Raw genomic sequence first — 72,089 nt, 5'->3', positions numbered from 1 at the left:
CAAATTAAAAGAAAAGGAATTGAAATTATTTTAAGCTTCTCTTTGCCTTTCAGAAGGTATACAGATTACAAAAATGTTTAGACAGCGATTTCACCATAAGACGTTTTTCGTTAATTTTATAATCTTAAATTTTAACTGTTATTGAGGTTTGTATATTCATTTTTTGCCAAATTATTGTTGTTCATTGTGATATAATAAGTAATAACTTTGTGTGGTATTTATTAGTTAATTAATACCACACAAAGTTATACCAGGATTTTTAAGTTTTGAAGGTATCTTTTATAAAGGTCGTTCTATTGATTTTGATAAAAAAAAATTTTTTGGTGAAATACAATGTTGATTGACGAAAAATGTAAAACATTGCATAATTAAACATATTAAAAATCATTTAATTCTTAGAAAAAATAAGACAAGAAAAATTTTCAACACAGTTATATATTACCGCTATACAAACCTTACCACATACACGTTGCATGATTTTATATATTTATTGATATTTATAGGCCAAAAACAGATTTTAACTAATATACATTTTTTTTATCAAACTAAACCTTTTATTTCAATGTTAAAAATTGTTGGTAAGAAGAAATAAATAATGTGTATAAAGAAATAACCTTTCCAATTTGAAAAATTCTATACAATTCGTGAAATTCGTGCAAAAACGAAATTCAGCAAATATCAAATATTAAAATCTTTCCAAACGCAACTGAAAAAGATTGCACTAACTTGAAATGTGTAGGGTTTTCTTTTAAATACTTTAAGAGAAAAAAGTTGTTCTCATCAATATCTATATATTTATTTAATATCTTTGTTCAAAAGTTATGCTGCGTTAAACTATAATACATATGTTTTATAATACGCAATATTTTAAATTGTTTGTCGATTAACATTCTTTCAGTAAATAAATTTTTGATTTCAAAATTCAAAAGAAGTTGTAAAGAATGTTTTAAAATGTTAAGAAGTCTGCCGTATTTTTCTGAGGGACTCTTAATTTCTGTGTAATTATAACTATAGCACAGTCCAAACTTAGTTTTTCGTTTTGAACAACGTAACTCAGCAAAAAATCATCGCAAGAAACTCAACAACAGCTTAAAATAAAGAAGATTAAATTATCCGAAACGTTCTACGATGAAATCATTGACAACAAATTTTTGCATTCCGTAGATTTTCCAAACGGCAGACAAAACTTTGAAATAATGTTGCTTCGTTTTCTGAAGTTTGGTGTACAACTATTTTTCATCAACTTACAGTATTTGAAAATCACCATAATATTTCATTTTCTGTATCTATTAATTCTTTTTCATAACATATATATTGTACTGTAATCATTCATTCATTTAATTTTTTTATTATAGGGTATTCCATTTTTATGGGCAATGACAAATAAAAAGACAAGCAATTTATATAATAAACTTTTTAACTTTATACAACTGAAGGTTATCAATTTGTCTCCAAAAATGATTCATGTAGATTTTGAAAAAGGACTGCAAAATTCTTTAAAAAACAATTATCCAACAGCAAAAATAATTGGGTGCTATTTTCACTACATACATGTATGTAAACTTTTACTACAGTTTAATGTTGAAAATAATAGAAAGTACTTGAAAGAAAGAATGCATTACCTTTGAAAAGATGCAGCTCGTTATTTTTTAAAAATCTGTCACTATAGTTATAAATCTTTGTTTTTTCTAATCAGGCCTTATTTGTATTTTAAGAAAGGTATTCCTCCTATCATGTTTCTTTCTTATATTAATCCTTGCAATTTATAGCCTGCAAAAATGGCTAAAGAAACGCGCATTTAATTGTTTGGTAATCCTAAACCCAACTAGTGTAGATTATTATCCGAAAGTTTCGTAAAACTTAACAAATTTAAAATTTAATTTTAGATAATAAGTAGAACAACTGTTATGTTTTACACAAAGTTATACCTCTATATAATTTTTGAGTGAAAACATGATGCATTCAATTTTAAGCAGTGTATATAATTGATGCTTTTTCATATTTCAGAGTGTTCAAAAAGTAGCAAAAAAATTAAATATATTTGCAAATTTTTCAAAATTATTGCCTCTGGAAAAAACCAGAATTTTATTGATAATGAGGCATGTATATAATTTGCCATTACTCCCATCATTTTTGATGGAGCAAGGACTCCAAATTATCATTGGGCAAATCCATCAGTACAAATTGTTGGACATATTCAAAAAATTTGTTAAATATATAGAGAATTATTGGATGAATAAGGTAGATCCAGATATTTTATCTGTCTTTAACAAAAAAGAGCGAACAAACAACTGTATTGAAAGATATCACAGAACTCTAAAGGAAATGCTTGGAGCACATCCGGATATTTTCAAATATTTAGGTATTTATACAGAGAGGTTCTCTAACAGCGGCATATAGGAGATTCGTGTTAGTTGACTATAGCGCTCAGGATGATGGTATCTGAGAGCGCTGATTGGTCAATATCATGTAGTGCCAACATGAAATGGTCCGTTACCAATAGATGAATACGAAAAATGAGACCCATCCGCCATTTTGGAGTAGAGAAGTGTTTACATGCTAGTTGTAGAAGAAAGAAGTGTGAAATGGAAAAATGTCAAATAGTGAGGTTACTAAAGTAAAAATGGAAAATAATGAATGGAAAGTTCGAATATTCTTACTTTCCATTCATTATTTTCCATTTTTACTTTAGTAACCTCACTATTTGACATTTTTCCATTTCACACCTCTTTCTTCTACAACTAGCATGTAAACACTTCTCTACTCCAAAATGGCGAATGGGTCTCATTTTTCGTATTCATCTATTAGTAACGGACCATTTCATGTTGGCACTACATGATGTTGACCAATCAGCGCTCTCAGATACCATCATCCTGAGCGCTATAGTCAACTAACACGAATGTCCTATATGCCGTCGTTAGAGAACCTCCCTGTATATATTATATAAATATTTAAACGATCAATGATAAGTCGTATAAATTGTAGAACTTGTAATTTTTCTTACAAAATTTAATTAATATTTGAAAAGGGTTGTATTACTAGATAAGTTAACAAAAATGATTTCTTTGTACTACATTGAAAATGTAAACAATATACACATTAAAAAGCAGACAAAGGATTTCAAAGAATATGAAAAGCTCTTGAATACTTTATGGCAAACATCTTTTCAAAATATAACAGAAGAAAATGAAAAACAAGCCATTTTTGAATTTTTGAGTTCGTTAGCCAGTAATAACAATAAATTTATGGAAAGGATTGAAACTCTTATTTCAGTAAGTATTTTGATTTAAAATAATTTGTAATATATATATATATATATTGCCGAATGGTATTGATTTAGTTTTTTTCAACAGGATGACACTGTATCTGAACCTTGTAATGCCCTTGTTCAACAGCAATAATTATCGATATTTGTTACGTGAAACAAAATAAGATTCTAATTAATATTTATTGGAATGTTATAAATTATATTATTTTATGGAGTATATATTTATTAAAGTTAATTATATATATAATATATTTAAAGAAGCGTATAAGTTTAATATAAATATATTTCTATATAGTTACAAATTGGTACGAAAACTTGTTCGAAAATTTCCATTATCCCATTTCATGTTTATATACAATTAGCTAGTCACTCGGTATACACATATATTTTTCTGCATGATATATATTTTTACAAATGTATCCACTAAGTCTAACATTCTTCTTGCAGTTTAAACAAATTGTGGAGAGTATATTTCCATAAAATCAATTAAAATATAATCATTCCCTAATAGATTTATTGCACGATAATAGTAGAATTAATTATTATTTCGATGGAAATATAAATTCATAGAATTTAATACCAACTATTGGAAAGTACCTCCTCATACATAATTTTAATTGAATTTTCATTTTAAGGATGACCTGTAAAAAGATGTAAAATTTGAGTGGAAATTATTAGTAAAATTGTTTTGTGCATAGCATTGATAAATTACTTACAGATCTTTAAACCATATAGAAAGAATGTGTAATGAAATTGTATTGTCTTTCCCCGCAATTGACAAGCCTGGTTTTCTTATAAATGTTTCCTGCTTCAAATTTAATGAAATGCATTAAGCTATTCTTTAAAATGAAAATTGCCTGCTTAAAATGAATACTATGCTGTATGTACTGAAAATATCAAAGGTCCACCTTGATATTTTTATGGGTTCCCTCAATTTTGTTATTGAAATATAATTTCCATAATTCTTTATTATATCTCCCCAACTGTGTTATATTTATCGTAACTGAAATGCAATACTTGGCAATTTAGAGAAGTTCTGTATAACGATAATATATTTACATAAACAACTTACTGTGATAAAAAGCAGTCTTTGACCTAAAATTTAAAACTGCTTGTAAGAATGTTCTCTTTTCAGCATTTGGAAAGCTTATCAACCACACATAATCTATTAAAGAAAGATCTGATATTATTCTGCGAACTCAAGCCTTATCATCCCAATATCCAATTTCTTTGCAGTCTGCCAAACCTTCTTTCGCTATCAATAGCTTAATACTATTTCTATTTAAAACACCTGTACTACAAACAATTTTCATAATAATTAAATTGTTGAAAATCATGAAGATAATGAATAATATGCAAGATCATTTACCTTCGAGCATACTAGATCAGTTTATAATGCCCAATATATCCACTTTATAATTTTAAGGAGAAAGTTTTTATGGAGGACTCATGTGATGCAAAATAATCCATTTTTTTATGGCCATAGTGATACAAATTGCGTTTTTCAAATTTTGACATTTTGCTGTATAAAAAGAAACATCAGTTTAATAGTTAACATGTAAATTAAATGTCAATACCTCACCATAATATTATATTACTCTTGTGTCTTTTTTCTTGTTTTTTATTCATGCAGAAAAGAATGAGTTTGCGAGCAACCTAAAACAAATATTTTACACAAAAGCATCGTTTCCTTTTACATTAATAAATTTAGAGTTTAACAAATAATTATTACTGACCTGACATTTATCAACAACACTAAAATAAACTGAAATTTGACAGTTCAGGTGAGGCGTTGCCAGATTGTGAATAATATCTACAATATCCTCCGCTAGAGAAGTGGGAGAGCTGCGCGAATATAATCATAATTCATGTCTTTATGTAGAGAGTATACTCTACATCCCAAAATTTTTAGGCCAATTGTCCGCCTACCGAACAATCGACTTATTGACGCACGGTCGACTTAGTAACCATTGACGCACGATCGATTCCTTAAAACCATACCATATATGGTCATGAGAATCGATGCATTTTGAGGCAACGACTTGACTGCTCGGTTCTTGACCGATCAGTCCAGGCCCAGCAGTAACTAGAACAAGTCATCTGACTTTAACCGAGCATTAGCTCCCAAGTTACTCTAAATTCAATCTAACTTCAATTAGATAATCATTTTATTAAAAACCCTCTAAAACTTGTATAACTATTAATTTATTTTATAAACGAACATTGTAAAATAACTCTACAAGGACTGAATAAATTTAGTTGTACCAAAAGTACTTGAATTAGTTTGTCACGGTGTGAACCCATAACAAAAGTGGTGGCAGCGGTGGGATAGGCTGAAAGATCTATCGACTGGTGAAGCAGCAGGAAAAAGAAAGGAGATTTCCTTACGCTCATCAACTACTACGACGGCAACAACTGGAGGAATTCTCACTTCAAATCAACCCCTCAGTACTCCAGTCCTCAAGGGATTCATCGATTATTATCGCAGTCTCAACATTTCGACCTCGTTCATTCGGAAGATCACTGCCTATCCTAGAGGATTCAACATCACCGACCAGCTTACTCAAGGAATCTACAAGAGGACCTACGACATCAGGACTCAACTGAAGAAGAATGGATCTTTGGTGAGTACGGTTCCAACTTGTAAAAAATCAGTAGCAAAACTATTTACTTTGCGAATCATTGTAAACGCGAGCCCCGCGAGCGAAATTAAATTTTAGAGGAAAATTTTCTCATGAGTCAAGACGACAGAAACCTTGACCGGACTCAATCGGTTCCAAATCTTACAGCAACTTCTGGGCGCTTATTTAATCAAGTTTCTATCAGTGACGAAGTAACTTCCTTCTTGCATGAAGTGCAGGAAAATACCGAACGTGCATTATTCGATTCGGAAAGCCTAGGAGTGACCGATACTGTTGCATTTCCTAGCACATCAAATACAAACACAAACCGAAATCCATTAGTTGGGAGCGTAGACCGCAGTGCTCTTAGACGCAACGTTACTATTCGTAGGCGCGGAAGCTCCATTATGGCAAATCGCGATCGTGTTGTTTTTCATGACCCAAACTCGGTTCCTGAACAAAATACAGATAGAACTCTGGATACCAGACTACCTGTAACACCTGCCCCAAGGGTGTCTCAGTCGCCAATAACGACTGAAATAAACAGACTAACTGAAACCTTACGACGAGAGGCCAATCCTCTCGAAGAAGAGAATGCTAGGCTAAGAGAAGAACTTAGACAATTACGTATCCGGCAGGATGCAATTTTATATGCAACAGAAAACGAACCGCGACCTTGCGGAAGTTCCACAATAAAGAAACCTTCACGAAGGACTTTCTCTAAGCCGTTAAACCACGGTTCAGATCATGAACGGGAAGAATCAACTCAATTAGAAAATGAACCGAAACCCCGATTCTCGTTCGATACAGCTATGAAAATGTTACCCACTTTCTCAGGGAATCCAGATAGATTAGATCCATTTATAAGTACAGCATACCTTATTCACGATGGTATAGCCCCTAAAGATCGGAGCGACTTATTACAATTCATTAGATTCTCAAGTCTAAAAGGCAGAGCGTTCCATGAACTTAAACATAGGGCCATTGATACAATCGACGATTTAGTCGTAGAATTAGAAGCCATATTCAGGCCTAAACGAGCAGTAGCAGTCGTACAAAACGACCTATATATTAGCCGACAAAGAAAGGACAAGCCAGTAAAAGCATACGCTAACCGAATAGAAGGATTGCTAACTGAGCTATTACAATTAAGCTTAGACCCAGGAAACTCAGCAGACAGTAATGCCGCAATAGAAGGATTGCTGAGAAAACAAGCATTGATTCAATTTAATCACGGTTTAAATTCGCGTATTGCAACGATAGTGAAGGCCTCTAAATGCCTCACTCTACAAGAAGCTATCTCTATGGCTATAGAAGAAGATAGCACCTACCTACCCATCCTATCATGAACCTAATCATAACAAGAGAGGAATTCAACAAGGTTCCCATACAGGTAACAATAAGAAAAATGATAATCTACATTGCGAAAGGTGCGACAGAAAGGGACACCTCGCAAAAAATTGCTACGCACGATTATCTAACGCTAAAAAACCTCAAGATAAGAGAGTATCAATAAATAAAATATTTGATGTATGCAATTATTGCAAAAAACCTGGACATACAGTCCAAGAGTGCCGAACCTTAAAAAGGAAAAAACAAAGGGAATCCACTCAGCAAATAATTGCCGCAGAGTCACAAGCAGAGGAACGAGTACGACTCGACACAACGAGACTAAACGTATTACAGAACTCTTCACATAGAAATTTAATAGAAGTTCAAGCTGATGAATATAAAAAACGAACAGCTATGTTACTTTTTGACACAGGAGCTGATATTTCTATCATAAAAGCAGGAGTTCTCCAAGGAAGAACGATGATCAACCAAAAGGAAAATACTGTTACTGGATTAGGAAACTACCCATTCACTACTGCAGGAACAGTGGAACTACATGTGAAAGGAGGGAAACATAATTCTGCATCCATTCCAGGTAATACCTAGTTCATTCCCATTAATTGCAGACGGAATCTTAGGTGTAGATTTCTGGGAGAAAAATGTTTACACGGTAAACCAAGATCATTCAATTACGATGCTAGGACACAGCTGGCAAATGCACTACTCAGCTCCCCAGACAGTGACCCTGAAACCGAAAACCAAAACTTTAGTGGCGGCGATAACACATAGCATGAGTGATGGGCTAGCGACAGCCCGAGAACTTAGACCAGGCGTGTACATAGGAAACTGTGTCACCAGGCCGTCTGAGTCTACCTGCTACGTCAGCATAATCAATGTTACAGAGGACGAGCAGGAGATAGATACCCCAATAGTGGAACTAGAAAAAATTCCCGACCCACCCGAAGAAAACATCGAGCACTCTCAATCTCCAGCAATTTATCACATAAACAATTACAACGAAGATAGAATTGACAAACTGATAAATCTCATAGATGTTGCCCATCTCAATGAAGAGGAAAAACGGAAATTATACATGATTTGTAAAAGCTTCAGCGATATATTCCAAATAGAAGGGGATCGTATTTTGACTACAAAAGCAGTAAAACACACACTCACCCTAAAAGAAGGGACCACCCCAATTTTCAAGAAACCTTATCGTCTGCCAGAAAAACATAAAAACAAAATAGATGAACAAATAAATCAGATGGAAGAAGAAGGTATAGTACGTACGAGTAAAAGTCAATGGAATGCACCACTCCTGGTAGTTCCTAAGAAACCTGATGCCCAGGAAAATGTGAAGATGCGCATAGTCGTAGACTTCCGTAAATTAAACGAAGTAACGGTAGGAGATGCATTTCCTTTACCAAATATAACGGAAATACTAGATCAATTAGGATATTCTAAATATTTCACAATATTATATTTGGCATCAGGCTTCCATCAAATAGAAATGGCAGAAAAAGACAAGGAGAAAACAGCATTCTCTACGCCAATGGGACACTACGAATACAATCGTATGCCATTCGGTTTGAAAAATGCACCCGCAACATTCCAGCGTATGATGAACTCAGTGTTATCAGGACTACATGGAATCAAATGCTACGTGTATCTGGATGATATAGTAATCCATGCACCAACTTTAACAGAGCACAACAAGAAGCTACAAGAAGTGTTTACCAGATTAAGGGAAAATACATTAAAATTACAACCAGAAAAATGTCGTTTTCTACGAAAAGAAACATGTTATCTGGGACATATAATATCAGATAAAGGAATCTATCCTGATCCGAGCAAAACAACAGCTGTGGAAAAATATCCACGACCCAAAAATATAAAAGACATTCAGTCATTCTTAGGTTTAGCAGGCTACTACAGACGTTTCATAGACCAATTTGCTGACCTAGCCAAACCATTAACAGAACTCTTAGAAAAGGGGAAAAATTTCCATTGGACTACGGCAGAAGAAACTGCTTTCAACACACTGAAAAGGAAACTCGTAAGTGCACCGATATTGCAATACCCGGATTTTAAAAAACCTTTCATTTTAACTACGGATGCATCTAAATTAGCAGTAGGAGCCGTGTTGTCACAAGGAATTCTGGGGGAAGATCTGCCAGTGGCATATGCCAGTAGAACATTAAACAAAGCAGAAATAAACTATAGTACAACCGAAAAAGAACTAGCAGCCATAGTTTGGGCAGTTCAAAACTTCAGACCATACTTATATGGAACAAAATTCACTATAGTGACTGATCATCAACCTTTGACATGGCTATTCAATATTCAAGATCCAGGATCAAGACACATGAGGTGGAGACTGAAACTTGAGGAATACGATTATGAAAAAAAGTATAAGCCAGCAAAACAAAACACCAACGCAGATGCTCTTAGTAGAATACATGTTGTCACAAGGGCCATAGCGAAAAAGGTACCCTCAGATCCGCTAACAAGTAATAAGGCAAAATCTCCAATAGCAGATCCTAAGTTGATACAGGAGAAACAAAAAATCAGCAAAAAGGAGACGACAGCTGAAACTGTTACATCACTAGCAACACCGAACGTTGACCCAGAACCGGAGACGTCGAACGTTGACGCCGACACAGCTGATTCGTCAAGGCCAGAAGAAAGCGAATCAGAGGAAGAAAGCGAGTCAGAAATATTGGAAAAAAAGGAAACATATCCCGCGCAAAAAATAGCTCGCATACTGTATGAATACCATGACACACCCTTTGGAGGTCATGAAGGTATACACAGAACCTTAAAGAGAATTAAACTCCGACATACCTGGCCCAACATGAGAAAGGATATACAGGAATACATCGCAAAATGCGACAAATGTCAAAGAAACAAGACAGGGGGAGTAAAAAGGGCTCCAATGCTTATTACGGACACACCGTTAGAACCCTTTGAAAAGGTAGCACTTGACATTATTGGACCCTACCCGCCAACACCACGTGGAAATAAATATGCGCTGACGTTCCAAGACTTATTTACGAGGTATAGTATTGCCTTACCAATACCAGACCAGTCAGCTTCTACAGTGGCTAAATACTTTGTGGAAAAAATACTTTTTATATTTGGAATCCCGTAAAAAGTATTAACTGATCAAGGTACTAACTTTGTCAGTCAACTCTTCAAAAACGTATGCAAATTGTTGAAAATCGAGAAAATTCAAACAACCGCATACCATCCATAATCAAATGGAGTTTTAGAACGTTCGCATCGAACACTAACGTCATATTTAAAAAGCTACGTTAATGACGATTTAAGTAATTGGGATGAGTGGTTACCATACGCTATGTTTGCATATAATAAAACCCCTCATACTGCCACAAACGAAACTCCATTCCCATTGTTGTTTGGGAGAGAAATAGAACTCCCAACATCTCTAGAAGCACTGCCGAAACCATCATATACATACGGAGACTACCGTGAAGAATTACGCGAAAGAATGCGTTCGGCAGGTATCATGATGAAAGATCATCTGATAAAGGAAAATGAAAAATCTAAAATGCAATATGATAAAAACAAGCGAGAAATTGACTTTAATATAGGAGATAAAGTTTTACTAAAAAGGGAAATGATTCGGCATGGTAGACCAAAGAAACTTGAACCTATCTACGATGGTCCCTATACGGTTACAAGAAAACGAAACGATTTAAACTACGAAATACTAACCGGAAAAAAATTCGTGAATGTACACGTAAACAGATTAAAACCCTATATTATGTGAATAAACCAAATAAGTATAATAAGTAATCGCGTAATTTTAATAATTAGTACTGTAAATTTTTTTTAATAATAACTAACAAGTCTACTCTACCGCAAATTAACAATCAATCGTAATTAAAACTAAACCTGACCTATCTTATAATTAAGTACATACTAAAAGGTAGGAAAATATAAATAAAAACAAAAAAGAATTGAGGTAAAATCAATAATTTATTCAAAAATTCGTTTTGGGAAGGAAAACATAAAGAAAAAGTTACAATCAAATACATAACAAAAGTATCCATATTGGACGGACGAAACAACAAGTCAAAATAGACTCTATAGTTGGACAACCAGGACTCTTTTACGAACGTATTGGAACTATAAACTACTATAAAGAAAAATGGAAACTAGTAATCACAACTGACGTCACTGAATATTATACGAGACACAGGACACTAGAAAAAATAATGAAAGAACCACGATTTTGTAATAACGTCAATAACAAGCAAACTTGCATGAACATGATAAACGACATAGACTACAAATTAAACGCGACAAAACGAAACTTACAAGAACTTACCGAAATAACAGAACACACAGATAGGTCAAAGCGAGGTTTAGTTAATGCGATTGGTTCATTAGGGAAATCGTTATTCGAAACAATGGATAGCGAAGATGAAGAAAAAATAAATAAACATTCAGAAGATCTAGATAATGAAGTAGATACTAATAAAAAAGCATTAAAAAGTCAAATACAAATTATTGTTAGGAATCTAAAAATATTTAATAGTAGCGTAAGAAATCTGTACGCGAACGAAGAATTTCTATCACGCACGGCGAATAGTCTGCTTACGCAGCAAGCGGAAAGAGAAACCTTATATAATATAGATTTTGCCGCGGAACAGCTAATGATAGATGCCGATCATCTCCTAAATTTTGCGATACAAACAACAAACGGAGTAATAAACCCAAAAGTTATCCCACATTCAAAAATCTTACAATATTTAAAAGATGCGGTACAACACATTCCATCGGGTACGCAATTCCCAATAACATTAGACAATTTAAATATACACTTAATAGCAAAGTTAATGAAATCCACAATTTGGTCTAAAACCAATAAACTAATAGTAATATTAAGTATACCACTTGTGCGAAACAATGTCCTAAGAGAGCCCCGAACCTGTGGTCAGAAGGGAAGGTCTTATTCTAGAATAAAGTATTCAAAGCCAAGATAAGAGATAAAAGGAGTTTTTATTTGAATAAATAAAAATATACAAAATTTACAATATATATATATATATATGTACAATGACCGCCACTAATGGCCTGCAAGATTTTTTTGATGCGTTTAGGAACCATACTTCCCCATGGATTTTTCCCCGCCTGGACTGAGTGACTGGAAAGAGTATAGGATATGTATGATAGGCTATCCTTGTTTAAATGCCTTAAAGAGAAAGAGAGACAAGGTTACCAAGTGTAGTACTTTCGGTACTACCGTAGTACCCAAAAGCGACATATCCTATAGCGTAGTACTATTTTGGGTACTACGCTATAGTCGCTGCTGATACTACTGGTCGGCGGAAATACGTCAGAGGGTAGAGACTGTAGAGGGACCGCAATATAGATATTTCTAATTACTAATTTCAAAATACATAATGCATGGTCCGTGAGCCAAGACAAATGTTAGTATTATTGTATCGTACATACAATATACATACCGCAAGTTATAAAGTAATATAAAGAAATAAAGTGACAGTTTTAATCTTACTGACAGCTGATATACTGATGGTATAAGTGAATAAATAAAGTGACGAAATTTGTAAAATGTACAAAAAAATAATTTTTAAAAGTATATAAAGGACTGAACATTTTAGATAAGTATAACAATAAAGTTTATAATATAAAATGTAAGATATAAATATTTTGTGGTACTTTGTGGGATTTTATTTCAGATTAAATTATAGTAATGTGTTTACTATGTCACTGTGCTGAGGATGGAGCTGTGCGGATTTTCAAAATTAAAATAAAGGAATAGACTAAACATAATGTGGTTATTGTGTCATCGTTGAGATTCAAACTATGTTAATTGAGACGGATAATAAAATAAATGAGTGAAAAAACTGGGTAAATACAATAATAAATAAAGAAGCTGACAAATTAGATATATAATATAAATGTAAGATATTTTATAGTACTTTCTGGGATTTTATTTCAGATTAAATTATAGTAATGTGTTTACTATGTCACTACTGAGGATGGAGCTATGTGGATTGAACATTAAAATGAAAGGAATAGATTCACCATATTATGGTTACTGTGTCATCGCTGAGGATCAAACTGTGTTAATTGAGATGAATATTAAAATAAACAAGTCAACACATTGGGTAAATACGATACAAATAAAGAAGCTGACAGATTACATTTGTAATTTCAAATGTAAGATTTTATATAGTACTTTTTGGGATTTTGTTTCAGATTAAATTATTGTAAAGTGTTTACTATGTCAATGCTGAGAATGGAGCTATGTGGATTGAACATTAAAACAAAAAGAATAGATTCACCATAATGTTATTTCTGTGTCATCGCTGATGAGGATCAAACTGTGTTAATTGAGACAGATATTAAAATAAATGAGTCAGCAATTTAGGTAAATGCAATAATAAATAAAGAAAATGACAGAATAGATATATAATATAAAATGTAAGATGTTTTATAGTACTTTGTGGGATTTTGTTTCAGATTAAATTATAGTAATGTACGTGTGTTTACTGTATCACTGCTGAGGATGAAGCTATGTGGATCGAACATTAAAAAAAAAGAATAGATTCACCATAATGTGGTTACTGTGTCATCGCTGAGGATCAAACTGTGATAATTGAGATGAATATTAAAATAAAGAAGCTGACAGATTAGATATATAATATAACATGTTAGATATTTTACAGTACTTTGTGGGATTTTATTTAAAGTTAATATATGTAAAATAAAATTTTTGTTTTCTTTTTACAATTGTATCTATATTAATTACTATATGTTGCAATCTCTTAAAATTAAGCCTCTGCTTTTATTATCAAACTAATAGTTCCACACGGCAGTGATGCCAGAATCAAGCTTTTAGCAACAAAAATGAAGATAAGCGCTAGCCAGCAGCAGTATAGAAAATTTAAAGGGAAGCGGTACAAACACAACTATGCCTGGAGAGCATAGGTGTGATTTGGACTTCAGGCAACATTGGCGTCAGAAGAAGAGCGACTACCGGTAACCGTGACATTTTTACGTGTCATCCGAGTGAAGTGGTGCTGCGTTTACCTAAAAACTCAAAGCAAATAAAAATGCTTTTCCTAAATTGATTTTTAATATCGATAAAATGGTCAAATGTAGCCATTAATTAATTAGATTTGGTAATAAATACAGAAAATGCGTTTTATTATAACAAATGAGTTGAGGTAAAATAAACTCAATGTTTTTATATTAATCTGTTAACAAATGCATTTTTTTATTTATTATTGAGTCCAATAAATTAATGGTTATTAAAAAAAAAATTACTTGTATTGAAAAAAAGATGAAAAAATTTTAAACTTCACCAAGACTCGAACACGAGCCCACCGAATGACAAACGGCAACCTTACCGCCTGCGCTACAGCGCTCACCTGATGTACCAAGAGCAAAACAGCCTTTTAAAGACTGACTACAATTCTTTCACTAACTCGTCATAAACGATCAAAAATTAGCTGCAATAATAAATACATTTATCTCCACAGCATTATTGCACTAAATTTATTATGTTTTTAATTTGAAGCATACATTTTACATGAAGATACGATACTTTAAGGGTGTTCATGCAATACTCTAAATACAAAACTATTCATATGCTGGTTTATCATAGTTATTCGACTACATATAACAAATATTATAATATTAATTAATTTATGATAGTTGAGCATATGAATAGTTTTGTATATAGAGTACTGAATGGTTACCCTTAAATTATCATATCTTCATGCAAAATGTATGCTTCAAATTAAAAACAATAAATTTAATACAATAATGCTATGTAGATAAATGTATTTATTATTACAGCTAATTCTTGATCGTTTATGACGAGTTAGTGAAAGAATTGTAGTCAGTCTTTAAAAGGCTGTTTTGCTCTTGGTACATCAGGTGAGCGCTGTAGCGCAGGCGGTAAGGTTGCCGTTTGTCATGCGGTGGGCTCGTGTTCGTGTCTTGGTGAAGTTTAAAATTTTTTCATTTTTTTTTTCATTACAAGGAATTTTTTTTTTAATAACCATTAATTTATTGGACTCAATAATAAATAAAAAAATGCATTTGTTAACAGATTAATATAAAAACATTGAGTTTATTTTACCTCAACTCATTTGTTATAATAAAACGCATTTTTTGTATTTATTACCAAATCTAATTAATTAATGGCTACATTTGACCATTTTATCAAAATTAAAAATCAATTTAGGAAAAGCATTTTTATTTTATTTATTCACTTATACCATAAGTACATCAGCTGTCAGATAGATCAAAGCTGTCACTACTCCTTATTTCTTTATTACACTTTATTTTTCCGTATACTAACATTTGTCTTCGTTCACGCCGTTCACGGTGACAGGCTGTGAATATACTATATATAATTTTTGATATATTACGTTCTGCATTTAAGATGGCTACTGATGTATTTCCGCTGGCAGTATACTTTGTGCAGTCTGCATTCCTTATATCAAAATTCACTTACTATAGAGCGTAGTACTATTCAAGATGGCGGACTTGGCAACCTTGAAGAGAGAGCCTTATACCGCGTTCAACCTGGTTTCTCCAGGCCTTCGTTTCTTATTTTCCTATCTCGGAAGTCGCCATTGCTCTTCCCTCTCTAACTCATAGATTTCTATCTGCGTCTTTGTCTAAAATAATTCTACGCCACTGGGTGATATTTTGGTGAGTCTATACCACTGGACCTATCTGTGAGTCTTGTGAGAGTGTGAAAAGTGCAGAAATGTCAGTTTGGCAGCGCGGATTTTTGATCAAATGAGTGTTAGTATAAATTGTTAAAGAGTTTTAATTTGTTGGAAAATGTTAACCAGTGTGCGAAACAGTGCCTCAAGTTGGCTCCGAACCTGTGGTCAGAAAGGAAGGCCTTATTCTAAAATAAAGTATTCAAAGCCAGGTTATGTGGTAAAAGAGTTTTTATTTAATAAATAAATATATATACAAAAGTTTACAATATTTTTACAAAAGAACGGCTAAGTTAAAAATAATCGACTTCCTAGGGAATTTGTCGTCGTCAAATTCTAGGGAATTTCGGTAAACGAAGTTTCCCAAGAACCCCAGAGACTAGAATTCCCCAGAAAGGAGCGCGGACTTATAAGCTCCCGGACTGGACAATTTCCCTAGGGTATTCCCTAGTAAAATCCCCAGCCCCGGGAGGAAGCGAAGTTGGAGAAGTGGTTTTAGGGAAGGGGAAGTCCCCTTGCCCTTCGGCCGCCTTCTCCAAGAGCTCTAGTGGCTCCGAGCCACCCCAACCCCTAGGGTGAATTCTACCCCTCCCACTACCCGACTCGTCGAGAGCCCTGGACTTGGGGGTCGGAACACTGGGTCCGAGGTAGTCCTCGGAGGCAGTGTGGAGGGGAAGGAGAGGGTTGAATTTCTCCCGGGCAGTCCCCGGAGAAATCTCCCTTAAGGAGGGAGGAATGTGCCGCAGAGGGGTAGTCCCCTCTTGGTAGGCAGTGGGTGGTGGGTGATACTTACCAAAGTATGCTCCCAAATGAGTTCGCCGGTGGAGGCGCTCTTGCTGGCCAATAGGAGGCGCTGCCGTTGAGGCGTCAAAAAGAAGAAGCCGTGGAGGCGTAAAAGATGCTGCTGTTGCTGCGGTCAAGCAGCTGTCGAGCAAGGCTGAGGTGCGATGGGTCCTTATCAAGGACCCATCTATATAATTACGCGACACTAATCTTGCCAGCGAGAGAGCTGCCGCGGGCGCTGGCCACCTAGTGGCCAAGCGCGCAAGTAGTGTCGCTTCGCGGCCGCGACGCGCCAGGGCCAGAAGACGCGCAAGCGCGCCGCGGAGAGAGAGACAGATAGAGCGGCTAGACGCTGTCGGTCTAGCCGTCTATTGTGAGCGCAATAGAGATGGGAGATATAACAGAGAAATGCGGAATCTACTTCGCAACATTTTCTGCTCCTCCCAATCTCGAACAAACTCCCCCCGTTGACGCGATGGCGTCAAGATAAGGAAGAAGAAAGTTAACTCAGTTTAAAACAAGTTTATTTACAAAAATAAAAATAAAAGATATAAAACAGAACAGGACGACCTGAAGAGTCCCAGGACGCCCGAGAGAGGAGGTGGTAACCTGAAGAGTCCCAGGAAACCAGGAAAGAGAATAGACAACCTGAAGAGTCCCAGGAAGCCAAGAAGGAGAAAGTTAAGCGACCTGACGAGTCCCAGGAAGCTTGAGAAAGAGAGATGACAACCTGAAGAGTCCCAGGATGCCGTAAGGCAGGGTAAAGATAGACCTTGATGCGACCCGAAAGCAAGGGCTAAGAAGGGAGTTTACACAGTTGCGAGAGACTCCGTTGAATCTCTTTTTTCGCGGTTTTAAGTATAGCTACGCGAGCTACCCCATCTACACCAGGGACTAGTTTGAGAATCCGCCCCAAGGTCCACATGCGCGGGGGGTTGTTGGGTACTTTGATCAGAACCAGATCTCCTTCACCAAATTCCGAGTTAGTGTTCTGCCATTTTGGCCTATTCTGCAACGTGTGTAGGTATTCGGAAGACCACTTCTTCCAGAATGTCTCGGTGATTCTAGTCACGGTTTGCCAACGGTTTAATGATGATTCTCGTAAATCCAAGGTGGATAATTCAGGTGGGGAATTTAACGCCCGTCCTGACAAAAAATGCCCCGGAGTGAGTACGTCCAACGACTCTGGATCATCATGTAACCGCGATATAGGTCGTGAATTTAGGCAGGCCTCAATCTTAGTCAGTGGTGTGGTCATTTCCTCGAAATTAGGCACGAAAACTCCGAGGGAGCGCTTCAGGTGGTGTTTCATACTTTTTACAGCACTTTCCCAAAGACCGCCCCAGTGGGGAGTAGCGACCGGAATGAATTTCCACTCGATTTCACGGATGGACTCGGTGGGTTGAGCGCGGGCGGCTTCTAAGGCACATCGGTAGGCGCGTTTTAGTTCCGCATCCGCTCCTTGAAAATTAAGGCCGTTGTCTGAGTACATAACGGCGGGTTTTCCACGACGAGAAATGAATCGAGACAGCGCAGCGAGGAAGGCCTCGGTATCCAATCGAGAAACGAGTTCCAAGTGAACAGCACGGGTGGATAGACATACGAACACTGCCACGTAACATTTCATGGATTTTGCGTTACGACCGTGATGCAATTTAACCAAGAAAGGCCCAGCATAGTCTACTCCGGTGTGTTCAAAAGTGAAGCTTCGCGAAACCCTAGCGGCAGGGAGTGATCCCATAAGCTGGTTACCGAGTTTAGCGCGTTCGCGAACACACGTGACGCATTTGTGAACGCATGATTTTACTAGATTTCGCGCATTCACGACCCAAAACCTTTGTCGCAACGTGGACAAAGTTAGTTGGAGCCCCCCGTGAAGTGTATCTAGGTGCGTTTGCCTAATGAGTATGGCCGTTAAGTGGCAATCCGGAAGAATAATGGGGTGTTTCATTTGTTCAGAAATTTCGGCGTTCCGAAGCCGCCCCCCTATTCTTAGGATTCCTTGTGAATCAATAACCGGATGTAAGGAAAGAAGCTTTGACCGCGACGGTATACGTAACCCATGATTCAAGGCTGAGATTTCGCTCGCGAAGTGTGTTCGTTGAACAACCTTTATCAAGGCTTCAATTGAACTGCGAATTTCCGATGCAGACAGGAGGAAGTCCTCCCATTGGCCGGTTTTCCTGGTCCGCTGGACAAATCGAAGAACATAAGCCATAACTCGGACCAGTTTAGACCAAGACGAAAACTGATCAAAAAACCAACACTCAGTTGTGTCGAATTGAGCGGTTAACGCTACCTTCCGACTTTCTTCCGCGGTTTCAAAGACCTGAACGGGATTTGCGGTGTGCTCACGGATAAAAGCAGGCCCATGCCACCAAAGTGAGTCCTCTGATAACTGTTGAGCACTGGTTCCTCTTGAGCACAAGTCTGCAGGATTCAACTTAGTGGGTACATAATGCCAGCTGGCTTCCGATAAATGCGTTTGGATATATGAAACGCGATTAGCCACAAACGTCTTCCAATGCACAGGTTGCTTTGCTATCCAGGCTAAAGCGACTTGCGAATCCGAATAGCAACGAATCGCATCACAACTCCCGACCAAGCTTCCCTTGACGTGAACCAATAACTTGACTAGAAGGGCAGCTGCGACCAACTCCAGACGAGGGATTGAAGTGGTCTTGATCGGAGCGACCTTTGTTTTGGACATCACTAAATGTACCGAGAGGTTACCGTCCTCATCAGTGAGGCGTTCATAAACGACTGCGCCGTACGCAAGTTCTGAGGCGTCACAAAATCCAATTAATTCGCGTTTTCCAGTAGTAAATGATTGTCCGGTCCACCGTGGAATCCGTAAAGTCTGTAAGTCTCGGAGATGCTCATAGCACTTGAGCCATTTTGACTGAATAGGCTCAGGAATTTCTTCATCCCAAGAGAGTTTAAGCAACCAGGTGGATTGCATTAACTGCTTTAGAGTGATGATGATTGGAGAAATCCATCCCAATGGATCGAAGATCTTAGCATTCTCTGATAAGAGGATGCGTTTGGTTAGTACACCAATGTGTGAAGGAGAAACACGGAAGCGGAAGCTATCATCCCCGTGATCCCAATATATGCCCAAGACTTTACTTGATCCAGCAGGATCCTCAAAGAAAGAATGCAGCTCGGTAGGTTCAAGCGGGGAAGACCCCGGTTGATTGAATGCCCATTTGCTTAAGGAGAAGCCCCCTTTTGCCAGTAGAGCGATGAGTTGTTCCCTGACCGAACTAAGTTGCTGTAAGTCATGGGCCCCAAAAAGTATATCGTCTACATAAGTAGAATTTAAAAGCACATCCTGCGCGAGAGGGAAGTTAGCTCCGTCCGTGTAAGCTAATTCGCGCAAAACTCGCGAGGATAGGAACGGTGCAGGTCCCGTACCGTAGGTCACCGTGTTGAGTTCGAATGCCTGAAGCTCACCGGAATCAGACTTCCATAAAATGTTCTGATACTTGCGGTCCTCCAAACGCACAAGAATCTGTCTGAACATTTTAACAATGTCAGTGACGCCTACATATCGAAAGGAACGCCAATTCATTAGGATCCGCGTAATGTCCTGTTGGAGCTTGGGTCCAATGAATAACGTATCGTTAAGCGAGACGCCAGTAGAAGTTTTAGAAGATGCGTTGAATACAACGCGAATCTTTGTTTTCTGGTTCTCGGTCTTAAAAACTGCATGATGAGGCAGAAAGACGCGAAAATCAGAGTTCAAAGGAACAGGAGACATATGTCCTAACACTTGATACTCCTGTAAGAATTGAGAATAACTTTCAGCTTGTTCTGGAGAGGTTTCCAATCGCCGAAGTATTCGTTTTAAGGTTTTCTCTGCTACCCGAGAGGAAGAACCTAAGCTGTGCTTCTCGATGTCGGATCGAAAAGGTAAAGCAACGACAAAACGACCTGAAGAGGTGCGTGATACCGTATTCACAAAATGTTGTTCACAGAGGGAGTCCTCTGTGGACATGGGTTTGACTTCCGGAACTTCTTCCAGTTCCCAGAAGTCGCGAAGAGTTTTTTCTACCTCAAAGCAATGATGCACCGTGACACTATTAGAGCGACCAGCCCTGGGTACGACCCCCGAAACGATCCACCCGAAAATAGTCCGCTGAGCAAGCAACGTATGATCAGGAGAATGCATGTACGGGCCTTCCATCAATGCTGCAAGATAGTCTGCACCAATGAGCACATCAATTGGAGCCCTGGTTGAAGCGAAGTTATCAGCCAGATCAATTTCGCTAAGTGCTGGAAAGGACGACGGAGAATAAGTCGGAGGCATATACTGAGTAATCCTGGGTAAGATCAATGCAGTTACGTCCAACGAGACACCGTGTCGTGATAGAGAATGAAGCGTAATCTGTACCTCTGCTCGAACGTTTTGAGCCGAATTCAGAGAGACGCCATGAATGGTCGCGTTGACACGTTTTCGTGATACCCGTAGCTGCTGAGCTAGATTTTCCGAAATAAAGGAAGTTTCGGAGCCTGTGTCAACTAAACCGCGGACTATAATACGAGAACCGTCATGAGCGTCGATTCTGGCAGAGAAAGTGGCCAAAAGCACTGATCGGGTGTCGGAAACACTAAGATGTGTTGTAGTATTCGAGCTAGAGGGTTCTGGTTCGGAAAAGGAGTTGGCCGCGGGGGTAGACCCCCGTGCCTTGCTCCCCCCGGTGCCAGATTTGTCAAAATGTAATAAAGTATGATGCATCTTACTACATTTCCTGCATCGTGACGAAGAAGAGCAATTGGAGCAACTATGCCCGGGCCTCAGACAGTTGATGCAAAGATTCTGTGAAAATGCGAACTTTGAACGGGCCTGAGGGGTCAATGCAAGGTAGTCCTTGCACTGATACAAGAAATGGTTACTACCACAGTGAGCGCAACCGGTACTATTCACGCTAGTAGCGTGTGACTTCAAGGATCTCCCCGATTCCTTTTTGGAAGTTTTAGGTTTGTTACCTAATGATTGCAAAGAGTTAATGTGACGCGTTAGAAACTCCGAAAATTGAAGAAAGGTGGGATAATCCTTGCTGCTTCCCAGATACATCTCCCAGGCCAAGCGGAGGGTGTCATCCAGTTTGTTCTTCAGTGAATGTACAATGATGGGATCCCAATGATCGACGCCGTAACCCATAGTTTTGAGGGCGTTGAGCGCAACCGTGACCGAGTCCCTAACTTCCTTGAGAACTTTAAAATTGTCACCACGAAGCGTGGGTACTTGCGAGATCTGGTCCAAGAACGTATCCGTGATCATTCGTCTGTCAGTATACCTAGCTACTAGAGTGTCCCATGCTATCTCATAGTTCTCGGAGGTGATCGCTAAAGATTTAATAACCGTAGCCGCTTCACCTTGCAAGCAAGATTTTAGATAGTGGAACTTGTCTCGCCCGGAGACATATGCCTTTTCATGAACAATGGAACTGAATGTTTCATAAAAGTTGTTCCATTCTAAATAATCCCCGGAAAACTTCGGCAAATCGATAATTGGAAGCCTAATGTGGTTTATTTCGCCTGAAGGCGCCGTGGGACCTGATGCTGGCATCACCTGATTGGAGCGAAGTTCATCTAAATGTCCTAGGATGTATTCTTCCGCGTCACTATGGGCATCAAGGGCCGCTTCATACCAGCTTTCGGTTACGTAATCCATTTTAGCTAATTCAGCCGGTTTAGTATGAGTAGTGATCTTAACGTGAGTTTTATGCAACACCTTAAGCCACTTCTCGACGGCCGCAAGCCTATCCTCCAAGAAAGGGAGGGTGAAGTTGCGTACTCCACGTTTCTTAATGTTAACGACCAACCGAACGAATTCATCCCGAATCATGGGCACGTAATTGATCGCTTCTAGTAATTCCCCTGAGCTAGGCGTAGTCATCTTGAATCTCTATTCCAGAACAAACCACAATCTTAACCCAGTCAGAATCTCCAACTTAAAAACACTGATGCACTTCGAACGTTTTTTGCCGGATATCCGGCTCGAAGGACCAAAAATTTGTGCGAAACAGTGCCTCAAGTTGGCTCCGAACCTGTGGTCAGAAAGGAAGGCCTTATTCTAAAATAAAGTATTCAAAGCCAGGTTATGTGGTAAAAGAGTTTTTATTTAATAAATAAATATATATACAAAAGTTTACAATATTTTTACAAAAGAACCGCTAAGTTAAAAATAATCGACTTCCTAGGGAATTTGTCGTCGTCAAATTCTAGGGAATTTCGGTAAACGAAGTTTCCCAAGAACCCCAGAGACTAGAATTCCCCAGAAAGGAGCGCGGACTTATAAGCTCCCGGACTGGACAATTTCCCTAGGGTATTCCCTAGTAAAATCCCCAGCCCCGGGAGGAAGCGAAGTTGGAGAAGTGGTTTTAGGGAAGGGGAAGTCCCCTTGCCCTTCGGCCGCCTTCTCCAAGAGCTCTAGTGGCTCCGAGCCACCCCAACCCCTAGGGTGAATTCTACCCCTCCCACTACCCGACTCGTCGAGAGCCCTGGACTTGGGGGTCGGAACACTGGGTCCGAGGTAGTCCTCGGAGGCAGTGTGGAGGGGAAGGAGAGGGTTGAATTTCTCCCGGGCAGTCCCCGGAGAAATCTCCCTTAAGGAGGGAGGAATGTGCCGCAGAGGGGTAGTCCCCTCTTGGTAGGCAGTGGGTGGTGGGTGATACTTACCAAAGTATGCTCCCAAATGAGTTCGCCGGTGGAGGCGCTCTTGCTGGCCAATAGGAGGCGCTGCCGTTGAGGCGTCAAAAAGAAGAAGCCGTGGAGGCGTAAAAGATGCTGCTGTTGCTGCGGTCAAGCAGCTGTCGAGCAAGGCTGAGGTGCGATGGGTCCTTATCAAGGACCCATCTATATAATTACGCGACACTAATCTTGCCAGCGAGAGAGCTGCCGCGGGCGCTGGCCACCTAGTGGCCAAGCGCGCAAGTAGTGTCGCTTCGCGGCCGCGACGCGCCAGGGCCAGAAGACGCGCAAGCGCGCCGCGGAGAGAGAGACAGATAGAGCGGCTAGACGCTGTCGGTCTAGCCGTCTATTGTGAGCGCAATAGAGATGGGAGATATAACAGAGAAATGCGGAATCTACTTCGCAACATTTTCTGCTCCTCCCAATCTCGAACAACCAGTTATAGTGAAGTTATAAAATTTTTAATGACTTTTCTGGATTATCGAAAAAAACAGGTATACAAATTTTTTATACTTCTAAAAACTTACATTACGTATTAAGGATATATATTAAGTTAATTCTTGTCAAAATTAACTTAATATATAAATGTATGAAACAAATAGATTCATGAATTTAAATAAGAAATACATAATAAAAAATATTATTATAATTTTTTAAATAATATGCAGATCCTAGTATATTTATTATCATGTATAGTTAATTGGTAAAATTACTGCTAATTATAATGTCTCTTTTTCCTAGGCGTAAAGGTTCTATGGAAGGTCCTACCAGGAGTAAAGTGCATACGTCATAATGATTTCAACCAGAGGAATTAAGCAACGCTAAGGAATGGAACACAGTTTCAGATCACGCAGCATGCTCTCCACATCTATAATAAGCCAACCTGTTTTCTTAGATAAGTAATATTACTGATAACCATATATAAAATGTATTCAAACATGACCCTTTGTGGTTTCCCTTATGTTTCGCAGGTCAAATGTTCTAATAAGGCTGATGAGCTGCATCCAATTGGTGAATAAAAATGAGGCCAGGCTATGTGTCAATTCTGCTGGTTCAAATTGGGAATCTCCATGCAGAAGCCAAATGGAAATATTAAAAAAAGATTTGTTATTCAGGTAATATTTAAGAATGATCTAAATGCATCAATATGGCTATTACTGGTAGTCATTTTTCAAACTTGTTTATATCTAAACTTATTTTCTTTGCTGTTTTAGGTCCAGTAAATATTAATAGATTTGGCTGTCAGTATTTGGTCTCAATAACTGTCCTGCATTACAAATGGAGACTAGTAAAGCTAATGAACTGCAACCAAGTGGTGAATAAAAATGAGGCCAGGCTATTTGTAATGCTGCTGCTTCGAATCTGGAATCTCCATGCAGAAACGAAATTGGAAAGATTAAGAAAAGATTTGTTATTCAGGTATTATTTAACAATGATGTAAATGCATCATTATGGCTATTACTGGTAGTCATTTCTCAAACTTGTTTATATCTAAACTTATTTTCTTTGCTGTTTTAGGTCCAGTAAATATTAATAGATTTGGCTATCAGTATTTGATCTCGATAACTGTCCTGCATTATAAATGGAGACTAGTAAAGCTGATGAACTGCAACCAAGTGGTGAATAAAAATGAGGCCAGGCTATGTGTAAATGCTGCTGCTTCGAATCTGGAATCTCCATGCAGGAGCCAAATGGAAATATTAAAAAAAGATTTGTTATTCAGGTATTATTTAACAATGATCTAAATGCATCAATATGGCTAATTTCATTTACAAATTTAAGAAAACTTATCCTCTTTATCTTACACTTTTCAATTTGAAATAAATGATTGATATTCCCTGAATGGATAGTCTCTTTTAATTAATATTATTTGTAAAAACAATTTATTAATATACACTAATAAACAACGATTATTTATAATAAATAAAATTGAAATAATCTTTATACAAGGCTTTTATTTTATTAAAATTACATATAGTTAATACCTTATAAAATAGCAATAATTTCATTTATCAATTAATAATATTATTTCAATAAACTAATACATTTTACCATAATCTACAAAGCTTTACTTCCCGAACACAATAAATACATTCATTTACTAAGATTATAATTATTTTGAGCATGGATGCAAATACATATGCAAAGTAGAATTACCCATAGGAAAGTAAAAATATAGATTTATCTGTGGGATTCATGACAAATGACGACGTTTAAACATAAAAAGGAGAAAAAGTAAGAAGCTAATTAAAATCGTCAGAAAAAGGTATATTGCTCTTGAATCCATTGGAATAAATCTTTTATAATTCACAATATAATATATAAACGTAATCTAAATAAAGAAAAGAAAAATATTTTGAAAGATTAATTCATTATCCTGTACCCTACTTTCTATATATAAGATTTTCTTTCATCTCCATTTATAATCTAGGACAGTTATTCAAAGCAAATACTGATAGCCAAATCTATTAATATTTACTGGACCTAAAACAGCAAAGAAAATAAGTTTAGATATAAACAAGTTTGAAAAATGACTACCAGTAATAGCCATATTGATGCATTTAGATCATTTTTAAATAATACCTGAATAACAAATCTTTTCTTAATCTTTCCAATTTCGTTTCTGCATGGAGATTCCAGATTCGAAGCAGCAGCATTACAAATAGCCTGGCCTCATTTTTATTCACCACTTGGTTGCAGTTCATCAGCTTTACTAGTCTCCATTTGTAATGCAGGACAGTTATTGAGATCAAATACTGACAGCCAAATCTATTAATATTTACTGGACCTAAAACAGCAAAGAAAATAAGTTTAGATATAAACAAGTTTGAGAAATGACTACCAGTAATAGCCATATTGATGCATTTAGATCATTGTTAAATAATACCTGAATAACAAATCTTTTCTTAATCTTTCCTATTTCGTTTCTGCATGGAGATTCCAGATTCGAAGCAGCAGCATTACAAATAGCCTGGCCTCACTTTTATTCACCACTTGGTTGCAGTTCATTAGCTTTACTAGTCTCCATTTGTAATGCAGGACAGTTATTGAGACCAAATACTGACAGCCAAATCTATTAATATTTACTGGACCTAAAACAGCAAAGAAAATAAGTTTAGATATAAACAAGTTTGAAAAATGACTACCAGTAATAGCCATATTGATGCATTTAGATCATTCTTAAATATTACCTGAATAACAAATCTTTTTTTAATATTTCCATTTGGCTTCTGCATGGAGATTCCCAATTTGAACCAGCAGAATTGACACATAGCCTGGCCTCATTTTTATTCACCAATTGGATGCAGCTCATCAGCCTTATTAGAACATTTGACCTGCGAAACATAAGGGAAACCACAAAGGGTCATGTTTGAATACATTTTATATATGGTTATCAGTAATATTACTTATCTAAGAAAACAGGTTGGCTTATTATAGATGTGGAGAGCATGCTGCGTGATCTGAAACTGTGTTCCATTCCTTAGCGTTGCTTAATTCCTCTGGTTGAAATCATTATGACGTATGCACTTTACTCCTGGTAGGACCTTCCATAGAACCTTTACGCCTAGGAAAAAGAGACATTATAATTAGCAGTAATTTTACCAATTAACTATACATGATAATAAATATACTAGGATCTGCATATTATTTAAAAAATTATAATAATATTTTTTATCATGTATTTCTTATTTAAATTCATGAATCTATTTGTTTCATACATTTATATATTAAGTTAATTTTGACAAGAATTAACTTAATATATATCCTTAATACGTAATGTAAGTTTTTAGAAGTATAAAAAATTTGTATACCTGTTTTTTTCGATAATCCAGAAAAGTCATTAAAAATTTTATAACTTCACTATAACTGGTTAACATTTTCCAACAAATTAAAACTCTTTAACAATTTATACTAACACTCGTTTGATTAAAAATCCGCGCTGCCAAACTGACATTTCTGCACTTTTCACACTCTCACAAGACTCACAGATAGGTCCAGTGGTATAGACTCACCAAAAAATCACCCAGTGGCGTAGAATTATTTTAGACAAAGACGCAGATAGAAATCTATGAGTTAGAGAGAGAAGAGCAATGGCGACGTCCGAGATAGGAAAATAAGAAACGAAGGCCTGGAGAAACCAGGTTGAACGCGGTATAAGGCTCTCTCTTTCTCTTTAAGGCATTTAAACAAGGATAGTCTATCATACATATCCTATACTCTTTCCAGTCACTCAGTCCAGGCGGGGAAAAATCCATGGGGAAGTATTGTTCCTAAACGCATCAAAAAAATCTTGCAGGCCATTAGTGGCGGTCATTGTACAAGAACCGCTAGACTAATTATCGACTTTCTAGGAATTTGCTCTCGTCAACTTCTAGGGAATTTCGGTAGACGAAGATTCCCTAGAACCCCAGAAACCAGAATTCCCCAGAAAGGAACGCGGACTTAGAAGCTCCCGGACTGGGCAATTTTCCCTGGGGTATTCCCCTGTAAAATCCCCAGCCACGGGAGGAAGCGAAGTAGGAGAAGTGGTTTTAGGGAAGGGGAAGTCCCCTTACCCCTCGGCCTCCTTCTCCCAGAGCTATAGTGGCTCCGAGCCACCTCAACCCCTAGGGTGAATTCTACCCCTCCCGCTACCCGACTCTTTCGAGAGCCCTGGACTTGAGGGTCGGAACACTGGGTCCGAGGTAGTCCTCGGAGGCAGTGTGGAGGGGAAGGAGAGAGTTAACTTCTCCCGGGAAGTCCCCGGAGAAATCTCCCTGAGGAGGGAGGATATTGCCGCAGAGGGGTAGTCCCCTCTTGGTAGGCGGTGGGTGGTTGGGTGATACTTACCAAAGTATGGTACCCAATGGGTTCGCCGGTGGAGGCGCTCTTGATGGCCTGGTGGAGGCGCTGCCGTGGAGGCGTCAAAAAGTGGGCCGTGGAGGCAAGAAAAGTTGCTTCTGTTGCTGCGGTTGCTGCTGATTAGGCAGGCTGTTGAGCAAGGCTGAGGTGCGATGGGTCCTTATCAAGGACCCATCTATATAATTCCGCGGCACGAAACTTGCCAGCGAGAGAGCTGCTCGTGGCGCTGGCCACCTAGTGGTCAGGCGCGCAAGCCGTGCCGCGGCCCCGACGCGCCAGGGCCTGTAGACGCGCAAGCGCGCCGCGGTGCGAGATAGAAAGAGACAGGTGGAGCGGCTACACGCTGTTGGTCTAGCCGTCCCCTGTGAACGCAATAGAGACAGGGAGATATAGCAAAAATGTGGAATCTACTTCTCAGCATTGTTGCTCCTCCCGATCTCGAACACCACTAGTTACACCAAAGAATATGAGCTTATACACTTATACCCTATTCCGATTCCAACAAACATTTCAAAAACACTCTTTACAATACTAAATCTGAAAAGAGAATACTTAGCAATAGATAGTACAACAGAAAGGTACACAGAATATGACCTAAAAGAATTAGAAAAGTGTAACACAATTAACGACCAATATTTTTGCCCGTTAGAAAAACCGATGATAAAGATAAAAAGCGTAAACCCGTGTGAAATTGCCTTATATCTAAAAGCGATAGAAACTGATACATGTGAGCATAAAGCAGTACACCTGGTTCAGCCAATGCTGATACCAATGAACAATCCATCATCATGGATATTTACGACTCCGCATAAAGAAATTATAGAGATAATTTGTAAAAATAAACCGATATTCAGCGTAAAATTAATGGGCTCCGGGACAATTTACCTACATAATAATTGTTTGCTAACAGCTACTGATTTTATATTGGAAACCGTACAAACCTATAGAATAAGCAAGCGAAGGAATTACATTCCAAACTATAACTTTTCTCTAAATACAATTGATCCCAAAAACAGCATGAATACAGCGGACACCAACAAGATACCTCGACTTCACAATGTGTTAAACAAAGTGAACGAACTCAACACCCTCAGCGTTCAATTAAAGGACCTTGAGAAGGACCTAGAAAAAAAAGGTCAAGGGACGGGCCACTACCTGTTTCACCACACAGTATCTTCCTACTCAGCCTTGATTTTACTTCTACTTGGAATAGGACTCTACGCATTGTGGCACCATTGTCAACGTAGGCCCACACCCAAGCCAAGGACCAGAGTAATAAAAAAAGAAGCTATGGAGATGCAAGAGGATGTTAACTCTCAAAACTCCGATCATATGTCCGTGCTGTAAACAATTAAGAGTCTCTTATGGTACTCTTCCCCCAGGGGGGGAGGGGTGTTATATACATACAGGGTTTTATCCTAACAGAGAAGCATAGGAGATTCGTGTTAGTTGACTATAGAGCCGTGGAGCATGGAATCCGAGAGCCCTCATTGGTCAATTCCGTGTAGTGCCAACATAAAATAGGTCGTTGCCAACAGATTTTATCTCTAATGCTTCTCGTAAGTGGAAATAGCAGAAATGTCAAAACAAGTGAGGTTACTAAAGGTAAAAGTAAATATTAATGAAGGGATAATAATAAAGGGTATGTGACAGTAAAAATAAATATGATATAAAGTCAAATTTAATATTCAATGTATTAAATAATATTGGTTAAGTGTTTTTTAATGTTCAGTTATCTGTTATAGTGAAATTAAGAGGCTTCGCTTTAGATATGAATGGAGCGAGGAACCTGAAGAAGATGATTAAAGTAAAGTTTCAAGCGATGGAACTAAGAATTTTGAAGAATATGATATTGTTACGAGACCTCAATTCCTGAACAATTTTTCATTGGTGGTAGCAAACAGTAAGTTGAACCATATAATCTAATTTGTTATATTTTGTAAGTCATAATATAATAAAATGATTGCAGGTAGACTGTAGATTATAATTCAAAGTTTTGCTAATTGCGGCAAAGGTTTTTTGATCAATGTGCAGAAGGAAGAGTGATTTCGACTGTAGCTACAATGATGCATTACAATAGTTGCAGGGATGTATACAATTTCTATTATCACAATTAATAGTATTTATTATGTAGTTTGTTTCAACCATTAAAGAGAGGCATATTGTATTTAAAGCTACGTAAACTAATTAAGATTATAATTTTGCACATTTACTAAAACACATATTCTTTTACAGAGCCATAGCTGGAAGGTACATGAGCTTTTTATCAAGATTCTATGGATTCAGCGGCTTATGATGATTCAGTATAAGAGGTTTATACTCTGGATGTGGGATGCAAAAATTTTCATGTTTGGAATACATCAATTCCTGGCTGCAGTAAACATGAAAATTTTTGCATCCCACATCCAGAGTATAAACCTCTTATACTGTATCATCATAAGCCGCTGAATCCATGGAATCTTGATTAAAAGCTCATGTACCTTCCAGCTATGGCTCTGTAAAAGAATATGTGTTTTAGTAAATGTGCAAAATTTTAATCTTAATTAGTTTACGTAGCTTTAAATACAGTATACCTCTCTTTAATGGTTGAAAGAAACTACATAATAAATACTATTAATTGTGATAATAGAAATTGTATACATCCCTGCAACTATTGTAATGCATCGTTGTAGCTACAGTCGAAATCACTCTTCCTTCTGCACATTTATCAAAAAACCTTTGCCGCAATTAGCAAAACTTTGAATTATAATCTACAGTCTACCTGCAATCATTTTATTATATTATGACTTACAAAATATAACAAATTAGATTATGTGGTTCAACTTACTGTTTGCTACCACCAATGAAAAATTTTTCAGGAATTGAGGTCTCGTAACAATATCATATTCTTCAAAATTCTTAGTTCCATCGCTTGAAACTTTACTTTAATCATCTTCTTCAGGTTCCTCGCTCCATTCATATCTAAAGCGAAGCCTCTTAATTTCACTACAACAGATAACTGAACATTAAAAAACACTTAATCAATATTATTTAATACATTGAACATTAAAGTTGACTTTATATCATATTTATTTTTACTGTCACATACCCTTTATTATTATCCCTTCTTTAATATTTACTTTTACCTTTAGTAACCTCACTTTTTTTTACATTTCTGCTATTTCCACTTACGAGAAGCATTAGAGACAAAATCTGTTGGCAACGACCTATTTTATGTTGGCACTACACGGAATTGACCAATGAGGGCTCTCAGATTCCATGCTCCACGGCTCTATAGTCAACTAACACGAATCTTCTATGCTTCTCTGTTAGGATAAAACCCTGTATAACCACTTATACTACTTTTCTCTATCAACTAGCCAATAACTAGAATTAAAACATTTAATTAATAAAAGTTAGTTAAATTCAAAAAGGCTCCGGTTGCATTCTAACCAAGCGCCGTGTGGCGTCATTCGTATGCAACCTGAACCTCCTTCTTAGGCAACAGTACGGTAGTATGCAATTTGCCCCAAAAAATTTGAACGAGTATTAGCCTTGTCTATAGAGTTATATGAAAATGGTGAAATTTGTGTAAATTGAACCGGAAGTCGTTCATACTGTACAGTTGTGCATGAAAAATACGTGGGTCAGTTCTATAGTGTTTTTGCATTGTGACAACTCAGATAGAGATAGAGGTTACAAGTGATTGAAATGGTGGTAAAAGAGTAAATATTACCCCCCCCAAATTTAAAAAACTATAAGAATCATCAACATTTTTAGATAAGTAACTTCTTTTCATTTATAAAATTATATACATATGAGAATATGATGCTTTGTGAATACTTTACGTTTCAGGAAAAATTGTAAAGGAAACTGAAAGGTATGAATAAGGCGAATGTGAATTTATTAAAGAATTTCTGTTTTGTCAAGTATATTTTGAATGAGCTCTGACCCACGGCAAGCTATTTTTAAATATGATGTTTGTATTTATAAATAAAATGAGTAAACACTATCGCTCATAGTAAAAACTAATAAAGTCTTAATACAATGTTCACAGAGTAATAGTAAACCCAAGGAGATGCTTTTTAATGCTAAATAATGTTTTCTTAATAATTAAGGTATCAAACCTTACAACAGGCCTAAAGTGGCATGTCCAAATTAGCAAATTAATTGTTGTCTAAATCTGCCCAATATATCCTGCTTAGGGATCACTTGAGTAAGCTATCACCCATTAAAATTTTTTCAATAAAATTTTCTGAAGCAGAATAACGTGTAAGGTCCTGTGTTTCACTTGTTAAATAGAAGAAAAAAAATGTTCTGTTTTTCCTACTTAACAAGTCAAAACCAAAGCGGTAAAAATTTTTCTATTTTAGTAAACTTTACAAAAAGAGTACCAATAGGTGACAGTTTACCTAGCAGGGTGGACCTCAGCGGGATGCATATCATTCACATTGTAAATGGTTGTGGTTTGATTTGCAAAGCAATGTGCACCTATTTGTAAAAATGTTTTATTTATGATATTAATAGCGTACTCGGACTTCACATAATTTAATATGCTAATAAATTCTATTCATTTCAACTAAAGATCAATAAACATCATTATTTTTCTTACTGGCAATAATAATGTTACAGGTCTACATTTGTGATTTGATCAGTAAAACAAACTGACAAATGATCAGAAGCAAACATCTAGTTTCCTACATGACATCCAAAATATATGAGTTAATTGAAATGTAATCGAAAGCCAACTGTTCTGGAAATATCACCGATGAATATATTCATATTGAAATTTGTTATGAAGAAAAGGAAGATTACATAGGATATTCTGGTGTATCAGTGTTAAGAGAATAATTGTAAATTGCATAACTTTAAATGTTAGCAAAAAAACTATAATGTAGGTACTGTAGCCACTTTATAAACTGCTATGCGTTGAATTGTTATGAAGGTAAGATTAGATTTAATAAATTACTATATAAGGGCTGGTAACAAGTCATGGACTCTATTATTCATTAAGAAAAACTACCAAACATTTCATTTTCTTAAAACAACAATTTAACTAAGGATAATCCTTTGCAGGCACCGTAAGTTATTGTGGTTATACTGGTAGAGCGAACACAATTCAATTGGAGCTCTGCAAATAAAGCAAAAACGATATAGGTTAATAAACCAGTTTTGAGACGATCATCATTGGTAAGACCAAATATGTATTTTTACCTTTAGTTTTTAGCACATTTTCTATTTTCTTAATTGTTTTCCTGTGTTTAAGGATTGAAATATTAAGGAATTTTTTACAGTTGTTCAATCTTTCTTGATTACAGTTACTATTAACGCCTTCATTCAACATGGCCCATCCACCTTCTGTTTCATCTGTAAGCCAATCTTGGAAAAATTGATAATTTGGTCGATGGTGTACAACATTTTTGCCAAATCCTTTATCTAATTGTGCTATTTCTATGTGGTATATCTTAATTATTTTAATTAACTTAACTGAAACGTAAATTTATAAAATTTATAAAGAATATATGATAGTTTTAATGCGTATTTGTAATATAGTATAAACGCATTTTGGAGATATATGTTTTCCCAGTTTTCACTTACGGACGAAATTATGAATTAGGGGTTTGGAACCAATCTTTTCAGACAATGTTTTATGATATCTCTCCTGGCAGTTATTAGAGTTATCGATAATTCTGTATATTGATAGAATGTTAGGGCTGATTCTTTTCAACCAAAACTTTTTAAAATATGTAAAAAAGCTCTTAAATATATCGTAAAGAATGATATCTTCTTTAGTTTCATTGATTATTTGCTGAAACACTTTACAAATATTATTAGAAGGTAAATAGGGTAAATTACACAGCCTTCTAAATAATATAATTCCTTTGACGTTTATTTCAATTGATTGGGATTCAAGGTTTTGAAAAACCTGTCTTTTTTTAGCATTTTTGTTTAGACTCTATTATCATGGAAAAGAAAAATATTATTAAATCAAATAACTGTTTATAGCCATTTATAGGTAATTAAAATGCTTCATTTCAGTAAAAAAATTAAAATAAAATTGTAAGAAAAGGAATACATGTATAATTCTTACATGTACATAATGAAAATAACATCCTGTTATATGACAATTAGTAAAAACTATTTTAATAGCATTATGCAGCCCAATTTCATAATCACACAAGCATTGTAATGGTTCCATGTTTTTCATAATTTTATTGCGTGCAAATTCAAAAATTTGTATATATGTAAACTGCTTTTTATTGGGCATCAAGATCCATAAAAATGGTACAAACTATAAATGAATCGTAGAATTGTTTAAACAGATATGTTGTATATGTATCGCGTTCCAAAAAGATTGGAACGAAAAACATTTATGAAAGTAAGCAGCTTAGAAAAATTCTGCTGAGGACATATTTTTATATTTTCCAATTAAAATCTATCAGATTATTATATTGGTTGAATATCGACTGGAAATTATGGTAAGATCACCTTGAGATTTTTTAGTAAAAAGATACAATTTTTAACACATATACTTTCAGTTTTTGTTAAGAGATTTCCAAAACACTACATAAATATACTGATTAATCAAGTCGTTTATGGAATATTTGGATTTGAGAATAGAGATAAAAGCAATGCAGTGTATGTATATGTAAAAAGTTATAGCGTTATTTTTTTTTAAACAAAGCCAAAATTCTTTACAATTTCAAATACAGAAATTTCATAAATGTTTCGTTTTAATAGTATATTCGCGTAGTATTTTGAAAAGCTTAATTCTGTAAGAAGCTAATGGATATGCAATAAGCATACAGCTTCCTTGTCAAAAATTTCAATGTGACCTGGTCATGAACATCCTGCTCTACTTAAGGTTTACCAAATTCGCCATCTGTTACAGAGTTTTAATCAAATCAATAAAAATAAGTCATGAACTTCATTATTCTTGGATTATACTTACATAGGTTCAAAAATTTAGTGGAGACCTGGTATTTTTAGGAAACGCATCAACATTATAGAGACCTTATTTAGCAATATGTTAATGAAACATTTAATATAGTATAAAAAATGTGAAAAATATTGTTTAAGTCTTAGCCTATTTAGAAAAGATAGAGTGGGGAGTATGTAACAATTAATTTTAAATTCACATACATATATTAAGAACAATATAATAATAATTTGGAAATACCTTCTCTTTATATTTAGCCATGATTGTTAATAACTGTTTACAATCTTTTATCTTCGGCTTACAATCAAACGTTGCATCCATGCAAAAAACTGTGCAACTTGTCAATTTTTTTATTAATATGTTGTCCGTAAAAATTACCGACATACTATTATCATTATGTTAGTATTGATAAATACGAATCTTATGGCTTTTGCCTGGGTGGGTCTTAAATTGTAAGAGATTTTGCCGTTCCCCAATGCTAAAATAGTCCTCGATATTTCGTAATATTTTCGGATTTTTTATAGTTTTGTGACTTCGCCAATTATGCATTGTTCTACTAATTTTTTTATATGGCATATTTTCTGCCGAAGATGGATATCTGCATTAAAATAGAATGTAAATTAAAAAACGAATGGAGTAGATAATTAATAATTACTTTATAGCTATAGAATCATAGATATTTTTCGGTGTTCCAAATCCCCTTTTTGTTGCTTTCAATATTGCGTGTCTAAATTTAGATATATCTTGATAATTAGCCGGCTTTTCATGATTATGAGATTTCTTGTTTTGAAAGTTACTATTAATTATTAGCGCTGTTGCACTGCAACTTTTATTTTCACATCTTAAGTATCTAAAAATGTATGTATTTGTAAATGTATGTAAGTACACATGAACCAGTTAAATTTCATTAATTAAATAACCAATTTAAAGTAAAGAAGAATTTATGTTGCAATTATGTAATCATCTGAAGCATTAATATTTAAATAAATGTAATTATTATTTACGTTACAATATTGCCGTCATTTTTCTTGTAGTGATGTTTTTTATAATAAATATATCCATCGGGATATAACATCCTGGGCATTTTTCTTTTATCTTTATCCATCATGTCAAAAGGAAAATTCAGATTATTAAGTACGGTTAAATGACAAGACGTTTCATTGTTTTTCATCCTTCATTTTAATAGTAAAAGCGCGGTCAATTTATTAATTTACATTTCTTTCGATAATAGTAAAATTTGAAACATAATATAAATTCATATCACGACAAATTAATATTGTACAAATATTAGAATTTAAATATGACTCATTCAAAATTCATATAACTGAAAAAATTCCACAATTCAATTGCAAACATGAGAATTAAAAAAGTAGTTTACAAACGTTGTACTGAATAAATTATCTAGTACATAAAGCATTGTATCCTTCTGTGGAAAATAATCTCTCCTTTTCACCTTTCCTTCTCATTTTGTTCTCCGGCTCCACGTAAAATATCCCACAGTTCCTTCCATCACAAAAGGTCTGTTCTTTTTTTCTGCATTGCTCTACTGGTGCAATAACTTAGAGAGAGAAAAAATGTTTGTCTTATTTAAACTAATTGCACCAGTTCGATACTGCAGCGAAAAGGAGAACAAACCTATAATTATATATCCACAAATTTTTCTAAATCACCTTCATACAAATCCATGAATTCTTTAAAACAAATCATGAGTCGAAAACCCCTGTTAAATCCATATAATATATAAAATTTGTCATGAATACTACAGTCACCTTATTAATTTAACAAATAGTTTGCTTTACGTTTTCTGCTTCCTACTCTTTTCTTCTATATTTATTCTGATTAATTTATAACTATATTTTCTATTCTTTCCTTTATTATTTTGTTTTTTCTTATTATAATAAATAATCCTTTCTCCGTTTTATACTTACTCCATTCTCTACTCTATTTCTATATTCTTACTTCTTTTAAATTTATAAATTTTCGACTTTTGTTTTTCAATTCTTTGTTAACTCTCTTTGTTGTTTCCTTTCTTTTTTCCAAAGTATCGTTCATCTCATTAATCCAGTATATTCACTACATGAATTATTTCATTTTTCGTTTCTCTTCTTATCACCATTATCAAACCTATAGCCCTTGCTCTAATTGTCCTTTCACTCCACTTTCACCATTGATTTTGGCAGTCAAGGTATTTTTTGGAAAGATTGAACAACTGTAAAAATTTCCTTAATATTTCAATCCATAAACACAGGAAAACAATTAAGAAAATAGAAAATGTGCTAAAAACTAAAGGTAAAAATACATATTTGGTCTTACCAATGATGATCGTCTCAAAACTGATTTATTAACCTATATCGTTTTTGCTTTATTTGCAGAGCTCCAATTGAATTGTGTTCGCTCTACCAGTATAACCACAATAACTTACGGTGCCTGCAAAGGATTATCCTTAGTTAAATTGTTGTTTTAAGAAAATGAAATGTTTGGTAGTTTTTCTTAATGAATAATAGAGTCCATGACTTGTTACCAGCCCTTATATAGTAATTTATTAAATCTAATCTTACCTTCATAACAATTCAACGCATAGCAGTTTATAAAGTGGCTACAGTACCTACATTATAGTTTTTTTGCTAACATTTAAAGTTATGCAATTTACAATTATTCTCTTAACACTGATACACCAGAATATCCTATGTAATCTTCCTTTTCTTCATAACAAATTTCAATATGAATATATTCATCGGTGATATTTCCAGAACAGTTGGCTTTCGATTACATTTCAATTAACTCATATATTTTGGATGTCATGTAGGAAACTAGATGTTTGCTTCTGATCATTTGTCAGTTTGTTTTACTGATCAAATCACAAATGTAGACCTGTAACATTATTATTGCCAGTAAGAAAAATAATGATGTTTATTGATCTTTAGTTGAAATGAATAGAATTTATTAGCATATTGAATTATGTGAAGTCCGAGTACGCTATTAATATCATAAATAAAACATTTTTACAAATAGGTGCACATTGCTTTGCAAATCAAACCACAACCATTTACAATGTGAAAGATATGCATCCCGCTGAGGTCCACCCTGCTAGGTAAACTGTCACCTATTGGTACTCTTTTTGTAAAGTTTACTAAAATAGAAAAATTTTTACCGCTTTGGTTTTGACTTGTTAAGTAGGAAAAACAGAACATTTTTTTTCTTCTATTTAACAAGTGAAACACAGGACCTTACGCGTTATCCTGCTTCAGAAAATTTTATTGAAAAAATTTTAATGGGTGATAGCTTACTCAAGTGATCCCTAAGCAGGATATATTGGGCAGATTTAGACAACAATTAATTTGCTAATTTGGACATGCCACTTTAGGCCTGTTGTAAGGTTTGATACCTTAATTATTAAGAAAACATTATTTAGCATTAAAAAGCATCTCCTTGGGTTTACTATTACTCTGTGAACATTGTATTAAGACTTTATTAGTTTTTACTATGAGCGATAGTGTTTACTCATTTTATTTATAAATACAAACATCATATTTAAAAATAGCTTGCCGTGGGTCAGAGCTCATTCAAAATATACTTGACAAAACAGAAATTCTTTAATAAATTCACATTCGCCTTATTCATACCTTTCAGTTTCCTTTACAATTTTTCCTGAAACGTAAAGTATTCACAAAGCATCATATTCTCATATGTATATAATTTTATAAATGAAAAGAAGTTACTTATCTAAAAATGTTGATGATTCTTATAGTTTTTTAAATTTGGGGGGGTAATATTTACTCTTTTACCACCATTTCAATCACTTGTAACCTCTATCTCTATCTGAGTTGTCACAATGCAAAAACACTATAGAACTGACCCACGTATTTTTCATGCACAACTGTACAGTATGAACGACTTCCGGTTCAATTTACACAAATTTCACCATTTTCATATAACTCTATAGACAAGGCTAATACTCGTTCAAATTTTTTGGGGCAAATTGCATACTACCAACAGTACTTCTCTGTTGCCAGGGCCTCAGAGCGCGCGTGGCCAAAAGTCTTAGTCAGCTATTAGAACAATCGACTTATTGACGCACGGTCGACTTAGTAACCATTGACGCACGATCGATTCCTTAAAACCATACCATATATGGTCATGAGAATCGATGCATTTTGAGGCAACGACTTGACTGCTCGGTTCTTGACCGATCAGTCCAGGCCCAGCAGTAACTAGAACAAGTTATCTGACTTTAACCGAGCATTAGCTCCCAAGTTACTCTAAATTCAATCTAACTTCAATTAGATAATCATTTTCTTAAAAAACCCTCTAAAACTTGTATAACTATTAATTTATTTTATAAACGAACATTGTAAAATAACTCTACAAGGACTGAATAAATTTAGTTGTACCAAAAGTACTTGAATTAGTTTGTCACGGTGTGAGCCCATAACAATAGTTAATGAAATTATTTTTCGATCATTTGTAAATCTTATTAAAATATAAAATATACCAATGCTATAAAAATCATTTTCTTCTTATCGTTTTTGGGATTCACTGCATAATAAAGAGAGTAAAAGCAGACGGGTAAAAGCCATTTATTACACAAACCAACATGCTACACTCTACAGTCTGCTGCAGCATCAATTGTACATAACACAATTGAGTTCAAAAATTAGTTCCAGTTAGCTGTGCGACTTGTGTGTGGTTGTGTCTCATAGTGTTACACAGTGTGTAGTTTTCAGAGGGTAACTGGAAAGCAACTCCTATGTCCCTCCGTTAGGAAAAGACCCTGTATATCCTTAAGTCTCTTATAGCGCATGTGGTAAGGTCTCGGCTTTTGGAACAGAGTTGCCAAGTGTAGTACTTTCGGTACGTTCGGTTCAATAATTTTGCACCAGGCGAGGGGAAGCAGAAATCAGGGTGGCGAGGGGATATCTAGGGAGTTTCTCCGTAGCTGTCAAATGGCGCGATTAACCCTCAATTTTGGATCGTAAACAAAAATAATATTTTCGGAAAATGATTGCGGAAAAGAAGGAAGGATTTAATACATAACAGAGAAGACAAAATATATCAGATGAGTATAAATTAATAACAAAAAATGAAAATTATTGTGAATTTATAAGGATATATACTTTGTGGTTATTTTATTTCTGTTACAGGCTAAATCCTATTCTTTATGAGTTTAAATCGCAGGAAAGAAATACTTAAAGACCAATGAATGAAAAAGGACTGATTTATAAAGCATTTCTGTGTGGCCCAGTCATTTCTATAATTGTGACATAATGTTGTAATAGTGAATGTGTAAGCGATTACTGTGTATACAAAGAAATTTTATTACAAAATAATAATAATGTATGATAATGTTTTGATTCCTATTATTATAAATTAAAGCTAGTTCAAATAAAATTTATTATTTTAATTTCTTCCTTTACCATACACGAATTCTATACATACATTGTAATTACATATTCTTGTAGAATCTATCTTTAAGCTACCGTAACAAAATTGTAACTATTTTAAATCTACATGTCATAACTATTTGCTTCAATGATTTTTATTATTCAACGTGAGACAAATTGCGTAGAGGTTCTGCAAATTTCTTATGAGTCTGTCACATCCTTCGACATATTACCTTGTATGATATTTATATGCCTCCTATGCACTATTTTTTTCTAGTTTATAACATATAACAATAATTTTATAATCATTTTTAAATACACGCAGATAAGATGATTATGCTATTTGTAATTAATTTCATAAATATATATTGGAATGATTGTTAAACCATTGTCTTATTAAATTTGGAAAATGGGCATTTGAATGATGCTATTTAAATTAGGCCTCTCTTCTGTGAGATATGTTCTCATAATACTTAGATAAAGTTCCTTAAAAGTTATGTGTATAATACTGAGTTCATCTTATTTTTTAGCTTCAAGTAGTTTTCCAGCAACGTGTTTGAATATACATTTTGAATATAGAATACTCTTATTTCCTTACTTTTATTAGAATCTTGTCAGGATTGATAGAAAGATATGTCAATCATCTGAAAATGATAGGATATACACATGGCGACTGGATAAATTAAGGTTTTATAACAGATAAGTTTCATGAACAAATAGGAATAATAAAATAAGTATTGCATATTGGGAATGGATATCCAAATATGTAGCTGGAAAATATAATTTGAAGATGAAAACAAGATGAACTCAGCAGTATACATAAACGTATTGGTCGACAATATCCTCTCAAATGGAAGTAAAAGATATCATGTGGATGAGGTGCCAAACATATTCAAGTACAATCAGTCCAGTATCCATTTTCCAAATTTAATACACCAATAGTTTACCAATCATCCTAATTATTATAGAAACAATTAGACAGCAGAATAAACATATCTGAGCATATTTGAAAATATCTAGAGAATTATTGGTAAATGTTGTAAGGTTATTCCCGTCAGTGTGAGGGGCCACTCACACTACGGGTTTTCCCATTACCTTCGCCCGTCCTTTTCTATCGGTATTAGGGCGCCAGTTGGTCAGTTGGGTGGCCAACAACCCTACGTTATCAATTGGGTCCTTCGACCCCATTCTCTATGCATCTTATACAGCCCTGCGGCCATGCACATGGACGGTAGCGGTAGCCAGGGTCGCTCAGTATGCTAGGCCGTGGAGAGAGGGGAGGGTTCCTTTCGGAAGTCCGAGCCTCGCAGACCCACCTGCTGAGGGGCATACATTCATCCCTCCTCACCCACACCCCGGTGGTGGTGAGGAGTGCGGGAACATGCGGTATCATTTGCCAAGCATAGAGCCTGCCAGGAGCGGACCACCACAGAGGCAATGTTCGCGGCCCGTCCAGCCATAGCGCAAGCCTATGGGATTACGGAGGGCACCGGGACACATTCCAACGGGCTAACTACGCCCCTGCACAACCCACTATGCATTGGCCGGTATCCAGTCGTGACGTACGTGCAGGCTGGCCTATAGCACACGCCTCACGTACGCGAACCGACCCATGGCTGTCTGAGTGCCGCGTCACGCGCTCACCAGCACGCACGGACACATCAGCACAGTCCCATGGTCGCGTTCCGACTGCCTGCTATGGCAGTCTGCGCACGACATTCGCGCAGCCTGCTTGACGCGCGTAACCAGCGTTCAAGCCAGACTCGATGTTCTATTTCCCCTCCTCGTGGGGACTTATAGACACTGTCACTCCTTTAGGACTCCCCGAGGCCGCTTCTCCTTATCTCAGGTTGCCTGGGTTGTTTGGCATGGCCCTGCCTTACTTCTCAGGACAACCTGGACATCGTTAACTGGAGCGCCGGTCTTTTCATCCGGGCCTCTGCCTGTCAACGGGGTCTATCCTTGACGTTAGCTATAATCCACTCGTGAGCCTATCTCACGAGTCGGTAACGTAGGGATTAATAATATCCACTGTTCGGTAGCTTTCATACTTTTTATTCGGTATCTTGCATACGTAACGGTGAATTTCGTTACAATGTGTTGAAAACTAGAAGAAGGAACAATCAAGGCAAATAAATGTCATACAAGGTAATATGTCGAAGGATGTGACAGACTCATAAGAAATTTGCAGAACCTCTACATAATTTGTCTCACAATGAGTAATAAAAATCATGCATTGAAGCAAATAGTTATGACCTACAGATTTAAAATAGCTGCAATTTAGTTAGAGTAGCTTAAAGATAGGTTCTACAAGTATATATAATTACTATGTACGTATAGAATTTGTGTGTGGTTAAGGAATAAATTAAAATAATAAATTTTATTTGAACTAGCTTTAGTTTACAATAATAGAAATCAAAACATTATCATACATTATTATTATTTTGTAATAAAATTTCTTTGTATACACAGTAATCGCTTACACATTCACTATTACAACATTATGTCACAATTATAGAAATGACTGGGCCACACAGAAATGCTTTATAAATCAGTCCTTTTTCATTCATTGGTCTTTAAGTATTTCTTTCCTGCGATTTAAACTCATAAAGAATAGGATTTAGCCTGTAACAGAAAAAAAAATAACCACAAAGTATATTTTCTTAAAAATGCACAATAATTTTCATTTTTTGTTATTAATTTATACTCATCTGATATATTTTGTCTTCTCTGTTATGTATTAAATCCTTCCTTCTTTTCCGCAATCGTTTTCCGAAAATATTATTTTTGTTTACGATCCAAAATTGAGGGTTAATCGCGCCATTTGACAGCTACGGCAAACTCCCTAGAAATCCCCTCGCCCCTCTGATTCTAACTTCCCCTCGCCAAGACTCAAGATTAATGGCCAAAACGTAGTATCCCGCAAGGACAGAAACTGTAACGTAGGATCCCGCAGTTAACAGAAACTATAGCGTACATAGGATCCCGCAGGGAACAGAAACTGTAGTGTAGTATCCTGAGGATACTACGCTATAGGAAAATTTTACTACGGTAGTATAATTATACTACACTTGGCAACGCTGCTACTAACATATACTTAAAATGACAGTAGTTCCAGCTTTAAGTTTCTAATCTATATATTTTTCGTAAAATCATGCTTGTTGCCAACTGCTTAGCACGAAAACAACCCAACTAGCGCATTTCTCAGTAGGTGATCTAAAAGCTAGCATTTTATAGTTATCTTTTAGTAAATCATAATAGATGTCAAAAATATAGAAAAAAGAACAAAAATAATTGCCAAATTTTAAATGTTACTAAAAAGTCGATTATAAAAAGTTGTCTTTTTAAACTTACGAAAAAGATTAATATTTGTTAGTAATAAAGGTTAATTTTAATTTAACAATAAAAAGTTATCTTTAGCACAACTTAAAATAGATATCTTAAAGAAAGTTTGAAAATGATAACTATTAGTTGAAATAATTGTCTTCATTATAGTTAAAATTATCCGAAATAGAAGACTCTTTGTAAATATAAAAATTACAACTAAATGATTATAATTAAAAGGTAACATCATTAAGGACTGTGACGCTACTGTCTATCCCAAGAGATGGTGTAGGCGGGGAGGGGGGAGTAATTCCCCCCACCGCTTGCGTTCGCGTCCCAATAGGCGACTTCCTATAAGACCCGGGCGCCTTCGATGTAATTATTTAATAATTCCCGAATATTTATTGGTACAGAGGGGATTCTAACCCTTGTACGCGAATATAGGGGGTGGGGTGCTAATACAGTAACTCGCTAATTTCGATTGAACTCTCTTTATTATAAAATCGGTGCTTAATACAATACCCGATCCTTCGCACGTGGTATAACGGTGTTACGCGAGGTCCTAAATGTGGGCGCGGCCTAAGTCGTGCGAACGCGGCTGAAGCCCCGATGACGTAGTAGTTAGCCCCGCGCTCGAGCCACTAGTTGGCGTTCGCGGCGGTCCCGTCGAGTCGCGCGGTACTCGCGCGCCTCCGGCGGATTCGTAGGCTAACCACGACGCGACGTTACGCGGATGGGTCCCTATCCCCGCGCGTGCGCATCACCCGACGGTTATTCGCACTGACTCCGTTCCCGCGTACTCAAACACAACAACGACCCGGATTATTTACGTCGAGGACTCTAAGGTCACTAGTCCTCACGGGGATTATACTAAGTCCGCGGCCTTGAAACGAATTACGGGAACGTTCCCGTCAACGGTCAACTCACAACTAATCGATGCAATCGCGAACACTTTTACTAATTCGCGCCTGTACACAATAAGATGTTCGTTACCGGTCCGACGGAATGACCACTCCGCTAGGTTGCCCGCTTACCCGTGACAGGTGAGCAGGGCCAGCGGTTCCCTATACAACCGGTCGGTGCTACGAGCCCTAAAGCCCTAGCACACCCCGGGACGTCACTGGACTTTATTACAAAACGAATAATCACCCAAATGTCTGCTTACGATAGGCAGGCTCTCTTCTCTCTTTCTCTCGCTCTCTCTTTCTCTTCTTCTCTCGCTCTCGCCCTTGGTAGCTGGCCCGAAGGGCTGGGGGTGTCCCGTCGTCCGATATGGGTTCGCGGCTCCCTGGCAGTCGCTGCACCTCTCCTCTTTTTTAGGCCCTGTGTGGCGGCTGTCGTTGGGGTCGCACTTTTGTCGGCGGCGGGGCACTTCTAGGCACTATGTGTCACCTTTGACTTCTAAACTACGTGTGTCGGGGCAGTCCGCGGGAGCAGGTAAGGCCCTGCGCCTGTCCCGCCGCCGCCCCGCTACACCCATCGCGCGGCACTAGGGAGCCGACAAGTTATCGATCCTAGATCAATATTTATCGGTTGATACTCCCTAGTTCGTACGCGACCCGCCTATCTAGCGCTTGAGATTAGCAAAGCGCTAGATGGCAGCTATTGTAACGCTGCGGGAACGCAACGTTACAGGACTGAAAAGGCAATTATACCAAAAAAGTATTTTATAAATATGGTAACTTAAAGGTGTGTTTACACACAAGAATATAGCAGGTTATCCCCCCCTTTCATCACTCCTTACCAGTAGTGGGATTCTGTAACTCTTAGCGACAACTTTCGGTATCGTTAAGTCCAGTTACCGACAGAAATCGCTAAGTGCGATTCTGTAACTCAGAGTCAGCGATGATTGTCGCTTGTAATGTCGGTACTGTCGGTAACCTACCGAATCCTACCGAATAAACGTACCTTTCCTTTTTAAGAAAACTCTCAGTTCAATCTTAGTTAAGCGACGGAGTTAAGAACAATTGAAGTTAATATAAATTGTACTAAACCGAATCATTTAGCTGAGAATTGATATTTCACTGAGTTTTTTATTGAAAGGAAAACTAATAATATCGTTATAACTTAACAACGACCGAGATAGATGTCGCTAGAGGTTCAACGGTACTAATATAAAATTTATCCGACGAATAACTTTAATAAACCTTTGCTTTTCCTTGCACGTATTCCACCAAAAACTCACAATGCTCGTAATAAATAATATATACCACATCAACTATTATATTGTGAGTGTTTTTGGCCTCAAGTGGGTCAAACCCCTTAACGACAGCTGTCGGTATCGCTAACTACCGACAGTTATCGCTTGCGCTAACGAATGAGCGATTCTGTAACTTTAGCTTTACGACAATAGTCGGTGCAACTCATATTTGTACGATAACGATAAAATTCGTTAAGGTTCTAGGGAAGTTGGTAATATTGGTGTATTTAATACCAACCGAAATATGAATTTTTGTGTTACTTGACTATATCAATTTTGACTATAGCAATTCTTACTATAGCAAAATTATCATATTTTATTTAAAAGAAGTATTAAAACGTAAGTATATTTTAATTAAAATAAGTATTAAAAATTAATGTTTTAACATTTTTTTGAGTTAGACAATGTACAGTTAGTGCCTGTGTGCTATAGTTAAATAATACAATTAATTCTATATTTTAGAGAAAACCTCTGCATATATATATATATATATATATAGTTATTTTTAAATATAAAAATTGGAAAAATATTAAATTTTATTTCCTACGATTTTTACTGTAAGCCTTAATTTATAAAGAAAATTTATTGTAAGTACTTTTTTGTGATTTCTGAATATTAATTTAAGAAATATTTGTGACATTTATTATATTTACTTTCTCGGTAAACTTCTACCGACGCCTATCACGGTCGTCGTTAAGTTAACGATAGAATTCGGTAGCGACCGCCCTTTTTAACGACAATTATCGAAAACTTTGTGTTACAGAATCGCTCTTAGCGATATATCTCGGTAACTCGATTCAATTACCGAAAGTTGTCGATAACTAGTTACTGAATCCATATAGACGGAAGTTACAGAATCGCTCTTTTCGTTACTGCAAGCGACAACTATCGGTAGTTAGCGATACCGACAATCATCGCTGGGAAGTTACATAATCCCAGCACAGTACGTGCGCAGTTCTCGAGTTCCCCGTCCTAGGCTCCAGTAGTTCTCGCTGGTTCTCGCCAGTTCTCGCTAAATCTGTTAACCCTGTTAACGTCGGCCCATATGGTGTTGTAAGTACAAAATTAATTTAACTAAAAATTTCTGTGTTTGTGCCGGTAATAAAACTAATTTTTGTTTTACCTATTTTCTGCATTCAGGTTGTATATTACAAGAATTAAAAAATAAACAACGTCCCTGAGAAAACTCACCTTCTCTTGCCAAAAGTAAGTTTACTTTTTTTTAATTTATTGTGGCTATTGTATTTATTTCTAATTAGTAATCATATAAAATTTACAACATATTTTCTCCTTAATTAAGGAAAATTGGAAAGTATTGATCCAATACAATAAATATATAGGCTTGCAAATAAAAGGCCAAATATTGGAGCTGTTAAGCCAAGAAGTGGGGTTTATAAGGGAAACAAAATTATATAAACATTAAACTGTCCATTTGAAATAAAATAGGCAATCTAAGAGCCAAACGACAAACAAAAAGTATACTACAAAAAGAATAACAATAAAAGGTATGTGTTGGCTGTTGGGTCGTATGAAGCTTTATGAACAGAAACTATTCATGTCAACTAATATGTATCAGGGTTGCATGAAATATTTACATATATGTGAACATTTTTCATAGAAGAGGTAAAAGTAAATAAAACAATACAAAATCACCTCTCACTTGTTATTTATATCATATATATCATAAAAGATGATTTTAAGAATCCACAAGATGGTTTGGGAAAATCTCTAATCTGACTAAGACCATGCTTCTGCTGTTGACATTTTTAAGTTTGGATTACAATTTTTGTAAGTTATATATCTGTATGTTTTTAATTTCTGATAAGATTTTAATTAATTTCTCGTTTATTCAATCTACTATGCCAAATGAAAGGAAAAGCTTTGCTAATCTCACTCGACGCCAACAACGTAGAAGGCTGAACATATTATTGCAATCTGATCTTGAAAATATTAATGTTAACAATCAAGGCAATTTGCAGGATGCAAATAATTCAGACAGATTAGATATGATTGACAGAACAGAAAATAATATTTTATTTGAAGTACACTTGAATAATTCTCTACAGACTTATATGAGTTATGAGAGTGAAAATAATTTTATTATAAATGACTTAGGACATTGTGATGAGAGTTCTGCAAATTCTGAAACTTTAGATATTCATTCAAAGTTTATCGAATATTTAAGAAATTGGATTATGAGATATAGAATAAGTCATGAAGCATCAGACTCACTCTTACAAGGCCTTCGTCAGAGTGGTTTTTCAAATCTTCCACTCTCTACTAGAACGTTAATGCAAACACCTAGAAAGAATAAAATAATAAGTATGGGTACTGGAAAATTTTCATATTATGGATTAGAATTAGCATTAACTGATGTCTTAAAGCAAATTGATATTTCTGTTTTTTTAGAAAAATTAAGTATAAACGTTCATATAGATGGGTTGTCTATATCTACAAGTTCTCAAAGTCACTTATGGCCAATTTTAGGTCAACTAGTTGATACACCATATCATTTAGATCTTTTCGTAATAGCAATATATCATGGTACTGGAAAACCTTCATTACTAAATGATTATTTAAAACAATTTTTAGATGAATATCTCAACTTAAACAATTGTGGCTTCTCTTTTAATAATAAAACATTTAAAGTATATATAAAAACTATACTAGCAGATACTCCAGCTAGAAATTTCCTTCGTTGCTTTCCAGCACATAATAGTAGATGTGGCGAATGCCTAGATAAAGGGGTTACTATTAGTGGTCGAAGACTTTTCTTGCAAAGTAGAGCTCCTCTGCGTACTGATTTGACCTTTAGAGAAAATGTGCTATTATCTTTTATAAATCAAAAATCAATATTAGAAGTTGTAGGACTTAGCATGACAAAACAATTTCCACTTGATTACATGCATTTAATTTGTTTGGGAGTAATGAAAAAATTTCTTTCGTTGTGGATAGATAAATGCAAATCAAGGGATAACATTGCAGTTTTAAACATAGCGGATCAAGTTTTCTGCGATTTTTCCAGTTTTATGACAAATGATTTTGCAAGAAAGCCGCGAACTATGAAAGAAGTTGCAAGATGGAAAGCAACAGAGTTTCGTACATTCTTGTTATATTTAGACCCAATTGTTACACCATTATTCCTAACAGTAGAGCAACTAACTCATTTTAATTTATTAAATTGTGCATGTAGATTATTAAGTGACACTGAACTATGCATAAGAGAAAATCAATTTGCAAATGATCTTTTATATCAGTTTGTTGAAGAAATAAGAACAATTTATGACAATAACTCAATTATTTACAATGTTCATATTCTAATCCATATATCTCGCTATGTTCTTCTGTATGGTCCGTTAGATTCGTTCAGCTGTTTTCCATTTGAAAACTTTTTACATGATATAAAAAACAGATTAAAGAGCGGTTCCTCGCCTTTAGCACAGATAATGAATCGTATAGTAGAAAAATCGAAACTGACATCAATTATTTCATTACCACCTTCTTCGGGGTTTCATTTAATAAAGAAAAAAGAGAAGAGTGCATTACCACGAAACTTTGAAGACGCGTTTAGCTGTATACAATTTTCAAATTTTCAATTAAAGGATAAATTCCCAAATAACTGTTGCTATTTGGCAGATAATACTGTTGTATTAATTAAGTCAATTTGCCATTACAATAAAATGCCTGTAATTATTGGCGTAAAAGCCATGAATGCAACTCCATTAGAAAACTACCCATGTGACTCGCGCAAATTAGGGATAGTTAAAGTTTCTGAATTTTCTGAGCTTCAGTCATGGCCTATTGATAATATTAAAAAAAAAGGTCTAGCAATTTCATGTCTGTCTACCTGTTATATTCTACCAATAATACATTCTAAAGAGTAAAACAAAATATGCAACAATGTTATGAATTATGATTATGTTTCTAGATTTTATTGCTCATAGATTTAAAAATGTCAACATCAACATCCCAAGTCAGAAAGAGAAACCAAAATCTTATATCTATGCCCATTACTCAAGCGCAAGGTAATATTTCAAAATTAATTGTTTCATTTTTTTCAAAATTATGAATTGATTAAATGACTTTCATATAATATTCACAGGCTTCCAAATAGAAACCTTATACAATAAAAATATAAAACATTATGGTAAATTCTACTATTTATTTATAATTATATACAATTTTATTTTATACTTTATAAATATAATAAATGCTTTGTAAATTTTTACAGTATCAAAGGAGACTGATACTCAAAATAGAAGTGCTGATACCTTAATACAAAATATTGTTATAAATAAAAATGGCAATATTTTAAGAATTCCAGCTAAACCTATTAATAATGATTTATCTCATGATTTGCCTTTTTCAACTGTACATACATCTTCATATGGTAAATACATTTTATGTATATCAATTAATTAAAATTGTGTACATTACTCACAGGTGCAAGTTTTTACTTTTTTTAGGAGAAATGAATAATGACTCTCATGAAGAAGACGACCCAAAAGTAATAAACAATGAATTTGATGATTTATATTATGACCATGAAGATGCAGCTATTAGTAATCAGCAATTAAATACAGAAGAAATGAACGACAATATAGTAAATGATTACGAATTGAATGATAATAACAATGCTACAAGTAATGAGCATGGAAAGTATTGTTGCTGTAGGTATTTTTTTATCTTCTAAAAAATCAATTATATTTTAACTAAAACTACAAATTTTTTACACAGCGTACTGCAAAGCGATTTCCATTAAAATTAAAAAAAAACAAAATGAAATAATTCAATTGATAAAAAATACATCTGATTTTAACAATGATAAAGAGAATACTATACCTTCTATTAATCAATCAGATAAATTGGTTGATTTAATAAATTTTGATCAGTTATTATCTAATGATAATAAATGTGTTGAATTTGTAAGCTACTTTAAAATATTTAATTTGAGTTTGATTGCTTTATTATCATAGTAATCTATTAATTAATCTTACAGAAAAAGCAAGTTGGCTCATTTGGAGGGAAAAATATTCAAAAAGCTACAAGCAATGTAATGTCTGCTATAATGAGTGATAGCCTTGCAACAAAATGTACTTGGAGTGGCCAAACTCGGAATACATTTTGTATATCTAAGTGCACTTTTCCTGGAATAATAATTAGTTAGTATTATTCACACTTACATTTTAAAATCGATGAAATTGCATAAAAATTAACAGGTTGCTGCTACACTTATATTAACGTTATAGAATTACAAAAAATTTGTTACCAATTAAAATTTTAAATATCTTAAATACTTTTATGTGATGGTTATATTTGTTTAACCTTATGTACTGAATGATACATAGTTGATCTTTGAGTTTGTAAAACGCAACCTCTAATTATATATTACGTATTTTTATAGCTTCTTTTAACAACTTATTTCAACAATATGAAACACTTACAATTTTTCAGATAATCACTTAGTACAAATTTGCCAAACCTTATATAAATTTTAATTTTAGTATGAACATTATTTTTGCATATTTTATGTAACACGTACTTGCATTTTAATTAATTTAAAATATATTTTACAGATATATTGCAAAATCAGTACAAATGTACAAAATCAGAAGTAGAGGAAAAAGTAAAAGAATAGTTAAGACGTGCGGGAGATAGAATTAAATCCAAAGATCTACAAGAAAGGAGAGCTGCTGCCAAAAGGATGAGACTTGAATAAATTTATTCTATACTTATAAGTTTTAGAGCATCAGACTATACAAACATAATTCGGTGCAGAAAATTACTAATGTGATAATAGTGTTACTAATGTGATAACAGTACAATATTACTAATGTGATAATAATTAAAATACATGCATGTTTGTAAAAAATATGTTAATTAAATAATTTAATATTTTATTAATTAAACATACGCAAATAAAATTAAAATATTCAGTTTCTTTTTCAGATATGAAGAAAAATATTAAATAATCATTAGAAGATACTGCTATATGATTCATTGTTAATTTTACCTTTGAGTAAAGAAAAAGATCATTGTATTCAATAACTTTTATTATTATTACAATCAAAATTAACAATGAATCATATAAAGCTGTTTATAAATGATTATTTAATATTTATCTTCATTTAGTACACAAATCCTTGCAATTTCAATAACTTTTAGGTATCACAATAGTCGCTTTTTTTTAGTGTTAAAAAATAGACATTAAGTTAACTTTTCTGCTATTTTTCTTTAACACAAAATAGTTACATTTATCCTTTGTTTTTCGATAGCAAAAAGTGTTTTGAGCTGTCAACATATTGTTTGCTATTTTAATAGGTTATTATACGTCATGAAAGTTACCATTCTGGCGGACATAGAATATACATTCTAATGTACAATATAATAACAATTCTACCAACCGGGAAGTTATCCGTGACTATTTTCTGCTGCGGAAAAGGCAGCTTTTAGTTGACCGTGTGTTAGTTGGGAACTAGGCCGTTCTGTAAAATGTCGCCATCCCGTTCGTCCACCGCAAAAACGCGGGACAAAGGTATGGCTCTATTTATCAACCGATTTCAATGTTTTTGGGCTTGTTGGAATCGTTAGGTCTGGCACCTCGTCATAAAGAAGCCCGATTTTTCGATTTGTTTTGCGTTTAAATATTATTAATGCGAATTTTTAAACAATTTTATTTTTTTACGTTTTTTGGAAAATACGGCTTTATTTATGACAAGGTGCGAGTCCTAACGATTCCAACAAGCCCAAAAACATTGAAATCGATCGAAAAATAGCGCTATACAATTCTCCCTCGTTTTTCGTTTCGTAATGTTGGCTACAGAGGGCTTGAGGGCGGGATCCCTCACGCCTACTTTATCGACAGTTAAAGTCAATAAATAATTAGTTTAATAAAATTCACGGTCGTATTCACAGTCGTTCCTCCAATTCGACTCGAGTTTCAATACTATAGTTTACGTTACATATACTGTAGTATTTTAGGGGACGGCGAAATAGTGCAACAGTCATAGCCGCAGCATAGCGACCGAGCCAGACGTTAACGAGTAATGGCGTTGTAGAGATGGTGACATTGAAATAAAGAAGTAATTAATATAGTAGTACGTGGACTATTAACATTATTCTCCTATATTTAGTAGAAACATAACAATGTCCATTTTGTGAATGCTAACAGAATGTAATAAAGGTTAGGAGTAAATACATTTTACCCCTAAACTGCATCTTTTTAAATAAAAAATTGATAAATATGAAATTACTTATTTCATAAAACTATCCTTATCACTTATTATAAATCCTTTCAAAATGAATAAAAAGTACACAAACCCTATCAATTTTATTAACCACGGTAGACTACACAATTCTCTTATTAATTACACACTGTTTTCACAGATGGTATTGACAGTTGTACACAGACTTATCTATAGTAAGTGTTTCTACTATAGTTTCGTTATTCCTATAGGATCTGCAATTGCCAACCGTCAACCTAGCAGTCCAAAAACCTTTTAGGAAGATTGTCGCCGTCCCTATTTTAGGGTGAGATTCACCAAGTCCGGCTTGAAGGCTAGCCGGGCTAATATGGTATACTTTCGGGCTAAAGTAGTATAGTTACCGTTACATGAGTAGTATGAGTTTAGCCCGGCCAGGGGCTGGACACTCAAGCCTCGAAGGCTCGAATTATTTGTACCGAAGGCAATTCTTAGCCAACTAAAAAAAGTTAAAATTGAGGAAAATACAGTATTTAAGTTGGTAGCAGTGCTTGATGCGTTGGGTGAAAAATGGTCACGTTAGGTTAGTAAGGACGATATCTTGTTACTTGACTATAGCATAATTCACTATAGGAATATTACCAAATTTCGTTTAATTTAGTTGTATTAAACGTAATGAATAAAATTATTTGAGACAAAATGGTATCTATAATGAAAAGTAAAAAATATAATTAAAGTAACAAAATAATTAAAAATCCAATGCTTTTAGTTTGATGCGATAATATGGTGAAAGCAGCCAGCTTTAATGAAAACTGAATACCAAAATATTATAAGAACCGAAAATCGTTTAAATGAATTGCAACTAACTATTCTACATATCATAAATTTATTTAAATGATTACAATAAAAGAATATATAAAATATTTTAAAGGTTGTCCTTTAATGTTATTACTCCGATTAAACGTTCTAATTGAAACATGGGGCATTCCTCATCAAATCACGGAGCTCAGAAACAAACTACTTTTTATTTTCTTGAAAATTGTTTACTGTGTAGAATTTTTTGATATAAACTTCAGTGTAAATTTGTAGAATTTTTCATTAATTCTAAAAAAACTTGTGAATTGTTGAAAATTCAACGCTTTAACGATTCCGAGATTTTAAATGTTTATATTTAAAAGAAGAAGTAAGATATTTCAATGTTCGGTATGCCAATTTCCTCATCTTGAATTGAATTTTATTTGTAAAAAAATATGAAATAATAATTTCCCTATTATCTATTTATTTTACATCGAATCAAAGTAAAATTTTTAGTTTTTCAAAGTGAACATCATTTTTCATTTTTTTTTTAAATTCTCAGATAAAAAACAATTTTTAAGGCCAATATAATCATGGAACAATCTTCGGTTCTTTTGTTTACGTCAAAATAAGAAGAAAATATTTTTTTTGTAGGGTGATGATTTGTAATTAAAAGATATATGATACTTTCTTCTTCATTTTAAGCATAACAAAAGAACCGAAAATTGTTCCATAGTCGCATTGGCATTAAGAATCGTGTTTTTATCATAGCAATTTTGATTGATATATCTAAGTATGTAAAACAGTCATCGTTATGAACACAATATTTTTTTAAACGTTTAATCAAGTACTATTTGGAAAAATATAGAGTTGTCAGCATAATTAATGCTGGTAACATTGTAGATTAATCAACATACCCAAACACATTTTTTTTACATCTGAAAATTTTAATATCTTGAAAAGTGCAGATGATGTAATAATTTTAGAACCAAATTTGGATTCAGCGAGAAAATTTACATAAAATTATACTTCGAAGTCTCAAACAACTTTTAAAATCCCTAATTTTGTTGTCCTGTGTAATTATATGTATTTTATTACCCATCTATAATTTAAAAAAATAGAAACTCTTCAATAGCAAAGAAGGCTATGCTTGAGGGGCAACTCCGCTTGACGGAACTGCTTAGTTTTTAAATAAATAAAATGTATACAAATTACGAAAAAAAAGTCCGAAAGCACAAAAAACTCTTTTCATTGTTTTATACACCTTTTACACTAATCACGATTACAAATGATATACGATCGTGCAATGAATTAAGCCGTATGCCGGTTACAATGGTTGTTACGCACTTTCGCATTCAATTAGCGAGTCATTCCACATTTCGTATATATTATCGTTTAGCACGAGTCACGTCATTTTTCCAAACAGTCGAGCTGTCGAACCATTTGTATTCGTTTAGAATCGGGCCTTATGTCTTTTGCGAGCAGCCAGGTTGCGGAATCACTCGTATTCGTTTAAGACCGGGCCTTATAACTTTACAAAAAACCGCGCTGCGGTATGATCAAAAGTTTAAAGCTTCAAGGGGAACCGAGCTCGCTTATTACTTCGATATTTCAATTATCGGTAGGTAATTCGTCTTTTCAATCGGGTTAAGGTGCTCGGGGACGTCTTGATTGAAGGGCTATTACCAAGAAGATATCTGCTTTCGGCATATGTTTCAGGGAATTGACTCTTGTAGTGTAACGAAAACCAATTCTTGCCAATGATTTATAATCGATTACTACGCCACTAATATCGATTACCTGAAAAAAAGCCGGGATTCGATCTGTTACCATGTAAAGATCGAACAGAAACTTTATCGCACTTTGAAAAAATTCACTGAGCAATTTTACTCTAGAAAGAAGTAGATATTCTTAAAATTTTAGAAGATTCCTTGGAATAATTGTAATAGCGCGACTAAGTCAAATTTCAAATATGTCTCCGTTTTACTATTAAAGTTTTGTCAAAATAATCTTTTATATACAATTCTAAGAACGTTTGTTTCTTTCTAACAAAAACTCAATCAGTGAATTCTGCCAAAGTGCAATATAGGCTCCCTTTTTTGTAATTACTGATAGGAATAAAAAATAATTATTTATATTCAACTTTTTTTTTAAATCGGAAAAATATGCCTTTACGTACTTTAAGGGCCGGTTTTTCCACCTATTGGTAAAATTTATCTGCTTGGTAAAATTTACAAACTATAGTAAATTCTATTCAATTTCAAGCTTTACCAAACGGATAAATTTATCCAGACGTTTGCCAATAGGTGGAACAACTGGCCCTAAGTAGATTAAAAGCAGAGGTAATTTGGTTCTTATGAAAATTTATATTCCTCCATTTATAGGAAATTTGTTGGAATTACATTTTTGCCACTCGATGCATCCTTTCAATCATTAGTATATTATACAGGGTGTATCAGCAATGATGCATTTAATTTTAACAACGTATTCTTGGGACTAAACTAAGACAAAAAGTCCTATACTATAAGGTCTGGAAAAGCATCATTGCTGAGATGAATCAATTTTAAACCGATAAATCAGGGATTTGATTCAACGGAAAAATTAATTTCATTTCACTTTCGTTGACAGTTCCCCTTTAAAAAACAAAAGAAGTTTGTACTTCTCTGCCGATCCGTATACACACACGCACGCAACTACGCCGATTATTAATATTACCTCCTAATGTCCTACATTTCTGATCCTGTTGTTGATGAAATTCATTTTCTGCCTATTTTTAAAAGGATCCTCGACAGCATCCATTTCATAATTGAAAAGTCTAAAGAATAATACGGCGTTATTTGTAGATTAATTTCAAGGCGTTTTATCTTTGCGGTGACACGACATATGAACTGTTCTAAGGTAGTCAAGAATTAAGTATTATATTAATAAAGCTATAATAAGAAATTTTTTTTTTCTGTTTTTAAAAATCTTACTGTTTTATCAGATAGAGCAGTTTGCTGTGTGCATCATTTGAAGATCAAAATGACTCGGTAATAGATTTTCAAGTAAGGCCATAGTCTTCTCTGGAAATTTCAATCTAAATTGAGAGGTTGAGGGATCCCTTTAAGAATAAATAAGCCTTTTTTCATTTTCTGAAGGGACAAGCCAAAAAATTAAAAATAATTTTTTTTTAATACTGTAGATTATTATTCAGTCTTTGCACGCTCTTAGGTATGAAAAGATTTCAATGATAAATTAGTATATGCATATGTTTTTCTCTTCACTTTATTACGATTTGCTTGGTGAATTGTAAAATATTTCTTTTTGGTGACCATATCAACTTATAGTCACTATAAACTAGAATCTGATCTAGCAATTGGCTAATTTTATTGGCTAGTCCATTTAGGCAGACACTATGCAAAAAGGCAAAAACTGTGGACAATCTACGACATAAAGAAAAAATTATTTTTAATTTTGTGGCTTGTCCCTTCATAAAATGTAAAAATGGCTAATTCGTTTTTAAAGGGATCTCTCAAGTTCTCCACTCTCTTAGATTGAAATTTCTTGTGGACTATGGCCTTACTTGAGAATCCATTTTCGAGTCATTTTGATCTTACAATGATGCAGCAAACTGTTCTATCTGATAAAACATTGAGACCTCCAAAAACAGAAAAACATACAATTTCTTATAATAGCTTTTATAATAAAATACTTATATTTTGACTACCTTAGAGCAGTTCATATGCCGCGCCACCGAAAAGATAAAGCGACTTAAAAATTAATCTACGAATAACGCCGTATTATTCTCCAGATTTTTCAACCAAATGGGTGCTATCGAGGATCGTTTTAAAAATAGGCAGAAAATGAATTTCATCAGCATCAGGATCAGGAATGTAAAACATTAGGAGATAATATTAGTAATCGGCGTAGTTGCGTGCGTGTGTGTATATGCGTGTACGACAATACTGATCGGCGGAGAAGTACAAATTTCTTTTTTTTTGAAGGGGAACTGTCAACGAAAGTGAAATGAAAGTAATTTTTCCGTTGAATCAAATCCCTGATTTATCGGTTTAAAATTGATTTATCTCAGCAATGATGCTTTTCCGGACCTTATAGTACAGGACTTTTCGACTTAGTTTATGCTCAAGAATATATGGTTAAAATTAAAAGCATCATTGCTGATACACCCTGTATATTGACTCGAAGATGGTAAGTACTTCCTGACGCTATATTGTACCTGGAATATTTATTTTATGCTTCGAATTGGTATTATGCTTTTCCGTTAGCTTTCGAAATATTTAGGGGAGAGTTGGGCAAAATGATCACTCGGGGTAAAATGATCCCTGAGGGTTTTATAGAAACTATTGATACTATTCGTTTAAACATTAATCAATATTAAAATATAAGCTTCTAAATACACAATAATATAATATTGTAATGTCTATTTTTAATACGTAAAAAATTGTTAGCAGCATTTATATGTTTTTCATCATTTTTCTGTAAGATAAGCGATTTTTGAATCATATAGGAAATAAATGTGGGGATACTTTTCAAATCGCAAAATTGGGTAAATCGTAATAGGTATTAACTTTTATTTCTTCTTAAAATTAATTTAAAATCGGCTTTGGTAAAATTTTAAGATTCTATGAAAGATGGGCAGCTCATTTTGGGCAAAACGATCCCAGTGGATTCATTTGTAAGAAGCAGCCGGTGCTCAAAAAGTAGTAACGATGATGACAAAGAATGTATTTTTCATACAACAAACAGTTTAAAAACGAGACTTATTGAGAATATTGGATCCAGTGTACTTTTTTCACGCTTTTTGCGCTTTAAGCGATTATTATACTTGAATAACACGTTTTCTTTTCATAAAATTCAGAATGTTAGCACTAAAATATGCTTTCTACTTTTTTATAGAAAGTATTATAGCTTTTGTCTATCGTATCTATAAATATAAATTCATTATTTTAAATTATTCGGCATGGGATCATTTTGCCCCACTCTCACCTACAAGTTAATTTTTGTCTATTTTTCACCCTTCGATGGCGATATTTTCAATAATTTTGCGTGTTGAACGTCAAACATATAGCAAAAATTATATATAGGTGGTAGCTAATAAATGATAAATATAAGAAATAAAATATTTTTTCTCATAAATTGTTATAAATTTAAAAAATGTATTCTATTTGATTTTTTTACATTCAATATAATTGTTTAAATTTTCTGTAACATTAATTTTTAATGTATATATATAAATATCTTAGAAGACTGGGTCCAATAAGACTGATAGATTATTATTAAACTTTACCTAAATTGACCGTAATTAATAAGAATTAATCAAATAGCTTAATCAAATTATTGAATGATTTGATACTATAGTAAAAAAATATATCAAAGAATGCCTGAAAAAACAAGAGTAAACAAAAATATTATTCAAATGGGCATCAAATTCTAAAGAAGCGCAATAACGCCATCTACGCAGTGCTGCCAATTATATTGCTCAGGATTTTAGGTTGGCTAAAGATTGCCTTCGAGCCTAGGGTGACAAATAAGAAAGGGTGGGGGTAGCTGAGTGCCCTACCCCTGAGCCCGGCTAGCCTCAAGCCGGACTTGGTGAATCTCACCCTTAGCCTGAGTCGAGTTCGAGTCGAGGTGGAGGAACGACTATAGTTGAGTTCGGAATTAAACTCTTTTCACTCCGACGGAGCTTTCCCTAGAATTCCCTATTCACTCCGTCTAGTAATTCTGTGTCCGGGAGCAAGTTAGAGGATGCTTACGTTCAGTGATCTGATGCGGGTTAGGGTTAGACCCAGTTTCAGAGCTGCAACTTTCGAAAAAACTCTAGATGGATCCGAGTCTAGTGAGGAGGCTTCCGCGAGTGGATCTGATCGGATCCGGGTTAAAGGGGATTAAGGTAGGACGTACTCAGACGTGATCGAAATTCAAAACAGCATTGGTAAAATTTCAATAAGCAAATAAAGGTAAACTTAGTTATAAACTTTTATTATTAACATTTTATCACGTAGTTTTTTAATTTCATCAGGTAAAAATAAAAAATTAAGAAGAATTAAATTATATTTAAAATGATAACCTTAATCTTATTTTTATTGTATTTAAATGGCAATAAATTTTCTGTATATTTGCAATTAATTACTAAATTTTTTCAGAAATAAAGATGGATCAATACTACGCTCACAATAGATATGTAGGTATGTAAAGTTTAAATGTAGTACAGAATACTAAAATAGTAAAGTATTCAGTTTTATTAATTATACTTTAAATTCCTGCACAACCCAAAACATTGGAGTGAAAAAAGTGTATTTGCATTAATTATTAAATCTTAATTTCATTAGACTTTATTAAAAGGAAATATTTTAATTAATACTTTCTTTTTTTTGACAGATCTGAATAAATATTACTGGACAATTGGAAGCACAAAATTGTTGTTGGAACATATAAGGAAAAATAAAAATATAATACAAAATAAAAATATTGGTCAAAAAAAATTATGGGAGGTAATTGCTGCAGAATTAGGTAAAAAAGGATATTTAGTTAATGGCAAGCAGTGTTCAAATAAATGGAAATCCTTTAACTTGTTGGTAAAACCTATTGCTATTGGTCACTTGTCCGTTTTTGACACTTCAATCACGTCGGAATACGTCCTACCTTAACCCCTTTAACCCAGACCCGATCAGATCCACACGCGGAAGCCTCCTCACCAAATCCGGGTTAATCTAGGGTTTTTTTCGAAAGTTGTATTACTGCGACTGTAGTAAACCCTAACCCGGATCAGATCACTGAACGTAAACATCCTCTAATATGGAAGAGCTGTGATAGCTAATTGCTATTCTATCCCCACTTCTAAAAGGAAAATAGGGGTAACGATAAATAAGAAATATTGGCACTAATTGGGAGCTCCGTCTGACTAGTTTAAGCGGGAAAGAAGCAAAATTGACAAATGTTGGTTTCATTATTTTGGAATTAAATTTCAAACGTTTGTTTATATAAATCTAAGGGCCTGATAAAGTAAGTGAAATAAAATTTAAAATAATACAATATCGTGTATAGTTAAAAAATTAATCTTTTATTTTTTTTTAACAGTTGTTATGAATAATGAATATAGTTCGTGTAGACTCTACCAATTTTAATTTAATTTATTTTGATAACTGTCTTCTTTCAATTAATTGCAATAATTTAGTAGTACAGCAAAAATGAAAAATTCCAGTAGCAACTTTATCCCTCCATATATTTTTAATATAATTTTATAAACTACTCACTACTTTTTTCTTGCAGTAGGACATCCATTTTTATTTTATCAAAATAAATTAAATTAAAATTGGTAGAGTCTACACGAACTAAATTCATTATTCATAACAACTGTTAAAAAGAAATAAAAGATTAATTTTTTAACTATACACGATATTGTATTATTTTAAATTTTATTTCACTTACTTTATCAGGCCCTTAGATTTATATAAACAAACGTTTGAAATTTAATTCCAAAATAATGAAACCAACATTTGTCAATTTTGCTTCTTTCCCGCTTAAACTAGTCAGACGGAGCTCGCAATTAGTGCCAATATTTCTTATTTATCCTTACCCCTATTTTCCTTTTAGAAGTGGGGATAGAATAGCAATTAGCTATCACAGCTCTTCCATATTCCCTATTCACTCTCTAACTTGCTCCCGGACACAGAATTACTAGACGGAGTGAATAGGGAATTCTAGGGAAAGCTCCGTCGGAGTGAAAAGAGTTTAATTCCGAACTCAATTTATGAATACGACCATCAAATGCGAAGCAAATTGAACAATCGGGCGTTTATTGGACAATGTGCTAGTCCTAACGAGTCAAACGAACTTAAAAACACTCAAATTAGTTGAAAAATAACGCTGTACTGCGCTGTACCATTGTGCCGCGTTCTTGAAGAGAGGTTACTTTTGGTTATTTCCACTTCAAGAACGCGGGACAGTGGTACAGCGTTATTCTTCATCCGATTTGAGTTTTTTTAAGTTCGATTGACTTGTTAGAATTGGCACCTTGTCATAAAGAAGCCCATTTTTGCAATTTGCTTCGCATTTGACTTTTATTAAACGAATTGTTTATTGACTTGTACTGTCGGTGAAGCTCACGTGAGGGATCCCGTTAATCTACCTCGCAGTACCGACCATAACCTACCATAAACCAAACCATGTAATTTCTCATCTCTTTAAAGATTCACCATATATGTTACGAACTATTTTTATTACTGGATAAATTTTTGTTACTCCTATATATGTTCATTTTATACATATACTAGCCATTATTATTATAATTAATTGTAAGTGCATTAACTTTATTATTTTTTTATCAATTTGCTTAATTATATCTTGTAACTATTGTTACAATGTTGATTTGATATTTACTTGTAGGAAATGGCACTCTTTTTATTAGGCCTATTCTTGTTACAAACAGCATCTGTTTTTTCATGGTCAGCGGAGTTTGGTAGAAATGTTACAACTGTGCATATTTATGAAACCATGTCAATTCCTGTTCGGATATCTAAAGATTTTAATGATAAGTTAAATTGCTTCATGACTGCTACCAGTTCGGATGAAAGCATTCTTATGGTAGATTTGGAACTTTTCCAGTCTGATTATGCTTCACATAATTGTCATGGAATGCTTAATATTACTGGAGTCTTTCTTGGAAAAGCAAAAATTATGTTTAACCAGGTGAATTTACATTGTAATATTTTCAATCCCATTAAATAATTATTTTAAATAGTAATTGTTTTTTTTAGAGTGTCACAGATATCAAACATGTTTTATCTGTTGCAACTATACGTCAAGAAAGAGTAATAGATCATATTTTCACAGGCAGTGTTATAATACTCGTATCTTTGTTATACATTAACTTTGGTTGTGCTATGGATTGGTCAGTTTGCCAAGAAACTTTAAGACGTCCCATTGGACCACTTATAGGAATGTTTTGCCAGTTCATTATTATGCCATTGGTAATACCAAAATATTAAACATTAAGTTAGTTAAATATTATGGATATATATAATTCATATTTCTCAGTTAAGTTATGGAATTGGACTTGTTCTCTTTCCAACTCACCCAGAGATGCAACTCGGAATGTTTTTTACTGGTATAAGTCCAAGTGGTGGAGCATCAAATATTTGGACATTGTTATTAGGTGGAAATTTAAACCTTTCAGTAACTATGACAACTATTTGTACACTTGTCGCATTTGGTAAGCTGAAAACTTTAATTTCCCTTATATAAAAAAATTTTATCTAAGAACCGATAATAATTGTATGCTTTTAGGAATGATGCCATTTTGGGTCTTTACTTTGGGCAGATATATTTTTGATAGAGGAGAACTTGCTGTCCCCTATTCAAGAATAGCTTCATTTGCTGCTGGTCTCATAATCCCATTAGCTATTGGCTATTTGATTCAAAGAAAATTGCCAAAACTATGTAGAATTATGGTTAGAATTATGAAACCATTTTCCGCAATTCTAATTATATTTATTATTATATTCGCAATTGCCACAAATTTGTATCTCTTTAAATTATTTTCTTTACAAGTAAGTTTCATGTTGTTATAGGATACTACCTATGATCTATTTATACTTTTTAATTTCAGATTATAGTAGCTGGAATGGGATTGCCCTGGCTAGGTTTCATGTTTGGTGGATTATTGGCATTTATATTTAAACAAACCATTCCTGATATTAAGGCAATTGCTATTGAAACAGGAATTCAGAACACTGGAGTGGCTATTTTCCTCTTGAGAGTAGGATTAAAGGCTCCTGAAGATGATTTGACAACAGGTAAAATTAATATATTACATATTTTAATTATTTTAAATATCTGACTTTTGAATAGCCTCTAATTTTATTCTTAGTACTGCCAGTCTCTACAGCAATAATGACACCATTACCGTTGATTGTTTTTTACGTGATAAAATTGGTACGCGATAGAAAACAAAAAATCCCATCAAGTGACGCATCACTCGATAAGTTTAAAAATGAAAATTAGGTGCCAATTATTCAAGCTTTTATTTGGTTTTGAAAACAATCGTGATGGAAGATAAAGGTTTTTTCTAGAATAACGTTGGACGAATTGGGTGAAAAGTAGATCAAATCTTTTTAAAGTTTAATATTAATATTTTTAAATTTATTTGTTATTAAATGAAAAAGCCGTTAGATATTAAACAAATGTAACATAAATTTATTAAAAATTCCATTATTGTATATTTTAAAAGTATTTACTAAATTCATTTGAATTGTTATTTTTTTTGTATAAATAGGTCTGTCTTGTATCTATACAATGCTATAATAATGAGAAGGTTTATGATGATATGTACACATTATCAGCATTACTTCTGGTAAATTTTGTCATTTTTTATAAATACACAATTACACATTTCGACACAACTATCGTTACGTGCATTACATGACGGACTTATTATCTATTGTATATCTTGTTGAGCAGTATTTTTAAAATGAATAAATAAAAATTTGTCAGAATCTTTAATAATTAATTCGTCATTTTAACCTTACAATTGATCAAGTTAATTTTTCTCAAAAATTACTTTCGCCTAAAAAATATATTAAAAACGTAGAAAGAACAGAAATATTTCGTAAGCATTAATTTTCTTTTGAATTTTAGAGAGTTTTGTAATTAGTGATTTCAGGTGATCAATCATAATTGAAAAAAAAAATCAACCAGGGATCATTAGGTGGCATCTGTTAATCCGTTGACCGTTCCTTCCTGTGTATGTATATATATACATATTGTACATACTATCTTTTACTTCCATAAGCTGAATTCATTTTTTAAAAATTACTGCAGTAATTGGGATATGACATGGGAGAAGAGTGGGGGCAAATATGGCGGAAAGAAGCATGCATTATAATAAAGAAATACATATAGACGTATGTTTAAAAATGTATTTAAACTTAATTGAAATAATATCATGGGTGGGTGATAATCTGAGACAAAAAAGTTAGTAATGGTAATCAAATAATAGCCAGCTTTAGGAAAAGAATGGTGTGTAAAGGTTAAATCCTTCGTGGAGTTACTTTAGCAAATGTTTACTGCACAATACAGCCTAGTTTTTTATTTCTCACGTGCTAAAATAATTCCTACTTCCATAATTTCTTATTTTTTATAATATTAATCAAATCTAATAATCAGTAATAGGTATCAATCATACCATTAATAGCATGCTTAAAATAGTTCTGATTTCTACCACCAGATGTCATATTCCAATCTGTCAGTTGGTACGGCGACAATTTACAGAACGGTCTAGTAATTTTTGTGCTAAGAGGTTGGCAACAAACATGATATCACGAAAAATTCGTAGATTGGAAACTAGAAGCTGAAGGTGCCATATTGTTTTAAGTATGTGTTAGTAATATGTGTAAATGAAGTGGGTTATGAGAGTGAACATGAATTTTTGGAGTAAAATGATTAATTGCAAATCACAACAATTATAGATAAACAAAAATGGATCAGATAAGTTATTTTATTTTACAGTTTATATATCTATTATTATATAAAATGTAAGATTTAGGGCAAATTTCTTTGTTAAAAGATTTATCAATTTTATAGGTACTCTAGTTGAGGATCACATAAAATAATTCTTCAGCTTAAAGGAACGATATATAAAGGGGCCTTTTCATGGTGATGCTTGACGCTACTTTTCAGCGTCAAATTAGTCACGTGACTCGATTTGACGCTGAATTTTAAAATGTGCATGAAAAGGGATGTAACAGCGTCAAAAAATTGATGCTACTTTATTTTTAGCGTCAAGAAATTAGAAAGTAGTCGTTATTTCGTTAGTCGTTGGTTTGTCTGCCTTCACACAAGAAGCATTTATTCGGTTTGTGTATAAACCTCTAATTTTAATTTGCATTTGTTCCATATTGATAAATATCAATTCGAATAATGTCTTTTGCATTAAAACGTTATAAATGGGCACAAGAATGTGCTTTAAAAATTAAAGCAAATAGCGACAGGCAGAAAGTTTTGATAGCTTTGTTAGTTAATGAAATTATGAAAAAGAAAAAATATAGAAGCAAACGGTTTTGGGTGCACCCTGTATTATGTGAACGAAGGCAACATGGTTTTTACCATGCTATTTATCCAGTGTTATCATTAGAAGAAAGTAGATTTAGAAATTACTTTAGAATGACGAAAAGTCAATTAGAAGAAATATTAAATGTCGTAGCACCTTATATTTCAAAAAAGACGGTGGTGCGAGAACCAATATCTGCTGCAGAAAGACTGTGCTTAACATTAAGGTATATATATATAATGTATGAATAATATTTACAAAAACAAATGTTATTTTGTGAAAAATCATAATTATTTTTTTATATGAAGTTGATATTATTATATATATGGTTAGATTTCTAGCTTCTGGTGATTCCATGACCTCCATTTCTTACCAATATCTTATTGGACTAACAACAGTTTCACATATAATTGATGAAACATGCGATGCTATTTGGGCGTGTTTTCAAGAAAAAGTACTTCCTTCTACATTGCAGAAAAATGATTGGCTTGCAATTGCTAATAATTTTGAAAAGAAGTGGAATTTTAATCACTGCATCGGTGCTATTGATGGGAAACATGTTCTTATCCAGGTAAAAATATGGAGAAAAAAATTTACATTTAATCCATAATAATATCATTTTTAAATACGTATTTAAATTTAGTATTTTTCTTTCTTTTAGTGTCCAGATAATGCTGGGTCTTCTTATTTTAATTATAAAAAAACTCACAGTATTGTGTTATTAGCAATATGCGATGCTGATTACATATTTACATATGTAGATATTGGAGCATTTGGCCGTCGTAGCGATAGTGGAATCTTTAAAAGCTCTATGATAGGCAATAAATTTAACAATAAAGAAATGAATTATCCAGATCCGGAGCCTCTTACAGTCGATGGACCGGCTTTACCGTATGTCCTTGTTGGGGATGAAGCATTTCCTTTAACAGATTATCTGCTTCGCCCATACTCAGCTAAAGGATTATTAAATAGTAGCAGAACAGTGTTTAGTTATAGGCTCAGTAGAAGCAGAAAAATAATTGAAAACAGTTTTGGTATTTTAGTTAGCAGATGGAGAATATTAAAAAGGCCAATTATCTGCAAAGTGGAAAAAGCAGAAAATATAGTTAAGGCCATAATTTGTCTGCACAACTTCCTTCGAAAGCAAGATATTGAAATAAATCAATATGTTCCAGAAACTCTGATTGACAGAGAAGATTTTGTGTTTACTCCTGGTTCTTGGAGAAATGAAATAGAAGGCAGTGCCATCGAAGAAATACATAGATTAGGCGCTAACAATAGTACACAAAAGGCAATGGAAATTCGCGAGGAATTTTGTTACTATTTTAACAATGAAGGAGCTATTCCTTTTCAATTCAATTATTGTTAATTATGTGAAATATAATTTCCTTTTCCATTGTACTCTGTAAATTTATGTTCAAATGTTATTACTATAAGATTTATAAATAGTATTTCTTATGCATACAATAAAATATTCGTGTGTAAAATTAACCAAAATATTTTATTTTAATAGATATACCTTATACATCTGTTACCATCATTTTTTCAATTTGCGAAAGGTTAAATCTAAAATTTCCTGCATTGTGTCCAATTGCTCCGATGGTGATAGGCGTCTTATGCGTGATCCAACTAATAACAGAAAAGAATCCACTTCGTCTGGCTCAGGTGGTGGAGGTAATCTTATTTCGGCATTTTGACTAAACGAATTAGCAATTCTCTCCAAGATAGACATCGTATTAGTCTCAGCCTTTTTGTTTTTCATTCTTGTTTTTGAAGAATCTGAAAATGTCATCAAATCAATATTTAAATTATTACATATGTAGCTGCATTACATATAGTGATAATATTATCATTTGTCTACATTACTTGCAGTCTCCGACACACACACATTTTCTTCATCATCAGTCACCGGATCATTATCTAATACTTCTTGACTTGTATTACCCAAATTTGATACAGTACTGTAAATTGTAAAAGTTACTATTATTCAAAGCATTTGCAAATTGATATGAAGAATATGATATACGGCATATTGAATCTTAAAAGTCTTACGTTTTCACAAGACAAGAATCTCTTAAAAATTGCATAGAGCTATAGTGGCCCCATTTCCTATTCATTTCCTTACGGCTAGATCCACTAGGACAATTTTCCGATTGGACAATTTTCCGAAAAGTGTCATGCAGGCTCTTAAATTTAGTTTTAAGTAATTCAGCATCATATTTTCCTAAAAATTGTAATATATATTTTTAATAAATATAATTATAAATTAGTTTCATATATTTTTTTTATGATTATGTTTATTTGGCCGAGAATTACCAAGTCTACTTAGGGCAAGTAAAACTATTGACATTAAATTAATTATACTATATTATATGTTACGCAAAATATAGCATTTTAAAATTAATAGGAGTTGGTTTTACTCGCTCTCAACTTTAAGTATCATTAAAATGGTATAATACCCGTAACATGAGCTTTCACTGGAACCAATAGGTACTCCAAGTGATTCACTTCATGCCAGGGGTATTGAATCATTTTAATAATTCGAAAGTTTAGTATTAGACGTGATAAGACTCGCCTTCATTACCATTAAATTCCTTCGCAACTTCATTCCACAATTTCCTTTTGGTGATGCTATTCCTCTCTTTCAAAGGGAGAGAAAAGTCCCACAAGGGTGACCTTTTCTCCACTGCTAATATCAGCAATTCCTCATCATCAAAGTTCATTCTTCTTTTCTTATTTGGCAAAGAAGATGTTGCAGGAATTTGCCCTGCAAAAGAAGCAGTTTTAATAAATTGTTTTAATTCAAAATTACAATTGAAAAAATTTTTCACTTTTTCGGTTCACTTCATTAGAAGTATTGTAGCTGCACGATGGTCCCTCTAATGCACCAATATTGGACAAAGTTTGTTCATAGCTACACAATGGTCCCTCTAAAGCACCAATATTGCACAAAGTTTCTTTGTAGCTGCACGATTGTCCCTGTAATGTATTATTTTTGGACGAAGTTTGTTCATTGCTGCAAGTCGGCTGCTCCTTGATCATATTATTGTCGGACAAACTGTCCTCTTTTGGATCTGAAATATATAGATACATATAGAGGATATAACTTTTAATTTAAGACAATTAGACATTTTAAAAAAGTAGATCTTTATAAACCCCAATATCTATTATCAAAATTTAATCACTCTGCGGAGAAAACATGCTAATTTTGGAATCAATATATTTTTCCTGTAGAGTAATTATATTTTAATAATTGAAATTTGTTGTCTTAAAGATTATTTATTAAGATACCATAGTGCATGAAGTAAAATGTTATACCCTTTATAATATAAAATCCCAAAAGAATTCTTTGCGCTGACTGGAAATATGTTAGTGACCAATTAAACATATCTATTGGATAAAAGATATTTTCTTTCACCAAAAAATTATTGAAGTCCTGCAGGCATTCATGATATGGAATGTCTTCGTTCCACACCTCCTGGCTGCACAATCCACAGATTTTCGACAATAGATACTCCTACAAAAACAGAAAGAAATATAAATTTTTACCTAAAAGATGTAGTATTATTGTTATGGCATATAAATATGATTATTGATTTTTAAAAGTTATATTAATTATTTAATTCACCTTCTGTTTAATGTATTAGCTACTTACGTTTTCATCCATAATTTTGATTTATTCTTTAATTTCCCCTACTTTATGACAGTTAAGATGCCCTTGATTTTCCCGCCTTATCATTTATTTATTTACCACCTACAAGTGATGGCCATGGTTTAGGCTTATTAACTAGATATGGATACATTCTATTACCTGAAACAATTAGTAACAATTTGGAAAAGAATCATGTTTCAAATCATACGTAATTATCACTGGATTACTTATCTGACAGCTCCTCCATATATTCTTTTTAGCTCCTAATATTCATTCTTGATTCTTCACAATTTTTCCAATATTATATATAAGTATTTAAGCATATTTTGCTATTTATAGCAAAATATGACTCTATAATAATCTGGAAAAAACAAAACAAAGTATCTTATTTTTGTACTATTTCAATAATCAATTATTTGAACCAACCTTAAAATTATTTCTAACCTTACAATCACAGATTTGACAGATTACATGTTGTAGCATTGTTCAAAAAATATATGTAGAGTGACATGCGCACCGAAACAATAAGTTATTTTGACGCTAAAAGCTGACAAAATCCAACTACTTATTTTAGACACTAACGTCAATTGAAGTCACGTGACATGCCTTTGACGCTGCTTTTCAGCGTCCATGTAATTGCCCCTTAAGCCTATAAAATTAAATTCTGTATTAATTTTTTAGGTAGGTAGACAGATATTATCCTTTTAGTGCTCCTTCTGAATGTATATCATTATTGCATGATAATTTGCTTTCTTTTTCATATTTTCAGATAATTGGGCATTGCAAAAAAGAATTTGATGCTTGATGAAATAATATAGTGTCCTGAATAGAAAGAACAAGAATAAAATAATCAAATATATGAAAGTATTAAGAGGTCTAGTTGAAAAAAATTAGGACATTTTTTATATAAAAGTCCTAATTTTATATTAAAAAAGTTATTTTAAACAACACATTCTGTCTACTATGAAGCGGTGCACTCAGTACTTGCAAAGAATATGGAAATTTTTTATGACGAGAAATCAATTGAACATCCTAAGTATTTATAGGTATTTTTTTGTGTATAAAGTTTACGCCTTTACAATAAATCCTACAGTTCAAAGGACAGCTTATCTGAGAAAGATGCTAAGTAATAGGGAAAAAGAAATTTTATCCACAGACCCTTTTGCAGTTCCTAATCGTGAGAGAATCATTTATGAAAAAGAAAACAGAATTAATTTCAGGATTGATTTATTATTGAATATTAATGTAATAATATCTTTACAGCTCATACCATTACAAATGTAATGACGATTCAGGAAATCACAAGTAAACTAAACACATGGTGAAATTCTGTGGATAATAGAATTTAATTTGCTGTTATTTTAAGGGCAAAAATTACGGAAATGAATACGGATACCGAGACTGCCAATACTTTTCTAATCAAATGGTCTACATACACACATGCATATTTCTGATTATAAATATTTTTCAGTAATACAATTTTTTACTTATTATTTTTATTATCCGTTACAGTGCTTTATGCAAAAAAATTCTCAATGATAAAGAGGATAGTTGTATGAAAATGGAATGTCCTTGTGGTAATGGTAGCAGAATTCCACTGAACACAGTAATTTTGAATATTAAACTGAATCTGAAAGACAGTACTGGATACCTTATCGGTTGCCGATTAACTGGACCAGCCGCGGAACGTACTTTGGGCTGTTCTGCCACAAAGTTTCAAGTAATTCAAAGAAGAAGATAAGTTGTACTAATTTAAACAACTAAAATAAATCGAATACAATTTCCTCCATTATAGGCTATGACACTTCCAGAGCGAGAGAGCATAAAATGGACTTTTTTGATGGACGAATGCGAAATTCGGTTACACGTTATTGGACCAACGTCAAAGTTCCCACATACCTTGTACAATATTTTATCAATAGAACGCATTCGAGATATGATAGATGATAAAGAATTCATTATGGACTAAAACTATTATTTTTTTAAGTTTAACCATTATTTATTAACTAATTAGATAAAATTTATATATATATATATACAATGCAATTCAAGTTTAACAACATCATTACTGTTTTCCTGTATAAAATAGTTATTTAACCAATAATAAAGATTCCTTTGGAACTTTTTCTCATTTTTGAGGAGGGAGAGATGAGTTCTTTATTGTACAATGTATATACATGCATATACATACACTGTGCCAAATTGATTCGTGTGTTAATACCTGTAAGATTTGGAGTAAACCATACTATAGTAAAAATATGTGAAATTGGAATAAACTATAGCA

At 34.1% G+C, this 72,089-nt stretch overlaps 2 protein-coding genes and 4 long non-coding RNA genes across 9 annotated transcripts; 5 read left to right on the top strand and 1 right to left on the bottom strand.

The window, feature by feature from the left end:
* Positions 1–32,063: 32,063 nt before the first annotated feature.
* On the top strand, positions 32,064–36,134 carry LOC136781715 (uncharacterized). Its single transcript, XR_010823966.1, has 4 exons — positions 32,064–32,241; positions 32,320–32,478; positions 32,895–33,452; positions 33,581–36,134. It is a non-coding gene; the product is annotated as an uncharacterized lncRNA (long non-coding RNA).
* Positions 36,135–36,472: 338 nt separating this feature from the next.
* Positions 36,473–38,905, bottom strand: LOC136781744 (uncharacterized). The gene is made up of 4 exons (XR_010823978.1): positions 38,727–38,905; positions 38,490–38,648; positions 37,516–38,073; positions 36,473–37,411 (listed from the first exon to the last, which is right to left on the bottom strand). It is a non-coding gene; the product is annotated as an uncharacterized lncRNA (long non-coding RNA).
* Positions 38,906–50,002: 11,097 nt separating this feature from the next.
* LOC136781925 (uncharacterized) lies at positions 50,003–50,394 on the top strand. The gene is made up of 3 exons (XR_010824035.1): positions 50,003–50,132; positions 50,210–50,254; positions 50,339–50,394. It is a non-coding gene; the product is annotated as an uncharacterized lncRNA (long non-coding RNA).
* A 537-nt stretch (positions 50,395–50,931) lies between these two features.
* On the top strand, positions 50,932–51,802 carry LOC136781900 (uncharacterized). The gene is made up of 3 exons (XR_010824031.1): positions 50,932–51,032; positions 51,107–51,269; positions 51,684–51,802. It is a non-coding gene; the product is annotated as an uncharacterized lncRNA (long non-coding RNA).
* Positions 51,803–61,820: 10,018 nt separating this feature from the next.
* Positions 61,821–64,600, top strand: LOC136781694 (P3 protein-like). Of its 4 annotated transcripts, XM_066740650.1 has the most exons (8): positions 61,821–62,213; positions 62,297–62,401; positions 62,493–62,795; positions 62,864–63,076; positions 63,144–63,318; positions 63,393–63,655; positions 63,715–63,901; positions 63,976–64,600. In XM_066740650.1, exons 3-8 carry the CDS (start codon positions 62,496–62,498, stop codon positions 64,107–64,109), a joined length of 1,272 nt encoding a protein of 423 aa, XP_066596747.1. In that variant the 5' UTR covers positions 61,821–62,213; positions 62,297–62,401; positions 62,493–62,495; the 3' UTR covers positions 64,110–64,600. The 4 variants fall into 4 exon arrangements, with proteins under 4 accessions (XP_066596747.1, XP_066596749.1, XP_066596748.1 ...); XM_066740652.1 differs by lacking the exon at positions 62,297–62,401 and having other exon boundaries at positions 61,821–62,274; positions 62,515–62,795; XM_066740651.1 differs by having other exon boundaries at positions 61,821–62,401; positions 63,393–63,556.
* A 1,423-nt stretch (positions 64,601–66,023) lies between these two features.
* LOC136781833 (uncharacterized) lies at positions 66,024–67,522 on the top strand. Its single transcript, XM_066740838.1, has 3 exons — positions 66,024–66,379; positions 66,487–66,724; positions 66,815–67,522. The coding sequence occupies exons 1-3, from the start codon at positions 66,024–66,026 to the stop codon at positions 67,520–67,522; spliced, it is 1,302 nt and encodes a 433-aa protein (XP_066596935.1).
* The last annotated feature ends 4,567 nt before the right edge of the window (positions 67,523–72,089 follow it).

This window comes from Prorops nasuta, unplaced genomic scaffold (genome assembly GCF_024137725.1).
Source record: "Prorops nasuta isolate Cenicafe-Biocafe unplaced genomic scaffold, Cenicafe_Pnas_1.2 PNAS00024, whole genome shotgun sequence".
NCBI lineage: Eukaryota > Metazoa > Arthropoda > Insecta > Hymenoptera > Bethylidae > Prorops > Prorops nasuta.
This window is presented reverse-complemented; position numbering and strand designations above follow the sequence as displayed.

Excerpts from the sequence above, each read along its gene's own strand:
- LOC136781694 (XM_066740650.1), top strand. The coding sequence starts at position 62,496 with ATGGCACTCTTTTTATTAGGCCTATTCTTGTTACAAACAGCATCTGTT. Across the intron at positions 62,796-62,863 it reads CAAAAATTATGTTTAACCAG|AGTGTCACAGATATCAAACA; the intron begins GTGAATTTACAT and ends TGTTTTTTTTAG. Across the intron at positions 63,077-63,143 it reads AGTTCATTATTATGCCATTG|TTAAGTTATGGAATTGGACT; the intron begins GTAATACCAAAA and ends CATATTTCTCAG.
- LOC136781833 (XM_066740838.1), top strand. The coding sequence starts at position 66,024 with ATGTCTTTTGCATTAAAACGTTATAAATGGGCACAAGAATGTGCTTTA. Across the intron at positions 66,380-66,486 it reads AGACTGTGCTTAACATTAAG|ATTTCTAGCTTCTGGTGATT; the intron begins GTATATATATAT and ends ATATATGGTTAG. Across the intron at positions 66,725-66,814 it reads GGAAACATGTTCTTATCCAG|TGTCCAGATAATGCTGGGTC; the intron begins GTAAAAATATGG and ends TCTTTCTTTTAG.